A 72089-nucleotide genomic window follows, 5' to 3' on the forward strand; every position below is an offset into this window, starting at 1 on the left:
ACCATCCTTTTGTCCTCATTCTCCTTGATCTTTCTTCTGCTTTTTATACAGTCAACCATGCCGTCCTGCTCAATTGCCTCTGTAATAACCTGGGCATCACTGATCAGGCACTGGCCTGGCTGACATCCTTTCTCACTCATCGACCCTCCCATGTCCAGCTAGGGTCCTTCCTCTCTTTTCGCTCCCTCTCTCTACCTGTGGCTTACCCCAGGGGTCTAACCTTTATCCCTGGCTGTTCAACCAATACTTGGCACCTCTTGCCCACAGCATCGCTGCTCTCTGCTCCAACTTTCAGTGTTATGCAGATGACACCCAGATCTCTTTCAGGCTCCCCTCGGCCGCCTCTACTTCTTCTGTCCTTCCAGACTTTCTGTCCACATTCCAGGAGTGGTGGGCCACAAGATGCTCCTCATCAGAACACCAGCTCCCTCCATTACTCTCTCTCTCTGGCCACCCACTCTGGTCCCTCTTACTACTCCTACCTTTGAGACTAAGAACCATGGGGTCATCTTCGACTCCACCCTCTCCCTCTCTTCTCACATCTCTGACGTCTCTAAGAAGTCAAACTGTCAGCTGCACCTGCTCAGAGGTAATCTTCCATTCCTCACTTTCCCCCAGAAGGTCACTGTCTCCATCGCTCTGGTCCTCTCTAGGCGGGGCTACTGCAACAGCCTCTTACTAAATCTTCCTGCCGCTACTCTCCATCCTCTACAACCTATCCATAACAGGACTGCAATACTTGTCCTTGGTCTCAAGCCCAGTGATCGTATCATCTCCAGCACTGAACTATATTCACTGGCTCCAAGTGGCAGCAAGGATCAAGTCCAAGACCCTCTGCATCATCCACAAGTCGTTCTGGGGCATGGAACAGCACTACCTCCAACGCTCTCTTCCTAAACATCTCCCTTCTCGAGCTCTTCGCAAATCCACCTCCAACTCTATGAGGGACAGTCACTTTTCCAAGCAGAGAGTCGGTGGCAGATCTCTTTGTTTGGTTGGGGCCTCCCTCTGGAACAGCCTCTCTGCCTCTACCAAACTTGAGCAGAACAACCTCTGGTTCCGGAAGCAGTTTAAGACCTTCCTCTTCACTTCTGCTTTCTCTCTTTCTCTCCCTGCTGATGACCCATCTGGTCCACGCAGTGGTCACCTGGCACCCTCTGAACTAGAGCCTAGGCCCCTGCATGCCCAGTTGCACCTTGCACTGCCTCTTGACTCCACCAGCATTTGTGGTCTGTATCTGTAACCCTACAGTCCCCTCTCTCTTCGCTTAAGAGCCACCCGTTGGCTGCACTTTCTTTACCTGCATTGAGTCACCTGCTGGCTGCACTTTTTGATTACCTGTACTTCTCCCCCTCCCTCTTTTGGCACGTCTCCCCACCCGCTTCTCTGCACTTGCACAATCTGATTGACACAAGGCCTAGTTAGATCATTGTTTTGTCCGCCCTCTGTTTCCCCCCCTTGTCTTGTCGCACCTAGGAACACTTGTGTACAGGTGCGCTATAGATGCCATATCATATCAATGCTGAATTGCCAGCACAACTCGTCACTTCAAAACCTGGTTTGACCTGCAAAGGCAGCAGTCTGAAGCCTGGTCTGATGCCATCAAACCACTTAAGAACAGATTCAGGTGCTTTTGAGAGGTCCAGCCCCCATGGTTTAATTTTGAGACCCCCCAAAAATGTGACATTGCGCGTTTATATCACACTTCATGCCGGAGAGCGTGGGACCAGCTTTCTTCCACAGGACAAACACATTGCCCCAGCGCTATCCTCCCGACCCTAGAAACTAATAAGCCACCTATTTGAACCTTTTTCTATAAATACATATCCTTTTGAGTAACATTGTTGCCTATTCTTGCCTATCATCCCAGCTATATTACCCAGAGTGCTTGCTGCATTTACATTCTGCATATTCTGTTTTGGTTCCACAGGGGTCGGCTTTTGTTAGAGTTTTCTAGTACAGTTATGTTGCACATTGGTGTGTTTTAAGTATGTATATTTTTATAGAATTCCTATGGACATTCCTATCTTTTGGACTGTTGTAATATTGCTATGTGGGCTGCTACTGTTATCACATGTACAGCCTTCTTAAAAGCCTGCTCACAGCCCTCATTCCCACAAATGGTGTAGGAGATACATCTCTGGAATGTTCCTGTTTCGCCCTTATGATTGGGATCACTCTTGTTTTGTAGAAGTCAGAGGGCTGAGTAGGCGGTTTAGCCATTACCCAACCTTGTATTCCTGCAGGGCAGTCAGTAGTAATGTCATGACATCGCCCACAAAGAAGAGAAGCACTTGGGAGCTTCGGCCTTTCTGTGTACTCACACCACCGTGCATGTGCAAAGCAAGGAGACTAAGCGCCTACTAATTCCAAGTCACTGCCTGGCCGATTTAGCCAGGATCAGTGCTCCGCAGTGTTCGTTGCCACCGTAAAGATACTACGTCATTCCGGGGTTGGGAATGGTGCTCTAAGCTCTGTGTTATATTTTCTGCATGAGCGCTTCTCTTGCTCACTCTTCAGGTTCTCGTTACCCGAGGGGGACTATAAGTCTGTGATAGCAGCAGAAATCTCTTAATGAGAACCCTATTTTCTATGTTAAATAAGTCCTGTACAACATGCTGGGCCTGATTCACAGAAGTGTTTTATAATGGAGCAATCCCATAGGATGGCAATCAGGCCCTCTGTCTCTAGTGTTCTGTCACGCCTGACACGTGCATTCTGTAGGGGACCTTTACACATGTACATGGAGGAGTGTCCATTAAAATGAGAGAACCTATTGCTGATGTGGGTGCTCGGTATGCACCTGGGGAGTCACCTGGGAAGCGTTGCACGTGAACCCAGCACCCCCGGGGTAGACATATGGAATGGAAGCAGGCATTTTACAGGAACCCCTCACTTGGGGGGTGATGCGATTAGAAAATTCACCAACACACGTTGTTGGATCCATTTCCCCTTTAAGGATGCATTGCATTTTCAGCATGTCTTTTGGCTAATGGATTGCTGAGCCCAGGGCTAAACCTTAGGGCAGGGTTAGAAGGTTTGCAGTGCCTAGGTACAGACCTGGCTCGTCCAGGACCCGGTGAGAGTCCAGTAGGAAGGCTGGATCAAAGTTAACATTATACCAAGCCCTGTAAGGGGAACACAACATCCTGTAATGACGTGTGATTGGGGGTCGCCAGGGGTTGCACTTGCAACCCCTGAGGTCTACCTTGCTACCCCTGTGGTCTCCCATTCTACCTCTAAACAAAAAAAAAACTTTTCTTTTGTTTATATTATAGCTCTTGGGCAAAGGCCAGTGCCATGTGACTCTTTGTTTCTGGAGTGGGTGCCATTTTTTGAGCAGTGACCCTAAATAAGAAAGAATAGGAATAACAAATCATTTGTCTTTCTGGAATTCTATGCAATAATTGCTAGACTCACTTCCCACGCTGTCATCAGATGTCAAGGGTCATGTGATGTCACTTCCGCTACCCTAGGCATTTTGGTGAAAATGACGTCCCTGGTGATATTGCACTGCACCAGTTGCAATTTCACACATCATTTGCACCGGGCAACGAACGTTTCTAGCACACACATGGCATTGAAGGGCTGATTGCCTCCGAGGAAATACCCATGCAAAAATGCACTCAACCGCCGCGCAGCTCGTGAATGTGTTGCCAGAGCTTAGGTGTAGCTCACTGAATGCAGCAGGCTTCTTGGACACATGATACAAAAATAACACTTAGATGTAGAGCACACTTTTGTTTCCATAACCGAATCTGAAAACCCTCTACAAATGAGGTTCAGATTTCATCATTCCCCCGTTGAAACCGGTGCTCGCTCGAGAGGGCGAGGGCTGCATTAGTCCTGCCAGGTTTGAAATCTGTGAACTTTAGTGTGTTACAGATCATACGGGCTTCACTTTCAAACAGCAGTGCCATTCACCCAACCTGTTGTCATGTGCACCCAATTATGGCAATGCCCAGTAGAGGCGGTGATGACAGCTCGACTGGCACTATAAAACCTATTATAGAGAAATCACCTCTAAAAACTTCAGCAGGAGATTTTTAATATTTCCTGGAGAGAAAACATCTGGAGAGAGAAATGTGCTACCATTTAAAACACGAAACCCTTTTAGACGTTTATTCTTTTAAGAATACAATCTTAGCATAATGCGCTCCATAGCGCTGCGTGCATTTTAATAAGACGATGCAAGCATAAAACAATAGACCTATCATTCCAAACACCAATTTTAAAATCCAGTAGTTGTAAAAAAAACAAAAAACAAGCAATAATAAAAACGTGATACTTTAAAATCCGCCTCTTTGTGTGTGGGCTTAATGGACGGCTGTCTGAAAGTAAGAATGGGCACAGATGGCCAAAAAAGACTGAAATTGAGCTATGAGGGGATAAAAGGGAAGGAAGCACCACAATGGAAACATACGTGATCAAGAAATTAAAATGCAGGAGCGGTAATGTGGTACGGCTCTAACTGGAGACACCCATCCCTGCAAGGTCCCACTATTCTGCGTCTCTTTCTGATCGACGGCCAAGGACCCATTTCATTCTTAAAATGACTCCACTTCATGGATTCTGTTAGATGCCGACTGAAGTCGGCGGCAGCAATCAATACAATAAAATAAAGCGAAATGAATCAAAGTAAATAATACGCGGGAGCCGTACTGATGCATCTAATTACTTTAATCTGTACAGCGAAAGTGCGCCAGAGGCGTTAACCCCGCCTCTTTCTCCTTGCGTGGGGCACAGCCCACCACATAACATGCAACCATAGAAATGGGACTTAATTCCCAGTCAAGAGGGTCATTGAAATGAAAAGTGGACGCAACATCTCCCCGCAATTTAAAGAAGGAGTGGACCTTAGTTCATTTCTTCTATCCATCGAGTGGGTCGGCGTATGATCCGCCTCGACGGACTTCGCCCGGGGGTCAAGGTCCAGTTGGCGGACGTGTCACTATCACTATCGTCGGTGTCCCTTTCTTCCCTGTGGTACTCAGATTCCACGTCCGATGATCCATCGGTGCGTGCGGCAGAGTCTCCAACAGTTTCTGTATTTCCTTCGAAAGTCTTAAAGAATGATGAATTTCTTGTGATCATTCCACGCGGACTGGCTGCTGTTATCATGGACCCGTTGGTATGGGTCACAGTTAAGGGTACGGCCTGAACGCAGGGGTGTCTTTGGTGTTTTGATCTTGTCGTACCAGCACCACGTCGCTCACTTGAATGTGGCAGGGTTTTGCTTGTCTCTTCTGGTCCGTGTATGTCTTCGTCTTTTCCTTGTTTACTTTGTCTCTTCTTCTGGCATCCTCGATAATGGTCGTGGATGGACAGACGCGGGGGTTGTGCGTAAGTCGTGTCCGCACAATGTGACCAAACATTAGAGTGGAGGGACATTTGCCTGTGGTGCTGTGTGGAGTGTTCCGGTATTCCCTTAATAGCGTACAGATGGCTTGCATGAATGACCATTTGTGATGGAACAGACTTGCAGTGTCCTCTTGAGACTGCTCATGAATTTTTCAGCCATTCCATTGGCTTGTGGCCACATTGGTGTTATTGTCCTGTGTTGAAAGCCTAGGTGTTCTGGAAAAATTGCAAAGTCGTAGCCACTGAATGGTGGCCCATTGTCAGATTTTAACATTGAGGGAATTCCATAGTCGGCGAATGTCTTGTCCAGTGCAGGTATTACAGCCTGTGCGCTGGTTGAGTGTATGAGGTGTACTTCAGGGAAACGTGACATCTCGTCCACGATTACTAGGGCATATTTTCCATTGGCTAAAGGTCCAAACATGTCGATTGGCACTTCATCCCACACTTGCAGGGGCATTTCCGATGGTCGGAGTGGTGCTGGGAACGTTCTCGCCACTACTGCTTGAAATGTGAGGCATTTGCACAGAAGACTTTCCACCTGTTCATCCATTTTTGGAAACCAGACTTTAGCCCTCAGTTGTCTCTTTGTGGACACTATTCCACGATGTCCTGCGTGAGCTATGTCCAGTGTTTGCTTTTGTAGGCTGGATGGAATTACAATCCTGTTCTCTTTGAGATTCAATCCCTCCGTGGACACGGACAAAGTCTGTTGTACTAGTTTGAATGTGTGTAGTTGAGCCTCCTCCTGAGGGGATAGGCCCGATGCGTGCCATTCTTTCGCATGCCACCGGCCCGATTGTATGCACTTCTGTACAATCTGCAAGAGTTTATCCGTGCCTGTGGCTTCCACGAGTTGAGATGTGGATATGTGCTTGGGGAGCGCGTTGGTGACCAGGAAATTGACATATTGATTCGCTTTTGCGGATTGCCATTCTTCTCGAGCAGGCAGTGGGTATCTTGAGAGAAAGTCTGCAGGGTTGTTGTCTTTCCCTGGTCAATGAATGATGTTAAATGAGTATTCTTGTAGTCTTAAACCCCATCTAGCAATACAGGGAGGCATTTTGGCGGTGGGTTTTCCATAGATCCTGGTGACGGCTTGGTGATCTGTGACAACAGTGAATGGGCGCCCATACAGAAAGAGGTGGTAATGTTCGCATGCCCATACAACTGAAAGACTTTACTTTTCAGGTTGTGAGTAGGCACACTCTGCAGGTGACAGACTCCAGCTTGCGTACGCCACTATGCGTTTAGGGGAGTTCGGTGGTGCTCCAGGTCTGGATTGAGCTAGTATGGCGCCTAGGCCCACGGGGCTGGCGTCCACAGTGAGTTCGGTATCATATGCGGGGTCCTAATACGCCATGCACGAGGCTGCTGATATGCGCTGTTTGATCTCTTGAAAAGCTTCCTCACATTCTGCCGTCCACTGGAAGTCTCGATCTTTTCCGGTGAGGAGCCTCAGTGGCGTGCTCACTGACGCAAAGTCTTTTATATATCTGGTGCAATAGCTAGTCATCCATAAGAATGAGCATATAGCCGATGCAGAGGTGGGCGTTGAAGCGTCTACCAGTGCCTGCACCTTCTCCGGATCTGGACGCATTCCTTTGTTCGAGAATATGTGCCCAAAGAATTTTAACGTGGTTTTACTAATTTGACACTTCTCGGGATTGAGTGTGAGATGGGCGTTTTCTAATGCCATGCAGACTCTTCTTAGGGTGTCGTCATGACTTTCTTGCGAGGTGCCGAATATGAGAATGTCGTTGCTATAGTTCAAACAGTGAGGAATGTGTTTGATTATTTGATGTATTTCGTTCTGGAAGATTTCAGCAGCAGACAATACTCCAAAGCTTAGCCTCTTGTATCTATAGAGTCCCAGATGGGTTGAGAATGTTGTGATATATCTTGAAGAGGGATGAAGTTCAAGCTGATGATAACCTTTGTTCAGGTCGAGCTTCGAGAAGATGGTGGCTCCGTGTAGGAGATGTATCATGTCTGTCATGCGTGGTGCTAAGTGTCGTTCCCTTTGGATGGCCACGTTTGGGGCGCGCATGTCTACGCAGATGCGTATGCTTGAAGTGCTATCTTTCTTCGGTAAGGGTACTATTGGCGAGACCCATGGTGTTGGGCCGGACGCTGGCTCGATGATGTCCTGTTGTAACAGCGAATGTATTTCATCTTCAACCTGTCTCTGTATGTTGAGGGGAATGCCCCGATAATGTTGGGCTATTGGAGGTATGTGCGTATTGATGTGTAGTTTAATTTGTCTATCTTTTAGACGGCCTAGAACTTTGAATAGAGATGGGAACATATTTTGAACCATGTCTTTCGCATTGGAGGTGTATGCAGACATGATTTGATACATAATGCTGATTAATCCCATTTGTATAGCTGTGCGGAAGCTTAGGATGCTTCCTTCGGGCACTTCCCCTTTGATTACATATATTTGTACCTTTTGGCTTTGTTCCTTGTATTCTCATTTTGCCGTGAACATGCCTTTACAGTCCAGTGGTTTATTGGACCCGTAAGGGTATATCAATGTGTCAGCCTTTTGTAGTTCTTTCTTTATCTTGAGATCATTGTATACTATGTCACTTATGACGTTGACCGTGGCACCTGTATCTATTAGAAATTCCAAATTTTGTCCATGTAGTTGAAGCAACAAGGTTGGACTGTATTCAGCGGCTGTCTCGTTGCCGATAGCGTGGATATGCTTGTTTCCTCTCCCCGCTGGATGACGACGATCTAGCATCTCATTCTTTGTCTCGGCTTGCGGTGAGGGGAGTTTTGTCGGCTCTTGCGATGGTTGGAGGTGTCCCTCCTTTCTTCCCGCCAGCGAGAAGATGACATATGTTCCCTGGACGAGCTGGGGGAGCGCCGCCTGCTGGCCGTGGTGAGATGACTCGAGTGCTTTCGTGGGCTTTCTCTCCTTGAGCTTCTGCCGTCGTGTCTCCAGGATTCTCTGTTGGAATCTGCACTTTGGAAGAATTTAATGTTTTTGCACACGGACTGGAAATGGTTTTCCCCTCCACATTTATCACAGTGATGGCCTATCGCAGGGCACGGCGCGGAAATCGGAATCCACACCTGTAGCATTTATTGTGATCAGATGTGTCAGCGGGAGTGTGAATGGGGCATACCGTTGTTGTCTTGACGTTCTGTGTTATGGTAATGTTTCCCAATGATTCAGTTTGTAGTGTTGATGCTGCGTCAGCCCTCGCTATCTGAAGTATTTCTTCCAGTGTCCTGCTTTTTTGTAATAGTTTTTTACGAAATTCAGGTGATCCACACCCTGCAATGGCTTGTGATTTGAGCGCTTCCGCAGTGGAATATTTGTCAAAATCGCAATATTTGGCTCTTTTTCTTAGTCTCATAACAAAATTGTCCATGCTTTCTTCTTTGTCTTGGGTAGTTGTGTGAAAGACGTGTCTCTCGTAATCGACATTCCTCAGTGGTGCAAAATAAGTGTTCAGAGAGTCAATAATACCTTGGAATGAGTCGGTGTTGGAATCAGGCATCTCAAAAACGATATCACGTACCGTGGGGCCCAGTGAATGAAGCAGAATTCCTCTCAGACGGCGTTTCTCTCGGACTCCCGAGGCGTCAATGTAGATGTGGAGCTCTTTTAGCCATCCGGCCCACCTGGGTGCTAGGCTATTTTTGTCTGTCATGTCGAAGTGTGGCACTGCCTGCAGTTGTAGTGACTCTGAAATGCCCTCATCTCTGTTGCTGGCTGGTCTGGGGGTGGAGCTGACTTGTGGGCTTTGGAGGCCACTATCAGCGTTGTCTTCTGACATGATGCTGGGAGCGTATAATCCGCTTGGCTGTGGCGTGCTCTTGGGCCGGTCACACCGTGTTGCTCCACTTGGCCAGAGAAATTAATACAGTTCTTGAATTCGTGGGGCCCACGTGACTTATTTGAGAGTTCTTGACCTGGGTTGCAATTTCTTCCGTGGTGATGCTTGAATATAATGTGCACAGGTGAGCAGGAGTCAACTCTCCACTGCTGCCAGAGCGCGACGTGCACCGATTGTGTGCAATTACGTTTTCCTCCGTGGTGGCGCCTTGAATTAAGCATGCGCATGTAAACGGGCGCTGTCTCCCCGCTGCCGATGGATTGCGGAGTGCCACTTAATGATGTTTGGCACGGGGCCATGGACTCGCGAGCGTGCCCTCCGCGTCACGGTGCAGCGCAGTCGGGTGCGTTCAACTGGGCTCAAGGACCCAGTCAGAATGTCCTCGTCACCATTGTTAGATGCCAACTGAAGTCGGCGGCAGCAATCAATACAATAAAATAAAGCGAAATGAATCAAAGTAAATAATATGCGGGAGCCGTACTGATGCGTCTAATTACTTTAATCTGTAGCGTGAAAGTGCGCCAGAGGCGGTAACCCCGCCTCTTCCTCCTTGCGTGGGGCACAGCCCACCACATAGCATGCAACCATAGAAATGGGACTTAGTTCCCAGTCAAGGGGGTCATTGAAATGAAAAGGGGACGCAACAGATTCCATCAAAACCTTCCACAACACAAACTAATCATGGTGTACATATTTAAGTATGTTTGCTGCAGTATATGCAGCATTCCTGTTTATAAAGTAACTGAGATTGCATTTTTTAAAAAGCTGAAATAATGCATGCTTAATATTTCTTTCAATGTAGTAAGTTTTGGTTATACAGCACACTGAATCTGGTCCTATAATAATATGATTTTGCTTCTTCTGTGTAAGGGGCTGCACAAGCACACACATATGTTTACAGCTCACGTGCAGCATATGTCGTAGCTTTGTAGCTTCTACTTCTGCTTTTCTTACTGCACCCCTGATAAGCAGGGTAGGAAATAGTCCGGAACGAGAGAGAGCTGAGCTCCAGCAAAGTTTGTCTTGCCTGAGCGCTGCTGGAGCTCTGCTCCATCCGAGGCTGGCCCAGGAAAATTCCTGACATGTTCCCGAGTTGAGCTCTCACGACGAGCAGCCTGCGTTTCAGTGTAGAAACATCCAACACTCCATATCCCATATCCCATTCAGAAGCTGTTCTAATTGATATATATTTCTTGCAATGTGTAGACTTTTTATTGTTAGAGGGAGCATTGTGAGCAGTGAGAAGCACAAAGGATTTCTTGCAGAATGACTAGCACAGAAGTATTTCAATTAAAACATTGTGGGCCCTCTTATGTTCCCAATATGCTCTTTGCTTTTATGCAATTTGGCTGTCCTGTTCACCCACCACGAGGAGGGAGTTCGCAGAGTAAATTTTTATGCCGATTCATGGAACTATTTGTGTGGAAAATTGGGGATTTGCGTGCCATTCTGCGTGCGAAACCCTGTTTGTCGATTCATGTGATCGACTTCGCTGCACTTTTTCCTAACTTGCATGGACTTTGTGCAGTCTCAGCACATCTTTGCGAGTGGTTGAGTGCCTTGCACGAGACATCATCTAGAGCGTGGGAGAGGCCTGCACAGAATGCAGAGTAGAGGACGGAACTCAGAAAATGAGGAGGAACAAGGGAAAAAGTGGGCATAATGAGGGATGGGCCGCAGGAAGTCCATAGCACGCCCACTACTGCGTGGAAGGATACGTATTCTAGGAGCCTAGCGCATAACCATTCAGCTGGGAAATGCCCACACATATCGCTCCATTTCTGCACCGCCCCAAGGTTGGCGTAAATACACTTGTGCATTGGAATCGCAGCATGGCCGTGGGTTTGCATGTCAGATTTAGGGGTCCGTGTACGCAGCCGGTGACCCGATTGGACTAACGGGTGCGCATACACAGTGTAGTGTGGTGCAGGAACAGTTTACGAGGTGTTCACGGGCACATTTTCCAAGGTTCACATGAATTACGATGCAACATACGCATGTTGAGGGGGGGCTAGTAACAGTTATGAGGGACCAGGTGCGGAACCCCACACAATGTTTGAATTGTGCGTGTATTCACACCCAGGGGAGCACTCAAAGGTAGCTGTTCTGGCTGTTTTTGCTTTGCAATTGTAGGGGTAGATCTTAGAGCTTTCAGGAGTGGTGGTAATTGCAAGTCCCAACTAGGTCCGTAATGCACCAGGAAGTAATTTTCCACATCTTGTTCATTACCTCACTTGTGAAATGACTACCCATCTAAAACCCAATTCTTTGAGGAAGGCGAAATGAGAAAAGATGTGACTGAATAATGACATAGTTGAAGTCTCAGTCTTGCAATTTGATGTGGGGTGACATTCAGTCCACTTTGTGAAGAGGAACGTAACAGTCAAGATATATTTGTTGCTGCATGCAGAAAAATAATTGTACAAATCAAAGTCAATCTGAAAATCAGACCTTGGCACTGTCATTCCTCTCTTTGTAGAGGAGCCTGGTCAGTGGGAGAACGTGGTTGGAACTGAGTACACACCAGACATACTTTTAAATATATGTCACATATAATATAGAAATAATTTACAAATAACAAACAGGTCCTGACCCATGTGCAGCCAGTAAGTGACCTCACACAGGATCTCCATTGTTATTTGAAATCCCAGAACAGCTGTTGCTGGATCTTGGATGTGGTTTAACATTATGCTTTGAAATGCAGTAGGTATCATCACTGATTGTAACCAGATTGGGGTTTCTTAACCAAAAGTCCATCTTGAATTTTGAACATTTTCTGAAAGTTCATTAGGACTGTGTTTCATCCTTTCCCTGACAATCTTCTTCAGTTAGATAAATGTTTTCTGGATCTGCTAGATATTGACAGAAATCTACAATAATCAGTTCTTCCTTTGGATGATAATTAGGTCTTGATCTTTAGCATCTCTACTCCACTGAAGAGCATAAATCTCCCGTTTAGCTTGAAATTGTGATTGGGTTACTGCTGTTATTTGTAATTCTCCAAGAAGATGTTCTGTATCAATGTGTTCTCGTACGCGTGACATCATGTCGCCTACCAACGGCAGTGAGAGAAGTATAAACATTAGCGATATGCTTAAGTTACAAGCTTTCTCTAACCTGTTGCCACACAACCAAGACCCGTACCATGGTAGGTAGGACCACTTATCTGACCTATCAAACACTAGATGGACGTTCTGACAATTGCGGGTTACACTATTAGCACATTTTCTCTTTTCTTTCTATTTAAAAATAGGCGGACATGGGCTGCTCCAGATAGTCATTGGATGACTACATGCTCCTAGGCAACAATCAATATACATTACTTAGATACATTCTATCACTTATTTTACTGTTGAGCATAGACTCATACCACATTACAGGCATGTTGTATGTCATTATTTTTGTTATGCTTTTGTTTCTCTGTAGATTCTTTACAGCCAGGTAAATTATTTAATTTCCAATCACAGACTGGATTTCAGAGTTCAAATGGATGAATTTCCTATAGGTCTTGACTCCTATTTTTCCAACTTTTCATCCAAAATCATTTCCTGTTTTATCGGAGCTTTGGCCTTTTAGTGTCCCTTTATCTTTTCTCAAATTAAGTTAAATTTGTTTGATGTCACTAAATCATAAATCATTTGGGTTAATGTCCTGTATTTCAGGGGTTTGTTGTTGACGCAAAGCATACCTCTGTCTTTCCAGTATACTAAGTGCTCAACAATCTATTTCAAACATAATTTGTATAGGTTATGATTACTAGTTCCTCGGGTTATTGATTTACGACGGTTTTATATATGATCATTAGTTCTGTTGCCTGATTATTCTGGGGACCATTTGTATAGCTTGTTGAGGATTAAGTGTTAAGAGTTAAGGGGTGTAATTTACCCAAGCATTCCCAACACCAGCTTATTGCTTCTCACAATTTTCTTTAGTATGGTTGGAACATCCCTCCACATAAACTATAGGCATTCCCTGATAGGTGTTTTGTCATACACCTTATGAGGAGAAGCTAGATAGGCCTCCATATTATTAGTTGTTTTAAGTACTTAATTCTGCAAACAATTATCAAGGACACAGTCATGTCGATTAGCTAATCCTTGTACTCCTTTCATTTTGTCCATATCTGATTTTTACAGGGTAGCCCTACACGGAAATAATTAATTTAGTAATCATAGAGATAGAGACATTCCCAGTCCGTATTCTGCAAATATTGTAGAGGCTGGTAGGAGGACTCAACTATTATATGTTCCCCATGCATCAACGGATGTAGTTTTTCAATGACCATACCATTGCCAGGCATTATTTCTCGCATTAAATGTGATCTCAATGGGCGATGAAGGTTTCCTTTGCATATGAGATCACTTTATTAACCTGATTATGCTTCTGATATAAGACTACAGTTAAACAGGTGTTGGAAAATCCAGTTTCCAGAAAACAATTCTTTATTTTTGATGGGATATGCCAAGAACACAGCTTGGGAAAGGCTTTTTTTCAGTTGTTTCACAGTCTCTGTTTCAGAGTTCTCCCCACTCCCACTTGATCCCTGGACCAAGCGTTGATTGATCTTTACATAATCCTCTATGAATGTACAACTGCAATTAGTCAACTGCAAGACACTTGCTAATTTGCTTAGATGTGTGGGGTTCTTCAATTTCAGTAAATACTCCACCTTCTTTTTCTGAATGAAGACCCTTGACTGTGATTTTATGGCTTACAAAATTTACATTAGTCTGGCAACATCGTGCCTTTTGAAGAGATAATTTTGCACCTGCATTTCTTAGTTGGGTCAACACATGGCAGGTCTTCCACAGTTTTACTTTTGACTAACAGGCCCTCAACATAGGCCAAATTCCCTCTTTCTACAAAATTAGGCATGGCTTTATGTATGTATTGAACTCATTTCTACTACCAATATACAAACTCAGTTCAGGTCCAGGTATATTGCTGCCCCCAAATGTAAATGGATGTTTATATTGGTGTCCGTGGAGTACCAAGACAGCCCAATACCCATTAGTCAGATCGAAGGCAGTATATACTTTAGAACCCTGGATCTGTGCTAACCCCTGTTTGATATAAAGGAGGGCCACCCGTGACATGTGACACGTGTACCCTCTTATTTACACCCTCTTATTTAATTATGTTATGTCTGCACAGATTCTTCTATGTTCATTGGGGTTTAAGTATATTCCAAGTACTGGGTTATTAAAGGTAAGAGGTATTTTCATACTAATACTGGTGCCATATCTGGACCCGTAGGTATTTTGGTATAATGAAGGGACATATGTCCATACTCATAGAAATTGACACATAACTTGTTAAGATAGTCTAAAAATATCTGTCTTATCTTTTGCTTTTGCTCTTCTGTCTCACATGCATCAGGTGTGTTGACTTGTTCTTTAACCGTTTGAAGGAAGTCTGGAAATATTTCCATGGTAGCTATTTCTGAGGTATATTCTAATTGGGTTTAGACGTCCTTGCTTACCGTTTGTACCTGGATAAATGGTTCCTTGGTGTCTAAGTAGTTACCAGGGACTCTGAATACTATATCATATCCCAATATATCACAAGTAACATCCCCCACACCTCCATAGGGAGTGCGCCATAACATCATCCCCTTGTTGGTTATAGAGAGTTTCCTGTCTACTACCATCAGTATTGTTATAACAATCTTTCTGTATGGGACCAATAAGGTAGTTGGTTTACTCCGTGGACAGCCGTTTAAATGGGGAGTGTTCGGATTAGAATCACGCTTTGGGGATGGTTATTATCAACTAATATTCAGATGGTGTCATATTTATGATCATGATCTCTCAATGTAGTTGGAGGTAAAGATGTTTTACCATTGGCCTCTGCCAATTTGTTAACAAACTCCAGGGTATTTTCATGTGTGGTAAAATAAGGTGCCTCTGAGACCTGGCATATCTTTTCTGTCAATATTCAAAAAGGAGGTCAACCCACTATTATTTTGAGGCAGGGTCCCTTTGGACCAAGAGAACTACTCAAAAGAGAAAATAGCCCATGTAATGTTTCACAAATTGAAATTGTTGAAAAATAATGTTTCAAAGCAATGGAACATCAAACACTGCATCATTTTTAAACCACACACTTTTTAATCAATTGAGAATTATAAATTAATTCAAAGGATCACAAGAATGACCAAACACACATTCACTATAATGGGGGAAGTGGTGTTAACATGGATAGAAAGATAACACATTTTGTTCTTCTTCCCCCTGAATCACAAACAATATATAATTTATTTATCCAGTGAGAAATACTCTAATCCTTCCAAATTCATACCACCAAAATCTTGTTCACATTCAAACGATCATATGCTACTACAAAGAACAGATATAAAGGACAACACCATTACAAAAGCAAAAGGCAAAGAACTGCATACCTCAATTTGGGGCTGAACATTCCAGTCAGCTCCCCCATCTGTTTGTACAAAAACAGCAAGCCCTGTCAATGATGAACACTCCAAGCCATTACTCTGCAAGATGTGGCTATTCAGAGAGTTTTACACTTAGATCACAATAATTTATGAGAAAAGGCCTGGGACAGTTGCTGAAGATTCATCTTAACAAAGTCAACAACTTGTGCCAACTCAAGGTTCAGCCATGGCTGTGACAATTCGAATGGGGGTCACAAAAGACCTTCTTCAGGGCAAGGAGATGGGAGCATGGTAAGAAAGTAGGTCCAGCAGAAGGCCAAGCACTCCACCTGCCAGGTGTTGTGTGTGCTGTGCAGTACTGTGTGTTATCAGCCACAGGAATGGGCTCTCTGTGTGTGGGGATCTCAATGTTTTTCTGGTTTCTGGACTTAGAGAATGTTGTTTGCCCTGCTTGAATCTGTAGCATCACTGGAACAATCCAGGTTTGACACAGCACCAGACCTTCGGCAGGGGACTCTTCACAATGAAATGAGGAGAAAAAAGATACACAGTGACCCTTGTGTTACGAACGTGGTGAATTTGGGATTTGTGCTTTCACACGCTGCTAATCTGTGGAAGCGTACATCCAAGCAGCACCGCACTGCGAGCGAGGGACGCTCTTGCTGTGCTTGGACTTGGTTCCTGGAGGGGGCTGGTCCTGGCAAGAACACGTGACTGCTCACGTGACTCGGCGCAAGCTTTTCTCCGGACTACAGCCGCCCGAGCGGCGAATCCAGTGACCCTTGTGTTACGAACGTGGTGAATTTGGGATTTGTGCTTTCACACGCTGCTAATCTGTGGAAGCGTACATCCAAGCAGCACCGCACTGCGAGCGAGGGACGCTCTTGCTGTGCTTGGACTTGGTTCCTGGAGGGGGCTGGTCCTGGCAAGAACACGTGACTGCTCACGTGACTCGGCGCAAGCTTTTCTCCGGACTACAGCCACCCTCGCGGCGTAAAGCCCTCTGGAGTTAAGCCCTATAGCTGTTGTGTGGCTGTTAGGTGGCGTGACTGGCTGGGAGACTGCGGAGGTTACCCTCTTTGATCCCTGCCGTGTGTGCGCTGCCCCACGAACAGCCATCTTTAATTACGAAAGGACTGTTGACTGGTTGCTGTACTGATGTTAATACACTGAGAGTGAGAATATAATATTGCTCTGTGACACAGGGGAAACATCTCTAGAAAAATCAAACTTTGGTGAGTGTAATCCCCCTCCCTTTTTTTTTTTATATATTTATTTTCTAGTGCCCCTGTTGCTTTTTAGCAAAATGGTATTATCCTTGAAAACTGGAATGCCACACCAGGAGAAAATTAAAGCCTGTGTTGCTGCGGCCCTCCAAACCCCGAAATCTTCTACACGTTGCATTCAGCTGGTACGCGCGTCTAAATCTGCTTCTAACATAAGGTCCTGTACCCCCATAGCGGATATACGTAATTTCTGTGAATGGGGCACTAAAATGGGTGGGGTGGTTGAAAAATTGCAAGCCTCTGTATCTAACAAGGGGCTATGTTCCAACAATGTCGAAGAAAAGGAAATAAACAGGGAGGTAGTTGATCTGGGAGATACACCCCTTGATTCCTTAGTGGCCGCTGGTGCTTTGGCCATTATTGAGAATCAAGTGGAATTAAGAGGAAAGATGAGTGAAGGTGAAACTGATGAGTGTGGCGAGTGTATTCCTTCTGACAACGAGGAAGTGGTTGATTTGGTGACTGGAACTAGAGAGAGTTCTCACAACCTATCCAAATCCCCAATGATGTTTTCTCCGTCGCCTAAAGAATCATCTGTGTTGTCTTGCTCTTTTATGAACCCTACTCCACGGCGTAAGCAAAATGCCCCAAATCTAAGTAATCATCCCTCTCAAGGGACGTTCATTGTAGGTGTAGAGACTTCTCTACAAACAATGAACGCAGCCTTATTTTCCTTAACACGCCTATATGATTCTCTAGATTCAAAAATGAATGAGCAGCAGGTGCTACTAGTTAAATTATTACAGAACCAAACAAAAAATACTGAACCTCTATGTGGCTGTCTTAAAAACAAATGTGAATGCGACCCATGTGTGAATGAAATGTGTGAAAAGATAGGGGGCAAAAAGTATGCTGAAAATGTACAAACTTCTGATGTACTTCTAATTGATTGCTCACAGAACCAACAAATTGTATTACAACACCAGACAGGGAAAGCAAAAATACCTGTACAATCTAATGGAATGGTGGAAAAAACTGATATAAAAGTGACAGAAAATAATTGTGAGATATCGAAACTTAGTTTTGTGTCGAGAAGCAACAAAAAGGAAAATTGTATTGCTGGACAGAGATGTTCTAAGAAAAGCAAGTCGAAATTGAAGCATACTAATACTTTGCCCCCTTCCTCTAGCGAGGTCTGTCAACCACTTAAAGATGCTGAAACTGTAAAAGATCCTGTTTCAGATAGTAAGGGGTCGACCTATCCTATATTTGAGAAACAACCTAAAAAAGCACACATTCTGATACCAAATGCTATAAAAAAATCCAAAAATGTTAAATCCATTCCTAATTCAAAGATTACTGGAACTAGACAATTCATACAATCATTATCTAAACCAAACTCTGCAATCACCTTGGCTCGAAAAAACATTGCTAACAAATACCGTGAGATGCTACTGTCCAAAGCTAGTCAACCCAAACTGGCCAAAACAGCGTCCTTGACGTACGAACCTTTGGACAACCTGGTTTTGATGAGCGAACAGGTTAATAAAAATGTCTCCATGCAGAAAACAGTGGCATCAGCGCCTCTGATGAATGACATAGATTCCCAAGAGGATGACTCGACAATCAAACCAAAATCTGTAGAAATGAAATCGTGCGGAAAACCCTTGCCAGAAGAGCCTGCAAAATTGAAGAGTGTAGACACTTTAGTATTGAAAGAATGGAAAGAAGACATAGAGAAATCGATTCAAAGAATTGTTTCCATGGTAAATAACACAAATACTAAGGTCTCTATGGAAAAAAACATGTTGAACACAATGGGTGCTTCTGCCTATATCAATAAACCAGCAAATCAAAAAGATCTTAAGTCGAATTCACTTATAAAAGGGGCCTTGAGAACACCAATGAAAACTGTGACAGCACACTACTTAATCTTGCAGTGCCGCTCGCACCCGTTCCATGCATTTAATCTTAATAGACAATCAGTCATGAATATCCTTGCAGATGTACCGGCTCTAGAAGGTATATGTTCAGCAGATTTTGAGCAAATAGAGTTCCTACATCCAACTGATCTTTCTGTAGTAAAGCTGTGGATGAAGTCAGGCTTTATAAAAAACGCACTATGGCAAGCAAGAATGGATGTATATGAATTGGGCTTCATTCTGATAAATGATATCTTGACTGATCCTCCTCAAATATCTGCAATTAGAAATCAATATCAATCCAAATCCGGTGTAGATGTGCAATATCATTCTAGAATTTGTCAACCAGAGTCAGTCTTTGATAATGAAAGAGTACAAAATGATATAGAGGAGAGACCATGTAGAAACTAACTATGCCAGCAATCAATCTCTCTATCTCTATCATCATGGAACACGAGAGGGTTCAATCATTTGATAGAAAGCAATGATAGCATATTGGAAAAATTTGACATCTTGGCTTTCCAAGAGATATGGCTAGAATATGCGCCTATCTGGGATAATCACACTATAATCTTAACTCCAGCAATCATGCCTGCCAAGGGTAGACCCATGGCTGGTCTAATGGTGGCAATAAAAATCAATCCGTACATTCAATTAGAATCATGGGTTTCCCCCAATAGCTTTTTGCAGTTGGTGAGGATAATAATTGACTTCAAAGTTATAGGGTTGATAAACATTTACTGGAACCATGCAGCCATCACTGACTATGAATTTTTCACGGCCCTTGAGAATCTTTTGAATGTAATCTATCTAGATCCTACATGTGATCATGTTATTGTAACGGGGGATCTTAATATAACATGTCATGCGCGAGGGGGGAAATGCATATCCACAGCTGCCCAAAAATTGAATGCTTTAATGGAAGAACGTCTCCTATGCAAGTTAAACGGTGCCATAAGGGGGGATATTCCCCAACACATCACCTGGCACCGAGGTGCGCAATCAGCCATGATCGACTATACATTTGTAGACGAGCAATTGTTTAAGAGCATAACGAATTTTTCTATTCTCCCCCAACATGTTAGTGATCACGATATTCAATGCATGAGTTGGTCATGGTCAGTCCTTGAGAAACACTATGAAAAATCCCTGGCAACGAATATGTCCTTGAATTATGGGATGACTAGATTCAAATGGTGTCCAAAATCCTTACACATGCTAAATCATAACTTGATCACAAGTGAGATGAAGAGAGTGAAGAATTGCCAAACTGATACTCAGTCCTATGTGGAAGAAATGCAAATTTTTGTTGTTAAAAGAAACAATACAAAAACAAATGGTATCAAGTTCATGCATACATATGATTATGAAGTTGCAATTCGGAAGGCACAATATAGAAAAGATAGAAGGCATGTGATGAATTTAAACCATTGTGATAGGAATAAAATACTCAGAGCTTTAAAATGTAAATATAAAAACTGGCTGAGATCGAAACATGCGATTTTATATTAGAAAGATGCGGAAAACATGCTAGACAAATTAAAATCTAAGAACTCATCCAGAATCTGGTCCTTATTGAACTATAAGCAGTGTAAACAGCAATTTATACATCAATTAAATCCCATACCTCAGGAAGTATGGGCATCCTTCTATAAATCCTTGTATGCTGACACAAATTTTAAAGGGGAAATCGCGGAACCTGCCAAGTCTCACGTTAAGGACCTCTCCTTTGACATCGATGACATACTGTTTCAGATCTCTAAGCTGTCAATCTCTCGTGCGCCAGGGCCAGATGGTCTGTCGAACTTTATGATAAAGCAGCATCCTATAGCTTGGGCTAAAATTTTTCTAACTATTTTCTTGAAAATAATACGGACGCGAACTTTACCTTGCTCTTGGAAAAAAGCAATAACTATACCTATTTATAAAAAAGGGGATCATGAAAAACCAGCCAATTACAGGCCCATTTCTTTATTAGATATTCTAAGCAAAATCTTTGCAAGACTGCTGTTGAGAGATCTAAATATATGGCTGAATGAGGGACAGTTGAGAGACCCTTATCAAACGGGATTTAGGCCGGGTATGGGAACGGCAATTAACCTGCACATATTAGAAATCATAAAAAAACAAGAACAGTTAAAAGGTCAACCCATCTATTTGGCCTTTATTGACTTCCAAGCGGCTTTTGATTCTGTGTGTAGGAAATTGCTGGTGAAAAAACTTTGTGAGGCAAATTGTCCTGAATATATTGTATTCTGGATTAAAGAATTGCACACGAACACCACGGTGCAAATCAGATTGGCCTCAGATGGAACCTTATCCAACCCCATTCTGACTCACAGAGGTCTTAAGCAGGGCTGTATTTTGGCCAGCACCCTTTTTAATTTTTTCATGGCTGCCGTCCGGTATGAATTTTTGAACTGCAGAGCTGATGCTCCGCGAATTGGTGATCACCCAATACCTTGGTTATTCTATGCGGATGATCTGGTACTTTTGGCCAAAACTCCTGTGGGATTGCACAACCTTCTTGATTCCTTGAGCAGATATGTAGATGCAAACTTATTAACAATAAATCAAAAGAAATGTAAAATTATGATACAAAGCTCTAAGAGAAAAACTCCCCATGCAAAATATCGATGGGCAATACAAGACATAGAGATAGAAATAGTCTCAGAGTACAAATATCTAGGCATCCAATTTAATAATGATCCAGCTGATAAACCATATTACAGAGTGTTGAAAGAAAAACTTAAAACGGGAATAAATCAATCTAAGATAATACAAGCCAAATACGGCAAATTTTCCTTGATGCCTGCTGTAATTTTTTACAAATAAAAAGTTGTACCCATAGTAACGTATGCAGCAGAAACCAAAGCAGTCATGAAAAAACCTATATGGGTTAAAATGGAAGGCGAATTCTGGAAGTAAATATGTGGCCTTCCTACCTCAGCATCAGTGTGTCTGATAAGACATGAATTGGGCCTGGTCTCACTAAATGCAATCTATCTCTGGAAAATATTAAGTCTGTATCATAAATATGTGATGGCCTCTGAAGATGATGGTGTGATGTATTTGATGGGAAAACACATGCTGAATACTGATAATTTGAATATTGCCAAATGGCGCAAGTGGTGTCTTTTGGCCATGACAGATGCAGGTATTGATGATGAGCTATTGGTAAATAATCCAGAAAGAGCAAAAAAAAAACTATGGATGTGGGATTGGATCGAGACTAGAAATGCATGTGATAAATTGAAAACCTTCAGATGTCATTCATTTGCTGTGAAAGAAGTCCATAAAATAGAGCAATACCTCATCAAATTTCCCGATCCCAAAAGCAGATTCAATTATCTGAGATTAAGATTGAATGTTTTTCCTTCAAATGAAATACGATTTATGCGAAAGTTGACTACTAATGCGGATTGCAGATTTTGCAAGGAGTCGGGACAAGTTGAATCCTTAAAACATCTAATTGCTGTATGTCCTGCACTTATTGGAAAGAGATGTACTTTCTTTAAACATTTGTTTGTTAACCAGGTCATCACTGACCATGAGGTGTTATGGGATAAATTATATCATAGCCAATTGGTCAAAATAAATTTAGCTATACTAATGTTTGTGGAGGCACTAAAGCTGAAAGATGGTACTAACATATGTTTGCTGGAAAATGTGTAACTGTGTAGGAAAAGATGGTTCAAAATATATCTCCAGACATCGAATATATTAATGGACGAGAACTTGAGATGATAATGGGTAAGGTGAAATATGGTTGAGATCTCCTAAAATGCAGAATTTAGTGTGATTACTACAGGGAACATGTAAATCAGGCAGTCTAAAATCAAATGAAATTTTAATATTCATTAAGGTCTATGTTGCAATTTTTATTCTTCTAATGTAACAAATTCATATATAATGATTGATTTCCTTGCTATGTTTCATTTTGTGCAACGTCTCAACGTTTATAATGTATATTTTATTGTGTATCTTCTTTTTGAAAGGCTGTTTTTTTACAGCTAAATCAAATAAATAAATAAAAAAAAAAAGATAGAAGGTGGCGTGTGGATTTATTTTGTAATCTGCGCTTCTTACATTTGCTGAACACGATGATACACAAATAAAGTATTCAGGTCTACAGTAGATTATGCCATTATTACTGCCTCGTCATTCAAAATATAGCATTTGAGATATAAATGAGGACAAGGCAGGGAAGTCAGTCCTAGGAACACATGCACCACTCAGACTATCTTTTCTGTCACCCCTACTCCCCTTTTATCTCTTTCTTGTGTCTTTTGAATTGGAATAATGTCCTCCTGTCATTGTCCATCTGACAATGTTTCTGATAGCATTCGAATCAGGATTTCCCTGTTGGGACTTCATGATTTGGGCAATGCTCCCTGACAATTGCTTGACCTGTCGCTCAAGTTATGAGCATTGTTCTCCACTCTCTGGATTGGTGGGTGGTCTTTGGTCTCAGATCTCCCGTAGAAGGATAACTAGCACTCCTAGAAGAGTAGTTTTGATAGCTCTGATAACGGGTTTTGTATATATTGCTTGCAACAACAGATCCTAGTACTATTTGTCCTGGTACTGGGATCTGATATCATAGAGCACAAGAAGAAGGTAATTTTCTTGATAATTGTTTATGGAGGAGACAGTGATTGGCTGCTTTCCCAGAGAAGAGTCTGATTTTGATTTCCCTGGAAACTTAATCCTGGGTTCTGACTATTTCTCTCTAAATGAGGGACATATTTGTTGCCTAAAATAGGCCTAGAACCTAAATAATGAGGACTAATGTAAGTCTCAGGTTTTGTGGGATCATATTTTCCATTCCAGGTGGAGCACTAGTCAGCAGGCTTTGACAGAGCATCTTATCTGTCTGGATTCTTAACAGCACAGGAATATGTCTTTGGCTACCCATCTCTAAGCCCAACTGAGGAGTCCTTTTCACCTATGCCACCTTAACGGTGGCTGGAGCAGGGATTCGCTTGGCTTTATTTTCTTTGATTTTGGATTCTCTACTTCATAAATCAATGTAGCCTGCATGGTGATACACCTTAGACTTGTCGAGTCATAGAGGTCACAGACTAACTGAGTCACTATGTATTTTAGAAAGGGGTGTAAGAATGTAGTTTAGAAATCTCAAACTTTCAGCATTGACATATCGGAAAATGTGGGCAAATGCCTAGGAGACTGACCATGACCACACATTGAATGATAGGCTGCCTTACAATCTTCTTGGGTAGTTCTGTGAGCTAAAAATGTTTTCATAATGGACACTTTGTAAGACTATCATTCGTAATGATTTTGATCTTCAAGCCCAGCAAAAATGCTAGAAAACATGGGATAGAGCACCCATGTTATGAATTCAATGTTGTTTTGGTCATTTATCAATTCAAATGATGCCTTTATCTGTTCACACAGTTGACAATTCTCCCAAAGAGAATATTTTGGATTTTTATGATGAGAGGTCACTAAACATTTTATGACCTTAATCTGCTTGGTTGGGTCTTTCACAAACTATGACTGGGGTTTTCTTTTTCTGTGTCTCCTTACGTGGGTCCACTATCCCTCACCAGAGTCAATGCCACTACTTGAATCCCCCTCCCTGCTTGCATATTTGCCCCATGGCATCATGCCTATAGGGAGGTGTCCTACCTGTACAGCACAGGGGATTTACTCTCATCTCTCTTTCCCATTTGTCTACTGAGTTTTGGGCCTCAAATATTTTTTGAGGGGCTGGGTGGTAGACAGTGCTCCAGATAAGATTTTGAGGTGGGAGTATTTTACTCCCTATTTTTAAACTTTGAGAGTAAATGTAATTTTAAGAGAGTAAAAAAGGCATTTCTTCTTTGCAAGAGAGTAAAATAATGTGACATCCAGCCAACGTGTGCAAAAGCTGTATGGAAATCATTACGATGCGGCAGCTTTCTGCATTGTGGCAGAATACACCTTTCATTATTTGTCTAGCTTCAGAGAAATACATTCTGTTTCAGAGGCATTTATCCCTGGCTTGCAATTGCATCCATGCAGATAAAAATCAAAAGTAGCCTTCTGGTTTCTTTCAACTAACCTGACTTTTGCACTGCCCTCTGCTCTAAACTTGTGTGTAAATGTACGCAGGAAAATAATAAGGTTGTCGTATTTACAAGATTTTCATGTGTAAAAAGACCTGGTACGCACCTTATCTGGAGGGCTGGTGGTAGAGTATGCCATCATATTATTTCCCAGAACTCCTATTCCCCTATCTACCTAGAGGCTCTTGGGTGTCCCATTAATCCTTGGCATAGAGGTCTTTCAAATTCCCTTTTTGGATTGCATGTTCTGTCTCACTGTCAGACAAACATGCTAAACGGTCTCTCTGTTGTATAATTCCTGTTCCCATAGCTCATTAAATCATGTCCTGTGCGAGTCTGGGAAGAGAAAATGCTATGCCTGCTACCACCAATGTCTTGACTATAGCTTGAAGGGCCAAAACCACCAGTATGACTGTGGAAAGATCTGGCCAGGGAAGAGAGAGTCCCAGGAACTGGGGATAATTTCCCTTCATTTGTATTTGTATTTATTTGAAGAGCAGGGAATATCAATGTCTATCTCAGATGACTTAAAATAACCCATTTACAGATGGTGGAAGCATTCCCATCAATGGTGTCTGTACAACAGCATAAAGATGATAACAAGTAGTGTGTTTGTTTAGGAGGGTCTAAAACATTAGTGCATACACCAGGGACAAAACAAAACAAACAGAAACCAAATGCATAGACTTAAACAGGTGACTTCAAAAGGGAACATTAACCTAATGGGGAAAGTGCTTAAAACTAAAGAGGAGTCCAAATAAATATATACGACTATATTATTAAGCATCCCTGGAGGCAATGGTGGAATCAGGTGGGGGGGATGGAGGAAAGGATAGGAGTTGTTCTCTTTTTATCAAGTACGTGAAGTTTAGGCTGAGATTTGAAGAGGTCCACAGTTGGGCTGGCACTGATTGTCATGGGCAGTGGGTTCCAGTGGAGTGGGTGAGTAGGAATAAAGAGCGGAAGCAAGAGGAGTCGCAGGGATGGTGTGGGATGGTGAGGTTGTGTACAGAGGAGTATCCGAGAGAAATAGATGTTGAGTAAACTGAGATACAGTCACGCAGGACACTGCTGTCTGAAGTAGGGATTGTGTGTGCCAGTAGCTCTGTGATACCTGAGCTTGCCCTGTCTGATGTGGCTGCTTTGCCTGGCGTCAGCTAGGAAGACATTAGAAGTTACCAGCTGCTGCTCCCTGCGGGGAGCTGCCCACTCACATGTTGTCTCTGCTTGCATGCCTCTTCTCGACAGGGTTCCTGACCATCGCCTCAGGTGGTTTGGACCTTTGACCATGCTTCCTTTTGGCCCGCCCATCGACCTCTGGACTATTTGTAATCACATCCTGCGAAGTTTGTATGCTGTTGTCTGCTGATGGACACTGAATCTTGTATTCTGTTTATTTTCCTTTTCTATATCTTGTGTTTGTCTTTTTCTTCCTTCTTAGGCCCATCGCAGCCAGCCTGGCTGACTTCCTCTGTAGCAGCATGCCTTGCTCATTTACTTGATGGCTCTATTCTATTTACCATCTTAGTGCTTGCTTCATCATAACTCCTTTGATCTGACTAGTGTTTTCATCATCCTGCCTGCCTGTGACTGTGCTGCTGTTGGTGAAGGGGCAGACGTAGTCCCATTCACCATCATTGTCTTGCCCCACTAACCAGGACCATTCCCGCTCTATCCCACTCTGCCTGACCTGACTGGCACTGCCATTACCATAATTGGGCCAACTGACGATGGGGTTACATGTATGATCACGTGCCTTGCCCCAGATCTCCATCAGTCTAGTGCGTCCTAAGCCCTGAGCATCCCATTCAAAGGGTGTCCTTTTCTAAGGGCCTTAATTACCCATGTATGTCTCTGTTTACACCTGGTTCATCAGGTTTCTTGTATTTCTGTTTTCCGATGTGACTGGATTTTTCAGTCATCATGCTACTAGCAAACCCATTGTTACATAATTGCTCCTCCTTTTTTTTTAAAACATTTTTTTATTTTTTTTATTTATTTGCGTTTGTTCCGAATGGAACTATACAAAGCTCTTGATCAACTGGTTTTCAAATCTTGAGTATCCTCAGCCTAACATTTTCAATGTTTCTTGTATGATCTTCACCGGGGAAATTTGCCATGTTGTTCTGTCGCCTCCGATTAGTCTGTGCCACCACTGGTCGATGTCGAAAGGCCCATTTGCCCGGAGTGGATCGAGGTAGGCTGATCTGATCTTTTGGTTCCCTGGGCAAGTCATTAGTAGGTGACGTATGGTTTCCTTTTCTGCTCCACAAAAGCGGCATTCACATGAGTCTGAGATACCTCTGATGTAGCAGATCTCATTGGTTTCAATTAGGTTGAATCTTATCCCGAATAAAAAATTCCGGGATGGTCTATTAGGAATGTTTTTAATAAACCTCTGTAGTTCGTTTACTTTGCACAGGGCCTGTGGCAGATGAGCTAACAGTTTGTTGTTTGATGCTTCGGTTTGAGTATTGGCCCAGTCGAGGTTTTTGAGTTTTTCGCACACTCTGACTGGATTAGAGTGGAGGTCGTCTTCAGAGCATGCGACTGAGTCCAAAAGAGCTACATTTTCCTCTCTCCATTTTGTCAGCATTTTCACCGAAAGGGATTTTGTTTCTTCACCTATCATTGTGTAGATGTTCTGGGCGTCCTGGCAAAAGCACTTTCGGTAGAGCAATATTGAGTTGATGGTTACCGTGCCTGCTAATGAGAGAAGGCTAAGTTCGCGGCGAATTGCCGGCATTGAAGTTGAGTTTGGCAGGCATAGGACCTTTTTCCAAAAGAGGCCTTCTAGTTTTGGCCAGAGGTTTTTCGGTATCTCAGGCATGGCTTCTGCGCCGTAAGTAATAGAAGGCACCACCTTTTTTTTGTAAAATTCGATAACCGGAATCATTGAAAATTTTCCGTATTTTAGGTCTATGGCTTTTCCTTGAGCCGCCAACTTTTTGGTTTTGAGTTTCAGACTGTCTTGCATTGCACTTTCTGTGCGGGAACTGTCTAGGGTCACACCCAAGTATTTGAAATCTTTTATTCTCTCGATTTCTGTGTTTTCTAGGTACCACTTATACTTGTCGTTTTTTTTTGGCGCTGATTCCAGAATTAGTATTTTTGTTTTTTCTTTTTTAATTAGGAGGTTGTTTTCCTCTGTGTAGTGAAAAAGATTTGTTAATTGTCTCTGCAATCCAATTTGAGTCTGGTCGAACAGAACCAGATCATCGGCATACATGAGCCTGCTGATGTGTACTTTGGCCAATTTCGGTGAAAAAGTTTTTGTGAGATCTTCAGTTTCTCCAAAGTCACCCATGTATGCTAGGAATAATTCAGGGGCAAGAGGGCAACCCTGTTTTACCCCTCTGCTCGTCGGGATTACTGCAGAGACTTGGCCTTGGGGAGTAGGTCGCACTCGCAAAGAGGTGTTTGTGTGCAGTGCTTTTTGTGGCAAAAGAATTTCCTTTGGGCAGTTCCATCCTTCAAGTTTTGTCCAGAGTCGGGACCTGTCTACCAGGTCAAAGGCCTGGGAAAGGTCAACGAAGGCCATGAAGCATCTGGATTTTCCTTCAATTGCTTTGCTCTTTAAGGTGCTGATAGCGAGGATATTTGCCGATGTGCCGACATTTTTCTTGAAACCAGTTTGGAATATGTCGTGGCATGGTGCCAGTTTTGCCCAGGCTTGGAGTCTTTTCAGCAACAGTGCCCCAAAAACTTTTCCAATACAATCCAAAAGTGCGATTGGACGGAAGTTCAAAGGGTCGCCCGCGTCCCCCTTTTTGTAGATTGGGACTATAATCGCTTTAGTCCATGAAGATGGAATGGATTTCGTTTTTGCACAGCGTTCGAAGATCTTTTTTAAGAGAGTTGACCATTCTGTTGGTTTTTTTTTTAGGTCCATATTAGAGATTCCGTCTGGACCGACCGCTCTAGGGTTTTTCAGTTTTTTCAGGGTTTCGAAAATGTCTTCGTAGTCGTCGAAGTTTGACCAACTCGTAAGGTCTTTTTCGATGTAGTCGACATTTTCATTTGGGGGGGCTTTGAAAAGGGTTTGGAAGTGATCGATCCATTTCTGTTCCCCAATCGAGTTGATGATGGAAATTCTGATCGATGGATTTGAGGACTTTATAAGAGACCAGAATTCTCTGGCTTTGTTGCCACAGATCATTTTCAGGACTTTTTCTGAGTCTTGCTGGTAAAGGAGGGCGCAATGGTTTTTTATCCCGTTTCTGTAGTTTCTGGTAATTTCCGACAGCTTTTGCTCCTGTTTACTGGGCTTCTTTTTAGGACCAGCTGTTCATTGTAGCTGTGTTTGTGTGTGGATTCAGAATTTTGAGAGTTCCTTTTCTTTGTCGCGAAAGCCACAAGAAGGGGCACATAGTCTGGTTTGGGGTGTTTCTCTGACAGACCCTCTTCTGAGTATCTTTCTGAGAGCAACCTCACTGCTGATGTTGAGAGTTTTAGGCGGTTTCCTTGGTTGTTTACTTCCATACCGTATGCTTCATCCTTGGTTCTCTGGAAGTTAGTAGTCCAAGTTGTTGTTAATTGGTTGTGGTCACTAGCCGTCGTTTTGTAGACCTTGAAAGTTTTTATAGTCTCTATAAAAGGGCGGGACACATATATGTAGTCGATGGTTGCTTTTGACGTTCCCTGTTCCCATGTCGGGAGACAGTCTTTTTCCTTGAAGATCGTGTCGAGGTTCAACATGTGTCGTGATGACATCAGCTTACTCCAGAGCTTACTTCTTTGGGCTGCAAGTGTGGATATTGGGTTTTTACCCTCTCTCAAGCCTTGGTTGAGTGCATGGAATATTAAGGTCTCCACAGATGATAAGAAATGGAACCAGGCGAGTAGACTGGATTTCGTCGATGGAGTCTTCCATCATTTGGATGAAGTCCTTCGAGTCTATTTTTGCAGGATTCCAATAAGAGTTTAGATTGCAATTTCTGAGTTTCGCTTCTTTCCAGGTTCTTCGAGTTCGATAAGGACTGCTAGTATAGATAGATTTGTCAACAAGGTTTCTTTCATTTTTATGCCGGCACCATTTCTGCAGGCCACGAGCAGACCCGAAGATGGACGGCCCAAAGGGCCCTTTTTTGCAGGTGCCAAGACTAGGTCGTATCCGTCTAGAATCGGTTTGTCGGTGAGCCATGTTTCCTGAAGGCAGATCACCTCACATGATGCTAAGTCCGCATCATTCTGGGTCGTCAGGTGGGTGTATCCTTGTGTATTCCAAGAGCACAATTTTAGTGTAGTCTGGGACTGGTCGGCTTGCAAGATGTCGTTGACGTGACTCTGCCGACCTTCGCATTGCTATTTGTTCATAGTTTTTGAAAGTGCTTTTGGACCAGAACCAGATTCCATGTGAGTTTTCTTTCAGTTTTAAAGTTTCTGGCACTTTCAGTTGTTCTGGGTTTTTCGGTCTCGGTTCCATAGGTGTTTGTTTGTTCCGGTTTTCATTGTTCCCCTGGTTCCGTGGGTTAAAGCTTGGACTTCGGTCTCTGTTTTCCCCACTTGTCAATACTCTTCGGTTTCTTCTGCGGGGGCTTCTTCTTTGCTCTTGAGACAATTTCTTTTTATAAGAGTGGTCTTCGATCTTTTTGCTTGTGTGGTCTAAGCTTGCAGGTTTTTCTAGCACATTTGTCTGTATTTCTCTGTGTTCTGCGGGTGATGATGGAATTTCAGTCACCCTGAAACCAAGTTCATAAAATTTCTCAGTTTCTTCGATTATTCGAGAGTGTATTTTCTTTGAGAAAATGTACAGGTATGTTTTTGCTCTGCGATTCGAGTGGTAGGGATCCATTAATTTCAAGTCCTCCGATTTGATCTGACGTAGTGCTGGAATGAAGCCAAACAGGGTTAGGACCCCTCGTCTGTTGAGGATAACTTCATCACGGTTTTCTGACCGCTGTTCGATTTTTAGGTACCAAGCGCTTTTTTTTGCTGGAGTTTCGTCCGTCATGGTAAGATTCAGTTTTTGATTTATAGTGAGTTCTCCTTTTGGGGTCCTTAGTCTTGAGCCGATGGTCATTCGAGCTCTTTTTTTCCGCCGTGCGGCACGAATCCTCTCTCGCAGGATTCCTGGCTCTTTCTCTTGGTTTATGTTGGGGTTCTGATTTTGGGGTCCCTCGATTCGGTAGGGGAGACTCTGAATTTGTGGAGAATGAGACTTTCCTATGGTCTGTCTTAATTTGGTTTGTATTTGATGGTTTATGAAGAGTGTTTCTTTGTTCTTCCATGGTTCGGAAAGGTGGACTCTGTAATTCATCAGGCAAGGAACTGGACTGTGTCTTTGTATCTGTTTGGTCTTTTCTAGTGGGCATGCTGCTTGTAGGTTCCTCCTCCAGGTGTTCACTGAGATTCATGAGTTGATCGTCCTCTAGGAAGTCTTCAGTTGTTTTAGGCGAAAACTTTTTTCTTGAATTATTCGGGATCTGAAAACAAGCGGAGGTCGTTGTGGAGTCGATAGGCAGTCCTTGTTGTTTTGGTTCTGCTTTGGCTTCTGCAGTAGGGGCCCTGATTTTCGCTTTTCTGTTCTTGGTGGCGATGGACCTTTTTGTGGGCAGAAGATTGGATAAGCCTGGTCGTTTTCGATCAATTGCGTTTGATTTGCCTTTAGACTCGAAGCTGCTTCTTTTTCGCTTGACTGAATTTGAGTTTCTTTTAATCTTGGAGGAGTTTCTTCGCTGATGTGAATGACTTCACTTTGCGCATACAGCACGGCACCATTTTTGGTGATTGGGTGGTGTTTGTTGATCACGTTAGCAGTCATCGGTGAAGATGTTGGTTGGTTATGAGTTTGCGTTGAGGAAGTAGACCTCTCTTGGTACAGCACATTTTCTCCTTTCGGTTTTCCTTTTGAAGATGCTGTGTGTGTTTTCAGGCGTTCATCCAATGCAGTTATATAGCCTTCGAGGAAGATCAGTTTTGTATACATCATTGCCTGCATGGTCGTGTGATCTTTCATGTTTTCGCTGATTGATTCGTATAACTTTGTGAAGGGTGCCAAGGCTATCGATACTGCAGACATGATTGAGATGAAGTCTAGTTTCTTTTTTGCTGGTGAATCATTTGGGGCCCCTGATGGGTGGCTGTTTGGATTTTGGTCATTAGTTATTGACTTTCTTGCTGAGATGTTGGAAAAGGGGTCTGTAGAGTCCAACCTAACCCTGCTTTGGATGCCTCTTGGTGTTTTGGTCGACTCGGCCCCTTGAGGAGGTCCGCTCGTCCATTTTCTCTGGTCGTTGTTATGGTTTAACTCCATATTGTTAGGTGTTAAACGAGTCCTAGGAGTATTTTCAGGGGGTGGTGGTGGACTTTTGGGGGTCGTGGTCCACGAGGGGCCCTTGTTGGGGTTGGCAATTTAGCATGCTGGCTCTTGGCCTGGGCCTGAGGCCCCCCCCACATAGTTCAAGGTTGATTTCTGAGCTGGTGGAAACCCAGGGGGACTCCTCTGGGGCCTTTTCAGCTTGAGTCACTTGGGATCTTGGAGATGCTTGTTGATGAGGTGCGTCCACACAGGGGGCCATTTTTTTGTGGTTGAGGAGAAGAATCCTGCATTTGGCCGTGCGGTTCTGGTGATACTGGAGCTGCTGGATTGGGGGGGAGACGTGGATTTTAGAACGGTGCTAGTAGGGGAGTCAGTTTTCCTGGATTTCTGAGGTGGTTGACAGGAATTTATGGCTTCCAGTATCTCCGCGTCTGTAAGGTCTTCTTGGGCGCCCCTTGCTGCCGGAGCAAAGGCGTTAAAGAAGTCTGTTACCAGGTTGGCTACTGTGGTTTTACCCTGGTCCAGTGCCCATAGTTTTCTTAGAGTTTTTGTCCCAGGATTTCCGATTTTCCAAGACGGATGTGTCAGTGGATTTTTTTTCTGGGTTTTTGACGTTGTATTTGATTTTATCTTTTGTCTGGGGTTTTTCCCCTTTTTTGGTGATGTCGTCTGGCTCCGGCGCTGTTTCTTTTTGTTGATCGTGATTTCCAGCACAGGGATATCGGGTAAGGCCTTTTCCTGCTCCTTTCCCTGCTGAGAGAAGAAAGGGTCAGCCTCATGGAGCTGTGATAGGTTGGCAATTTTGCTGGTGTCTTTGCACACATTTTTTTTGTCTGGGGTGCATGAATCATAGCGCTGATTTGCACTATGTTTCCTTCACTCGCTTCTGTTTGGGGCACTTTTTTAAGTATTTCAATGGGCTGCTGGCCCTCTGTGGACTTCAGGTCAATGGCGGGCCTTCGTACTGAGAGCGTCTCCACGGTGGCTTTAGATGCCGACGAAGTCGGGGAAGTTCGATCTCTGGGGCCGCCCTCTCCACACTGGAGTTTGCTCGCGGCTCCATCACTTGGCCGACACTCGGCTCTTCTTGGCGGTGCACTCGTGCCCCTCCCCTCAGGCTCACCACGCCCGCCCCTCCCTCCGGAGGAACCAGGGAGCGGGAGCGAGAAGGAGGAGGCAACGGGGGCTGGTGTAGCTCTCGGCAGACCTTCTTGGAGCCGTGGTGACCGTCTGAGGGTCCGCGACTCCTGCTCGGCTCCTCCGCGGTCCCCCGCCGGCTGTTCCTCCATTGCAACGATCTCCGGCGAAGGTAGGAATGGAGGCTTCAGTTTGTCCTCTGTTGGTATAATGGAAGTGTCTTTTTGAGTTTTTGTTGACAGTTGCCGATTTTTCTCAGGGAAACGCATTCCCAATTTGTCAGGGGCTACTATTTGACGCGTGCGGGCACTGCGTAACAGGCGCCCTTCTTCCGGGTCCTGGGTCAGAACATCTTGGTCCACAGACTTAGGTGAGTCGGCAAGCCTGCCAGCCATGACAGACTGGACCCGGCTGGACCTGCAGTCTTCACGCCCGAGTCAAAGGTTTTGCCGGACGGTGCAGCCAAAAAGTATAATAGGGGTTGTGTTTTTTTTTGTTCTGGGGTCGTTGTTTTGTCTCAGGTGGCCGCTTTCACCAGTTGCGTGCACGTATGGAGTCAGTAACAATATGGTGTATATTAAATTACTGGGCACTACTCACATGTGTTCATAGGCAGTAGCTGTGATTTACCATTGGTGATTAATGGAAGCGTGTTATACGGGGACAACGTTTATCGGTTTGCCGGGTGTCTTACCGGGGTTCAGTCGCTCTCGATGGTCTTGATGATCCTTTTTCTTCGCCAAGCTCGCAAAACGAAGGGGTTAAGGCAGGGGGGTTAAGACAGCCGTTTAACCCGCGAAAACCCGTCGAACAGCGGCAAACACCACTTGCCCTCCACTTTCGCTACGCTTTCGCTCCAGGAAGCGTTTATGAAAGGATTTCCTTTCTGCAATGTCCCGCCTCCAGGCAGCTAAAGTAACAGTCTCTGGAATAAGCAGAGGGGAGTTCCGACACCGGCAAACACCACTTGCCCTCCACTTTCGCCCCCATTTACCCCATTCCTATACATATTTGTGTGTGCTCTCCTTTACCTCACCAATTCTTTCCTTGACTACCCTCTAATCTTATTTATCCCCTACCCCTCCGTGGTCTCTTTTTCCTATCTCTATTGGACTGTGGAACGTTAAATCGTTGTGTAATAAGTCTCATGTCACTCTTGACCTGTTCCAACGACTAGGCCTTCATTTTCTTTGTCTTACTGAAACCTGGATTTCATCATCTAACAAGCCACTATGGCTTCTCTTTCTTCGTCTTCTTCTAATTTTTCTCACACACCCCGCCCCACTGGCTGTGGTGGTGGGGTAGGTATTCTTTCCCACTCTTCCTGGTTACACCAGGCCTATCCTGGTTCCTCCACCTCCTTTGCATCTTTTGAGTATCACTTTGTTTCTTTTCTTAAATCTCGGCCAAACTATTTCTTAATTGTCTATCGCCCTCCTGGCCCTTTTCTCTCTTTTCTCTCAGATTCTGAAACTTTACTTTCTTCTGTTCTCCCTTCTATCCCTCCACTCTTTCGTTCTCTGTTGGATTCCTACCATCTATCAGCTCTTGAGTGTCCCCTTTCACATTCCTCTGGTTCCTCTCTTGATCTGACATTCTCCTGTTTTCCTTGTAATGTCTTGGTTTCTACTTATCCTGTATAGTCTTCAGATCACTTTCTTTGTCTCATTCTGCAAAAGCTTTTCTGTGTTTTGGTCTCGGCTGCTTTAATTCTTCTTCTTTCACCTCTACCCTGACTTCTTCTCTTCCTTCTATTCATTCCTTTGTTACTCTATCTGCCATTTCTGCTTTTCATATTCTCCAAACTACTCCAATATACACTCTAGATTCTCTGTATCCTTCTCATCCTTTTAGTCCTGCCCATAAACCTTCTTGTCCATGGTTTACCCCCGCAAAAAGGAATATTTTCCTCTCTTACCTTTTCTGTTTCTAAGCATCCTCTTTGGCTCTATCTGCTCCTTAACTCCCTTCTTTCTCCTCGTCCACCTTATCCCTCTCTATCCTCGTCTCGTTCGGCTTCTGATCTTACTCACTATTTCACTAATAAAGTCTCTGGCCTGTGTCCCTGCCCCTCCATTACTTTCTGTTTCCAACCCTTCCTTCACTGCTTTTTCTCCTGCCACAGATATATTGATACTGCTCAATTTCTTTCTTGTGCCCATCCAACTACTTCTTCTTCTGATTCTGTTCCTTTCTTACAAATTCCATTATTCTATCCTAATATTCTTACTGACTTCACTACTCTTTTTAATCTCTCTCTGTCTCTCTTCTTTGCTTTTTTCCTCACTTTTCAAACATGCTACTGTAATTCCTATTTTTAAAAGAATCATCACTGGATTTGTCTTTGCCTGCTAACTTTCACCCTATTTCATTACTTCCTTTTCTTTCCAAACACTTAGAGAGAATCATCTACTCTCAAATGTTGGCCTTTCTTCATCTCCATTCTCTCCTTCCTCTGCTCCAATCTGGATTGCGGCCTGGTCACTCTACAGAGACTCCTCTGTTGACACATTTGATCATCACACTTTACTATCTACACTTTCATCTCTCTGGCCGCACCTATTCTGTTTCTACGGCGGGTCAGCTCTTTCCACTGCATACTCTTCTTTATGGTCCCTCAGGATTCATTCCTTGGCCCTTTTTTATTTTCTCTTTATACTATTCCTCTCTCTTCACTTATCTCTTCATACAATCTGTCCTAACACCTCTATATGGATGATTCTCTAATAGTTGTCTCCTTTTCTGAGTTCAATGACACCCTCCACTTCAATGTTTTCGCTTGTCTTTCTGCCGTCCAAGCTTGGATTGCCTCTCACTTTCTTCCCTAGAATTCCTCCAAAACATAAGTTCTTTATTTTCCTTTTTCATCTCCCATCTCCCCTTTCAACCCTACTTCATCCCCCTACCCAGCTTCCCTTTTCAATCACAGCTCATAATCTTGAAGTTCTTTTTTATTCTTCTCTCTCCCATTCCTCCAAGATTTGCCTCACTGCCCGTAATTGTACTTTCTCCTCTCTAATCTCTGCCGTGCCCACCGTTTTCTTTCTTTTCAAGCTACTAAGCTTCTCATTCTCACCCTTATTTTCTCTCGTATTGACTATTGCCCTTCCCTGTTGATTGGAGTTCCGGCCACTCGTATTGTTCCTCTTTGTTCTATCTATAATTTGGCTATTCACTTAGCAAACCAGCATATTGTCGGTAGAATTGGGGGAGGATCTGGGTAGGTTGAAAAGAGTGTGGGTACAAAATTGAGGACTTTGTATCAAGGGAGGAAGGAGAGGAGAGGAAGGCCAAGGAGTAGGTTCCAGCAGTAGTCCAGTTTGCTGAGCACAAGAGTGCAGATTAGAGTTTTTGTAGAGTGGTTAGTACGAAAAGTACCAATTGTCTGAATGTTGAAAAGGTTAATATGAGCAGCACAGGCAGTGGTAGCAATGACTTGTTACAGCGGTAGGTCACTAGAATGAAGTGTATTTGTCTGCGAGTTTTAGATTGGAATTCTGAACACAAGTGAATATCTTTAATATCTTGTCTAAACCAAGCATTAATGTCCATTTCAATTATCATCTGCTGCTTACCCTGTTTCAAATACTCCAGTTTTGGAAGTCAATCTTTTGCTCATGTTTGTTAGCTCCTTCTGCAATGCATCGTTTTCTTTCTGATAAATATTTAATTCTTACTCAAACCCTTGATTTATGGACTGCCAGCTAGCTAATTCTTTCTTCAGACGATCCTTCTGTGACACTGTGTCATCAAGATCTTTCATTAATTTTTCTGAATTTGCACTCAATGTCACATTCTCTTCAATGGGCTCTTGTACAGTCACATTACTTTGATCACCCTGTGTCTCTATGTCAATTGTAATCTGATATATTTCCTGAATTGCAGTGTCTTTTAGCTTTGCTGAGTCGCTTGCTGCTTAATGATTTTGATATCATTATTCAGCATGTAAATCTCTATCCTTTACTTTCTTTCATGTGTGTTTTTATATTCATCATGTCTCTAATAATGCATTGGTATAATTAGCTTGATTACCTATTTTGGCCTTTAACTTGTCCTGTGCCTGTAGACATTTGCTATGAATGTCATTAGTGTTTAAAAGTTCTCTCTCTAGCCATTGTTTGACTTCTCCTCACCCTCAGGTAATTTGTATTGCCTCAACTAAACTGTGCTGTTTTTATAGTAACACATGCTTGTCCCCCAGAGACTCATCCAACTCTTTATTCTCTTGTTCACTCTGAGCATTAGTTTGTTGCATAGATTTAATTCCGCTGAAGTGTTTGTGCATTTTCCGTAAATTAGTGCAAAAAAATGCATGTTCTCAGCCAATCTATCTTCCACCAGTTTAAGGTGAAAGATACTGGCAATAACATTGATAATCATGTGTTTCTCCTCCCTAGCTGTGGAGGTTAGGTGTACATTTAGCAAGGCATCATCTAGTGTCCTTCTGGCATAGACGTGTCAATTTCCGCAGATTTGCACAATCGCTTTCATTTTGTTTTTGCCATGTCTCAACATCTTACGTCAACAATTGTCCATGCAGATAATATCTGACCAATGCATGGTTAAGAGCAAGTTCAAATCAGCCCCAAGTTCATGTGCTGACATGGCCAGATTGCATATCTAATAACAAATATGATTTAACATATATATATATTTATGAAATATGACTGATATATATGTCTATCAATCACTAACCTCCAATCAAATAAACAAACCACCTGAATTATTTTTCTCACTTTAAAATTCACAATTTTCTCAAACTACAATTTCACAAGGGCCAATTAACCATACCAACCTGAATACTCTAATGAGAATATACAACAGGGACCAAACTTATTCCATGCACTAATACAAATTTATACACATCTGTGATCTTGAGCACATGTTGTGTTATTAATGCCTGAGTGCGTGGACATCAGTTATCTCATTTACTTACTGTCCTGACAATGTACCCTGATTTCTGTAGAGATACATTTTAATATGTCATTCTTTTCACTAAGCAGACACCCCAGACATACAGCCCCACCCCACAAGAAATAGGTTATTTGGGCTTAAAACTAGAATTTATTTAAACAAAATGAAGTAGTAGGTGGTCCTCTTATTTTTGCAGGGGAAGTCACCTCAATGCATCATATATACATTACATGGGCTTATTTACCCAAGAACACTGTGCCTGCCTGTGCCAATCTTGCTAAACATAATATACACATTCAGTCACACAACAGAACTGCTAATAAGGTTTCTAACAATTCTAATCCTAAATAACACAGGTAACATCAAAACAGCTCTTCATTATGTGACCACATTGCCCCTTATCGGGCAGTATATTAAAGCCCTTTTCATTTTGCATTTAGACAAAACAACTTCAGTCACTCATTTAAAAATCTGGAAACCTTTTATTTTCTTCAGTATCAAAACCAAGCATTGGTACCAGAAAAAATGTTTCACAAGAAAAATTACACATATTTGCTTCTATTCACTCCCCACCCAGTTTAAGTGTGGGATTGCGAGTTTCTAGTTTGTGCATGTAATTGTATGTAGGCTAGACATGCATTACCATGTGAGTTTTGCAGGTTTGGTTAAGGAAGCACTGTTATTAATTTAGAATGCACAGACTATTGGTTTACCCACCAAACCTATAAGCATGGTACCCAGTGAGGAAGGAAAAGGGGGGGTTGTGGCATTTCATACAAGATGTAGGGCCTCTTAACCAAATTGTAGAAGCAGACTATCCCATAGGTGCAAGCCCAGTGACAATTTTGTGCAACATTCCAGCGGAAGCTGCCTGTTTCATGGTCACTGATTTGAAGAATGTGTTTTCTCAGTACCACTACACCCAGACTCACAAGACTTGACCAAATAAATGTATTGAAACCAGAAGTGGAAACATACAAGATATCCTCAGTGGTACTGCGAGTCACCATCTATCTTTAACAGAGTGATACAGATGGACTTGAGCAACATACAGATGGAGAGCACAGTTTTACAATACGTAGATGACATGTTGATTTGCAGCGAGACAGAAGATCAGTGTAGACAGGACTCAGTACACATGCTGACTGTATTAGCTGACAAAGGGTACAAGGTAGACAAGGCCAAGTTAAAATACTGTCAGAAGGAAGTTCTTTACATTGGACACACAATCTCACAGCATGGTCAACAGATTACCCTAGAGAGAGCAGAGACAATACGCAAAACACCTAAAACCACGACAGTGAGAGAAAGGCAGCAATTCTTAGGGTTATGTAACTACTTTAGAGCATGTGTCTTTTACTACAGCACATACACAAGGCCCCTACTGGGCGCTCTAAAAGAAGGGACACAAAACACTGACATGGACAAAGGAGATGACTGATGCAACTAACATGTTGAAGGAGGAAATATGCACAGTCCTGTTCTCACACACTGATGGGGTAGTGATGATGGCAGTATTGACACAAAGGACAAGCATGGGACACAGGCCAATAGCTTACTACAGTGGAAGCTTGACCCAGTAATGAGAGGATACTATCAGTGCGAACAAGCTTTGGCAGCTGCCGCCTTTGCAGTGGAGAAGTCAGCAGCAATAACCATGGGGTGTACTACCACTCTTTACGTGGAGCATGCCCACTTTAAGATACTGCAGAAGCCAAAGAGCACACTGACAACACAAAGAGAATCAGGGTATGAGGTGATACTATTGGATGCAGCTCTGAAGGTAGTGAGGTGCAGACTTGTCAACCCAGCAATTTCCTTAGCAGATGTCCTACAGGAAGGAGGCTATGTACACAACGGCACAGAAAATATAAAGATGTTCAGTGATACCCACCAGGTAGATGAGGATGCACTTGAGGGGGGAGACATGCTTTAAATTGATGGATCTTCAAGCATTGACCAGACAGATTGGGTCAGGCATACAGGAAGTGCAGTTATAAGACTGAAGGAAGATGGGGTGAGTGAGGTAGTAGCAAGTGTGTGATTACCATCCCACTACTCAGCACAAGCAGCAGAAGTAGTGGCCCTAATATTAGCACTAGAGAACAGCAGAGACAAGGAGATGACAGTGTACTTGGAATCTGCCTATGTGATGTCCATGAGGATTGTCACGATGGTTCAGAAGAGGATTCACGAGGGACACCAGTAGAACATGCACTTCTATTGGGCAGACTGATTGAAGTAATTAATTACCCATCTCGGATAGCAATAGTGAAGTGCCAAGCACGCACTAAAGGGGAAGATCACATCTCAAGGGGAAATGAAGCAGCAGATTTTTAGGCAAAATGTGGTGCATATTTGGTGGAGCTATTTGAAATGGAGACAGCGCCACGTGCCCGAGAGTAAACCAGAAATATGGTACTAAAGGAACGGTACAATGTATTGAAAGAAGCACAGATTATGCAATTGCAGGGAGCTGCACCCAGGAAGATAAGGATTTGTGGACACGAAGGGGATGTAGAATGTCTCCGACAGATGCCCTATGGTGGCAGAATAACACAGGGAAAGCGGGTATTCCACTAGCATTACCGAACACTGCACTGACACAATTGCACCATCAAACAAACGGGGAAAGAGGTAATTGCTGCCCACATTGGTGAAACATGGTTCTTTCCTAATTTGGCAGAACATGTGGCTGAACTTGTCAGTAATTGCTTAACGTGCAAACAGTTTACAGCAGGCCATACCTTTAGATATGTGAGAGAAGCCATACCTCGGCCGGTGTGCCCATTCCAGCATTTACATGTATATAACGTTGACATAATCCAAGTGTGTCAAGGATACCACTACATGATAGTGGTTGTATGCCCATTCTCAAGTTGGATTGAGGCAGGCCACTGTTCACATGCTGATGCTCTCAGAGCAGTAACATTATTCATCAGGGAAGTGTTCCCACAATGGGGCATGTGTGAGGTCCTGCAGTTTGACAATAGCCCTCACTTCGCCAATCAGATGTTCCAGCACATCACCACGCTGCTGGGCATTCAACACCAATTTGCCTGTGCGTACCACCCACAAGCGAATGGGGTGGATGAACGCCTGAACAGCCTCTTCAAGGAGTCCATAGCCAAAACACAACAGAGCACAACAAAGAATTGGCTTACCTGCTTACCTCTCACCTTGTTTGCATTGGGCAATAAGTGTGGGTCCGACCACCTTTTAACGCCCCATGAGGTGGTGACGGGACGGCACATGCATCTCCCTTTGGCTCCTCCCACAAGGGCATTGAAAGACTGTGAGAATAGTGCAGATGTATTAGGACAAGAAATGCATGAGTGCATTACTTCCTTGATTGCAAGCGCCTCTTTTATCTCTCGCCAGATACAATGACACTGTGGAGGCCAAGAAGACAGCATGGACAACTGCGACAGCACACCGCAAGACTCCAGATTAAAAAACCCAGTGAATGTAGGGGATATTGTACTTTTAAGGAACTTCGTGAGGCACTGGAATGTGCCACGATTTATAGGACCACATATCGTTGAGCAGGTGGCAGACTGTGTTGTCAAACTAGAGGGGGAAGTCATTCTGAAACCACCTCAGAGACAACAAGCCCTACAAAGCAGCAGCCTCCCGTGATTGAAGGGGCCAATGTTCAGCAGCTAGAAGAAATAAAAGTGAACTTTGAGCGTACGCGGCAGAGAGGAGGACACCCAATGCTTACTCGTTCACAGGCAGTAAAGGTACAGACTGGACCGCTCATTGACTTGAATTGTTTGTTATTTTATTTTCTACACACCTTCCACAAGTAAGCCGATATAATTGTTGATGATTGTTCATGTTGCCCACTGCCCATCACCCAGATACTTTCTCAAATCAATTTGTCCATACTGTGAGGAGACCCACTAGATTCAGAGCATGATCCTCCGGAGTATACTATGTTGCTTTTGTAGAATATTTGGCCCAAACATACCCATAGCTTGAGTACGGTAATCCCCCTAATCTAGCCACACTGAGAGACCTATCTGTAAGAAAAGTGTGGGAAGAAGTGTTTGAATTTGCGATAAGTGATTATTTGGTACGCAAGGCTTAAGAGTTATTTACAGTAGTAAAACAATAACGCATTTCTTCACACATTTCAGGCGGGCAACTATATCTCCAGGCTGCAGGATGATGAGCAGCACAGGTAAAAATGAATGAAATATTTAAAAATGTAATGGTTCTGTTGGTCTTACTTATTCCTAGCGGTCTTATTGTGTTTTTATTTTGGAAGATTTTCTGCATTGCTAGTGCTACCGCTGTACCCTCCACTAACATTGCCCAAACCCAAGCAGGTGGAACGACTATGTCAGGCAGACAGGAGAGCACTACAGTAATGGTAAGAAGAGGTAGGCGCAGTGTTGACACAGCCATGAAAGGGGTAGCCATGTATCTCACATACACTGCTTGAGTGTCTAATAACATGTGGTACAAACACATGATCAAAGTAGATAAGGAAACCACCAGACAGAGATGTTATATCTGCTCATTAATCCCCTATGCCATGAGTGCCTCCAGAACATTCATAGCAACTGAAATATCAGCAGCAAGAGAACAATGCTTAATGTATCTCTTGATGGTGACAACTCGAGGAAGGTTTCAAGGGAAGACAGCGAAATTAAGATGGATGTCCAGAGCAACTTTCCTGTATGAAGATAATTACATAAAAACATTAAACATGATGAACAATTATTGGCAGCTAGATAAAGCTATACAGTACATATCTGACAGACCTGACAAGGAAGAGATAAAGACCATCATCCGGAAGTAATTGCCTTGCCCCTGGATGAGAGTGAAAGAAACAGGAGGAGAGCCTGGCTGCTGAGAAAGACCGCAGATACTTGTGTATGGCCAAATGTACACAGAAGATGGATGGAAGGATGGAGTGGTAGGGAGCAGGGCACTTATTTACAGGGCCAGTAAATAATGTGCAAGAAGAAAACGACAAATGCCTGAAGGAGTGGGAGGCGAGTGCAAAGTTACTGACATGGGTGGAGAATGAAGCTGGACCAATGCCGATAATACCCCTGAAGACACGAGCACTGTGCTCTCAGTGAAGTTAAAGTTGGTGAGAATGTTGGGTGCAGAAGCATTGAAAAACATGCAGCTATGAATGCAGGCACAGCAGTATTGATGAGCCACTACTGGGAGTGCAGAACAAAGGCATACGAGAAGCTGCCACCCAACTTGCGTGGAGTTTGCTTGTTGGTACACATCAATATGCCTTCATTGGTCGTGTCCCACAAGGATGTGAAGCTCGATGAGTTCCTGAAGATGGACAATAAGAAAAGGAAGAAGAGATTTGTGGAAGGAGCACCAACAGCCAAGACAGAGAAGCAAGCTGATCTGAGCAGAGTAAAGAGAAGAGGAAATTACTTCACAGAAGCATCAGAGACAAGATTAGATGAAATTCCATTCAAACACAGACTGTTCAGCAGTACAGAAATATTCTTTGCCTCAGTAATACCATATGTCCAAGCTTACACAAATGGGAAATGGCTACACATTACCCGCTGGGAGCTGATGGTGACAATAAACTCCACGGTGAATCGATTCAAGGCAAAAAAAGAAGAGCTCTGAGCAATAAGGTTGGTGGCGCACCAGAATAGATATGTCCTGGACCTCCTCACAGCTATGGAAGGAGGAGTTTGCGCAAAGATCGCGAGTTCCTGTTGCACAGTCATACCTCCCAATGATGAAGATAATGGTACCCTGTCAGAGGCGATGTACCAGTTGGCTCAGATGCATGCTAAAATGGAAGAATAAGCAAAGGGGGCAGGAAAGGACCAGAGCTGAATACCGTACATATGATCATCGATGCCGTCATGGCTATTGGATGATCCAAAGGTGATAATGGGAGCACTGGTACTGGCAGGAGTGTCAACATGTGGACTAAAAATATGCCTCACCATGTGTAAGAAGACGGGGGAAGAACCTATCGGCATGCAGGTCCTGATGGATGTAAATATAGGAGGAGCAAAGGACGATATTGTGGCAGAAAGAAACAAGACAAGGGAGAGAATAGCAACATGTGAGCTGTTCCCGCTAGGGGCAATGAAGTTGGACAGCCCATTTGAAGCAAAGTACTATGAAGGAAAGTGGGTGTGGTGCAACCCCAAAGGAGTGTGCTGTTATATAAACTGGTCCTTTGATGATCATACAAACTACTCTTTTGGACACCTCGGAGGAATAAAGAAGATATGGCAGCCAAGAGCAAAAGGACTGTCGTATAAGGATGTGGTCGACAGGTCAACCAGAGGGGCGACTGAAGAGGGAGTCGGATCCTGCCACCACCCCCCTCCCATCATGTGACAAGACGGAAAGGCCAGAGAACACTGCAATCAGCCATTCTATTTCGGATGAATCCCAAGTGCACCAATGATCGATAAATATGTTGAGAGGTATCCCCTCTGCCAGCATACAGACCAGGTACGGTAAAAATCTATCCATGTGAGAATGAAGAGCCACAGGCCATGGTCAGAGACACCTATATATACAGCCTGGACTAAGCACTAAGGAGCCATGTTGCTGATGTTCTTAGAGACACCATGACATAGCAGCATTAGACATGAAGCACACATACCACCCAAACTTCACACCACAAAACACACACTTGAATACATGAAGAACATGAGCCTACAGTTCTACAGTTAGAGGACAGCTACATATACATACTGTCATTGCTTTTATTATTTTTGACATTAGCTACATTTTCTCAATCTGGGTGCATTAAGTACAGAACTAATATAAAGAGGGTGAAGTAGCAAAATAAACATTATTTTGAAAACCCAATTGATGTAAAGCAGAATAATATTCCTTTTGAAATACAATCTGACTCAAAGAGGAGAAGATGGCAGAATAAGAACTTGACAAGCAGACCAGAAAAGTGGGATTGTATTTATGTGGGTCAGAATAATTGCCAACAAAAAGAGAAGCCAATATTATGAGAATACGATACAAACATCTATTGCCAAAGACAAAAGAGAATAATATCAAAGCAAGTTAAAAATAACCAACATTGCCAAAGCCAAAAGAGGGCAATTAAAAAAACCATTGTCAACATTCAGTTAATGCAGAAGTAGAAAAACAAGAATGGCAGGAAGTCGGTCCTTCTGATAGAATATATTCAGGAAGAGTGGAGCATAACCTGCATTGTGTGTGGCAATCACAAGAGTGTAACAAACAGCACCAATGTGTTTCATGTCTTCCCAAAAGAAGTAGCCAAACTTGATGTTGTGAAGAAAAAGACATTGCTAAATTGTTGGAAACAACCCTTTACCACAGAAATACTTGTAGTCGTTAGTAGTTTCATTTGTCCTGGCAGGAGAGTACACCAGGGTAAAGGATCTGGTAGTAGTTTGTCTCGGGAGAATAACTCAGGGTCAAAGTGCTCGACTTGGAAGCAAAGCAACACAGAGCAACATAGGTTACAACATAGGGTCTGTGCGTAGAAACCTTTGGGTTTTAAGCACGTTATAAATAACCTATCCTATCATATCATTGTAGTAGTAGACCTGGCGGGTGAGTGGACCAGGTGGAAGTCACTGAAGTACTGTGATGTGGTGGAAAGTGTTGAAGACAAAGTGGCAGAACCACTATGGTATTTTGTGAACTATTGCACAATAATCGTGACAAAGACATTTTTGTTAATCCTAATGAACTATGAAAGTATTCTTGTTTCATGAGAATAAGTTCTATTGAACTCCTTATCACAAGGGGAAAGAGGAAAAAGTGTGTTGAACATTGTGAACTGTTGGTGGAGTTCAAGTTGGAACAAAAGACCTTTATTGGAAATTTGTTGCAATACAGGATTTCCTTATCCTTTTTGAATTGTTAAATAAGATCCTCTTTGAATCTGGGGAAGGGGCACTCACCCAGGCTATAAGGAGAAACAGTTACCAGGTTGTGAACATAACTGTTATTTCTGTTATATTGGAACTGCAATATGTTGCCTTGTTAAGTTTGTTATATGTATAAGTGTGAGGGACAGAGACCTTTTGTTGAGTATTTCCTTTTGTTTATTTTATAGACAGGGTAATCCTCATCAGGGTAGAGATAGTGTGGCGTTTATCCAACCTTTTAAGTTAATTAAATGTCAACTTTTGAAAATATTTCAAAAAGTTTTCCGCCTTCCATTTCCTACCCCTCACACACCTTAGAAGGGCCTTCAGGTGCTCCGGATCAGCCTTAAAGCCAACAAAGTGGGAAGAAAACGTAAAGAAAACTATAAATAAAAAGATTAATCAAACAAACGTGAAGTCATCAAGAACATTCTTACGTAACCAGACTATTTTGGAATCTTTAAATTAACAGTCTAATTACCCCAGAGGTAAAAAAAAGGGGCAGATGACCAAGAATGTATAGAGCATACATCTAAAGATGAGGGTGGAGTAAGGTAGAATGTCACCATAATCTTTGATGCGGATGGGTCTATTGTGCTGACAAACAGTGACCCTATGAGCACTGCAGTACAAACTGATATTATAAATGCTCCAGTAGCGCCTATTGTAAGTGACGGTATAAAACCATCAACTCACAATCTGTCGTGTGTGGTACTCTGGTGGTATGCTCATTAACTAATTATGTTTCTCAGGGAAATGTACGCATTTTGTGAATACACAGAGAGGTGATATTGGTAAGACTTTTCAAAATGTAGGGTTGAGGACGGAGTCATCAAAGGTGGGGGATAAATCTGCTCTACATAATACACTGTTCAAGAAATTACCAGACAACTGAATGATGCAAAGATTAGTAACCAGTTTAATAGGCTTAATCTTAATATTTTACTCAGCCTTTTGGGGTGCAATGCTAGTGGGAAATCCTGTGATTAATCATCTATAATAATACTGAATGAGTGTGTGGCCCTAAATGAGAAACCTGTTCAAGCTGGGTCCGTCCCCTTTGTTCACAGTACATTAAAGGGTACTCACAGGACCGACTATTTGATACCGTTTGCGAAGATATCTGAAGGTTGGTCTATTAATCCTGAGGACAATTTGCCTATGTACACTCCCCCTAATACTAATGCATTTAACAATAAGCTAATGGTTACTGGTTTGTATGGGGAGGACTTGATGTCAGAGTGGAGTTTGTCAGAATGGTTAAGACAGATAAGGTTATTTTACACTGTGGTTCAAGAATTACACTTGAACGCTCGTCCTAGCAAAGGCGATTACCCCTCTGGTGGGCTCTTTGCAGCAATCCGAAAGTACCAGGGCTTAGGAGCAAGTAAAATGTCCAACATCCCGTATGGGTCTTTGATGGTGGAGATTAAGCTGGGCAGTAGGCCATTTTTGTCCTACTGCAGCTTGTGCTCTTCGATAGCACACAACAGGCTCGCAGGTTGCAGGCACCCTGACAGCAAAGTCACTGCAGACAGAGTTTGCATTTAAATCTGTGCCTCAGATCCAAAACCATAATAATTTTGATAAACTATCACCTGGTGACTGGGTAAACAGGTAAAATTAGTCATACCTGGGTTTTGGCATGATGGCAGATAGGTCACATAATTATTTAAGCCACATCTAATTTGTATCATACTCATGTCAACTCTGTTAGTCAAGGACATACTGTGTGTCTTCTCTCTAGAGTGCCAGTCTCTACCGCAACCAGAATTACAATAGTCATAAGGAGCAGCCTTTCTTTGATTCTTTGTAAGGTCATGCAACATTTCTCTCGTGACCAGAAAACTCCCAGAAGGGGACTATTGGGAACCAAGCTTTAAAGAGCCACATCCTAAACAGAAGGCCCAGCCTCAAACCAGGATTGGGAATGGGGCTGGGATGAGATATTCAGAAAGAGCAGATTTAAATGGGAGAAGGGGGTTCTACCCTTTGGTTTTCGCTGGGCCTCTCTTTTCTCCCTGTTTCGTCCACTTTATGCTCAACAAAGCACTTTTGGTGTGATACAAGAAGGAACAAGTCACTTGTTACCCTAACAGGTATTCAGCCCCCGCCCCCCTTAACGCAGGCTTGCTTTTCCCAAATCTATGTGGCCTTTAGCCTGAATAAGGAAGGGATCCACCACTTCTTCTTTGATTACTTTGGACCTTTCAAGAAGTGCAGAAGAATAAATTGGACATCCATTTGGGTGCAGCCCATTTCAAAGTCCTCTGCCATTAAGGTTGAAATAGATTGTTCCAAGGCAGAGGCAAGCTCTGTCCCCTAGCGACCCCCAGGGAACAGTGGGGATCAGTTGCTGTTGGACCAAGGTCTACAGTCTGGCAACTGCACCAGTACCAAGCTCTTCACTGGAGGTGAATGACACCTGCAAGTGTTATCTAGCTCCCAGGACTCACCTTGTCCCAAGAACCAGAAAAAAGATCTGCTTAGAGGCCAAGACACACTGGTCCAGCTTTTGGGGCCACGGTGACTGCTAAACCCACATTTGACCTTTTCTCTTCCAAGACATTGGGCCTCATCACGAGTTGGGTGGTAACACTGGCAGTGTTACCGCTGGCGCTATTAGCCCTACCGCCAACCCCCCCTGCGCTATTAGTGCCAGATCACAGGTTTGGCGGAACAGCTAGTGCCCATTCCCCATTAGGCCCATCCGGGAATTTCCCATTCCCCATTGGACCCAATGGGGAATTTTTGCGCTATTACCACTGGCGGATTTCCCGCCGGCGGTATTAGCACTGAAAATCAGCAAAATTGCTGCGGATTTGCCCCCAGCTCAGAGCTGGGGGGAAATCCGCCATGGCTGTGATTTAGCAGACCCTTAAATGTGGCGGTAATAGCGTTACCACCGCATTTAAGGGTTACCGCCAAACTCATGATGAGGCACATAGTCTCTTGAAAGAGCCATTGTTGTATGTACTGATTTTTATCACAGTCCATTGCTGTGTTGGAAGAAGAAATCTCGCGAACTTCAAAAGATTCAGCATTTTATCGTTGCAGCATAACATTTTCAGTTAGTCCAATGAAAGGTACCACAACTTGGATTTGTTTGCCTTTAATCTTGAAAGTCCTAAGGCAACAGGTGCCAATGTTCCAAGTTCTGTGGGACCAATATTAATGGCTAACACACTGGTATTTCCATCAGTGTATTATGCATTTTAGGATGTGTTTCTTGCACAATTTGCTCACTGGATGTATGATTGTGCTATTTCGAGATATTTTGTTTATTTTAGACAAATGCATACTTTGTTAAAAAGTGGGGAGCAGACTCTAAAGTAATAGTTACAGAGTTATGCACAAAATAACCTTCATTCCATTGAAAATCACAGCTGAGCTTTCTGTGTACTCTAGAAAAAGTTAGAATGTCACCTGAGTCGGAAGCATAGCATTAATAAATCCTACTTGAAAGTCAATTGATATACAGGAGTTTTTACTGAGTTGGATTTGCTGACACCTAATCACCATGAGTGGGTAACATCTGGAGATGATTGGACACTGCTTTTCTTTTTTTAATAACTGTTGGGGTGGTAAGGAAAGGTCCCAACGATGAAAGAGGGGTTCATGTTTCGCGTGTCATATTTGTGACTGGGGGTGCGGCAAAATGGGCACAATGTTGCGATTTCATATATATCCAGTGTAGTTGAAAGTGAATGTGATGTGCTACTTAAAGTGTTACTTTGTGTTCAAGTTGATACATATTAGATCTGCACACACGTAGCAAGATAAAATGCCAAAACTGACAAATATAATATAAACATGATCCAGATATGGTCTGCGACAAAGTGCCGAAAGCTGGACGATGAAGAGTTTCATAACGTGCATGCGAGGAAGGGGCCCAGTCATGAAGAAGCCATTGTAAAGAAGAGACGATATTTATTAAACATGCATGCACTCTGATGTAAATACACACAGAATTTATATATCCACACTTAGTGGTTTTTATAATACATTTATTAGACTCTGCAGTCAGGAGTTCGCAAAGTGAGTTTTAAGTGACTGTGAAAATCCAGTTCTACAGCATTGGAGGCCAGAGGAGGAGTAATGATTAACGAAGCAGCTGGTCAGCTAGCAAACTGACTAGGGGTTTATGGCCTGGCAGTTACGCAGAAAGCAGATGTGATCTCTTTAAAGTGCAGAGGGTTTGGGCCATTTGCTTTGACCAACAATAAACATGGGGTGAAGGTACGCTCGAGGCCAGAATGACTGATACTCCCTGTGTTTCAATTGTTTTTTCAGGATGTGCCATGCATGTTGAAATGGTAGTCATTTAGATCAGGATGCTCCAGGGTGCATGCAAAGTCGGGGTGGGTGAGATGGCTATTGACAGTTCAAAGGGAAACTTTTTATTCTGCTCTTCCACATGTTGTTTGAAGTACCCGTTCAAACCATGTGCAATTACATCTAGGGTTAAGAGGTCTCAGACCAGCTGGGACTTGTAATGAATTATGTTTGGATGTGAATGTGTAACTGTATGATGATGACATGACCTACCACGGACAAATTCTAAAAAGGGATGTGCTATGAATACAATCTGAAGATGGCAGTTAAGATTATCATGGTCAATGAGAATGGGAGAATTGGTGAAAGGTTGGAATTCTTTCATACAGGTCTTGTCCAATCACATGTGGTGGGTGGATTGTAATAAAATATATGGGAGCTTTTTAACTGTTGCAAAAATATATACAATGTGTCAATTTATGTGGTTCAGTGAGACTAGGGTTAGTTTGACTCTACAGCATCATCTAGCTCCTCCCAGGATGATTGTACAATAAACTATTTTTCCGTACACAACGTGCACTCGCTTCCTAAATGGTGGGCACACTTTGGGTTAAGGTGATTAGGGGCTCACTCCTACATAACTCAGTTTGCATTGAGCAAGCACATCACTCAGAAGTCTCAACAACTGACTAGGAGATTACAGCTTAATGGAAAAAAAATACCAAACATATTAGTTTACTCTCTGTAATGAAGGAAGCTCAACTTAACCGGTCAGGGAAAGGTAATGGTAGATAGAGGAGGCATGACAGGGGAGGGGAGAGGGAATAGAAGGAGACGGGCAAAATAGGAAAACAGGAATAGATTACTCACCCAGTCTGATCTCACAGAGAGGTCCAAGTATAACATTCTAGGAGGTAATCCCAAATTGTAATGTAGTTGTGCCACTGTCATCCTGTCTGTATTGATATTTTTTGAAGAGGCCATTGAAAACAAGGCTGCCACGTCTTGCAACTGCAGCTGCGCCTTTCTCTTTCAGGTCTGCATTTCTGATGCCTTTTGTTTATTATGAATACTGTGTGTTGCTTTTTAAGGTTTTACCATTCTCCAGAATTTTGTTTAAAGAGTAAGCTTTTTCAGATGATGTTTTTATCGATTTATCTGCATAAGGAACTTGTAGTAGATGTTTTGGGGCATTTGTGAAGAAATCAGTTATAGGCTAATTTGGAGAAATGCGCATTTGAGAAGGCAATTGGTGAGTAATTGGCGCTTTTGCTTTTCTTGCTCGACTACATATGGAGCCTAAGAAGTTGATGATTATTCGGAAGAGCTGAGTGGCTGTCAGGAACACCCTTGTCTTGTTTATTAGGAAAAAGAACTTGTGTTGGAGTTGTTCTACGGAGGAAGGCACTTTGCTTCACATGTTATGGAATTGTTTGAGGGTTAAAGGTTTTTGGAGTGAGGTTTTGGATAGAGCTGATTTGGTCGGGAACATCTCTTTTCCAAGGACACCATCATCAGTTCTTTTGAAATCACCAGTGGGCACTTGTCACTTTAGCTATGCGACTCTGTGTTGGGCTAATAAGGTGTTTTTGGTGGCGACTCGTCAAATTTTACGCCTCTGGAAGACGAGAAAGAAACCAAGTATTGATGAATGGTTATCGCAGGTGCAGTTGCTCTCAAGATTTGAGAGGATTAAGTATTATGCTTTACATAAAGAAGAATTTTATAAGGAACAGTGGGAGGCTTTTAATGAACTCTATGTGTGAATTAAGTGCTGATGGGCGATGGTTTTTGTTTCAGAGTGGTTAATTTACTATTGTGTTCTTTTCATTGTGTTTGTCTTGTGTTGTGTGGTTGTGTGTTTGTATTTTTTTTCTTTTTTTTCTCTTGTTTTCCTCTGATTTTTGGCTAGTTATCATTTCAAATTAGGTTTGTTGCGATTAGTAGAGATAATTGATAGGTTTTTCTTATTTATTCTGTACTATTTGTATCAACTTGTATAATGCTTTTTTCGTTTTATTTGTCGTTTTCTTGTTATCATAATTGTTGTTTTGGAATGATATGTATTTCTTTTGATAAATCTTTAAAAAAAGTTGTCAAAAAAAAAAAAGGAAAAAGAACTTGAATAATGAGTTTTATTGGGAATAGTGAGCTGAAGAGCTTTAATAGCACTAAAGAAGGCTTTCACAACTCAGCCTGTATTATGCCAAGCCCTTTTTATGGTAGAGAAGACTGTTTAGATATGGAGATTGGAGTATTCTCGTTCCAAGATTACGCAGACTACACCTTACATGTCTTATGCTTTTAGCTCTTCTGAGAATAACATTTGAATTATAGAATTGGAACTTTTAGGCAGTGATGGAAGCTTAATAGTGGCATTTGGTTTTAGGTTCTCAGCTTCCCTTTGAAATTTGAACTGATCATCGTAATTGTTATAACGGATGAAATGCACTCTTGAACTAGGTTTGCACTTTAAGCAACACAAAGAAAATAAATGGTGGGAATCCAAGCACAGAAGGCACAGGCCCAGGTACGTAAAACATGCAGCTTTATTGTTACATATGTACAGGTTACAATTACTCTGAATAGTCATCACACTCGTTGGTCCATCATCATTCATCACAGTTCAGGCCCCAACTGCCAGCTATCCAACATACACACATCATCATTCATCCAGCATTCATTGAGCTATCACTCACTCACACACCAACATTTTACCAATATACATTGAGGACCAGGAGGCCAAAGGCAATAGACAACTCATCCATGCACCCCACCAACCAGAGGATACCGCACACCTCCTTGCTTTTAACACTGCAAAAAGGGAAGTCAAACTCACACAGCACCAATAAACATCCACACCATAACACATCCAACCACGTTCACTCTGCATTCACATTCTGCCAAACCATCTCAAAATGGCAACCTTGCTCTCACATGTGCAATGCAAGCCCTATGCTTCACCCACACAGGGGACAGAACCTTAAATCAATCAATATTCAAAGGAATTAGTTCAGCTACAAAAAAGGGATCGAACCACGTTTAGTGCTAAAGGGTACAATTCAGTACAACTATAGCAGGTGACCACTTGATCCACATAACAACAAAGCGTAAGGCACAGCCTGTCGACCCTAAGAGAGGTGAAAGACCAAACGTTTCAGCTGTAAGGGACACCACACAGGACAAAACCATAATGGACAACACACTCACAGCAGAATGATGTACCGAGAACCACCATACATTCTGTGGGAGGTCCTATAACCTTAAATCCTACAAATAATGCACATGACCAAAGTCACCAACAGGCACACATGAGGGTTACACTATACCCAGATTTATCAAGGCACACACTTAGCACACATAAGTCTCACCTTTCTTTTCCCAGACCCATCAAGGCACACCCACCTAGGACTAATACATCTCTCCTCACACATGCATTTAATTCTGAAGAGTAAAAACCTGCAAGATGCCTTGCACAAGTACAATACCGATCACTACAGTATTTATTTTATTTATTTATTTACATACTGGAGGAACAATGCTCTTTTGATCACAAAAGAACGTACAATAGATAAGAAATCAGATTTGATTGAAAGCAGTGAGCTTCTTACAATGGTGTGTGTTTGAGGGACATTGTGACCAGATTGTGGAGGAGAGTAAATGTAACAGTCACAGAGGACAATACATAAGTGGACATACAAAGATTAAGGACAACCAACATTGGAAATGTTTATGTGCAGGTAGGTGGTACGGCCAGCTGTACTCGAGACATGACCATGATGGGTGAAGTGCTAGAATGGAGGCAGAAGAGGTGAGAGACAGAGGCATGTTAGAGGCGATAGAAACATGTTAGCTAGCAGGCAGAGGAGAGATACGTTAAGAGTTTAACCCAGAGGCGAGGTGGTAGGCTTTTAGTTTGGTTTTGAACAAATCCATGTGGACTGTTTCTTGGATGTCTGGGGGAAGAGCATTCCATGCAAGTGGAGCAAGAAGAGAGAAAGAGCAGAAGTGAGCCGAAGCACAGGGAGGGCGAGGAACCACAAGGGTAGTCGAGGAGGCAAAGCAGAGATTACGAGAAGGTTTATAGAGATTGATCGATGAGGATAGATACAGTGGTGCCTCATGGGTGATATATTTGTGAACCAGGAGAAGAAATTTAAATCTGGTCCCGTTTTTGCATCATCAGCCATCCATCCTGGTGATGGTACGAGGGAGTAGGTGTGAAGTGAGGGAGTTCAACAAGAGTCCTGGAAGCAAAGTTAATAATCTTGTCAAGAGGACAGAATGCATAGTTGGGGGAGGCCAAAGTGCATACTGGCACAGTAGTCTAGTTTAGAGAAGACAAGGAAAGGAAGGAGGTGCCTGATTATCCTATTATTTAGTAGGTTAAGGCGAACTGCTGTTCTGGTTTTGGAGATGAAAGTAATGAAGGTATTAGAAGGGTCATAGATGAAGCAGAGGTTTCTAGCTTAAGAAGAGTATGGGAGAGTGTCAGGTGGGAACTGGATAGGCAGAGGAAGATAGGAGAGAGAGCTTTTGAGAGGGAAGAAGAGTACCTCTATTTTGGTAGAGTTCAACATGAGAGAGTGCAAAGCCATCCAATATTTAAAGGCAGAGAGACAGTTGGAAATTTTGATAGACAGATCAGAGGAGAGCTCAGGAAAAGAGAAGATTTGGGTGTCATCCGCGAAGAGTTGGTACGAGAACACAAAGTAGGAGATTAGTGCCCCAAGAGCAGAGGTGCAGAGTGTAAAGGGGAGCAGACCCAAGACATAGCCTTGTGGAACACCAACAGTTACAGGAGTGAGTTGAGAGGTGTTGTTGCTCCAGGAGACAGAGAATTGGAGAGGTGCAAGGTAGGATTCAATCCAGGCAAGGGTTTGATCACGAATCCCAAGAAGAAAGAGAGTATTAAGGAGATCAAAGTGATCGCCAGTACCTAAGGCAGCAGACAGGTCAAGGAGAATTAGGACAGAGGATCGGTTTGAGTGCTTAGCAGAGGTGATGAAGTTGGAAGCATTCATGAGAGCAGTTTCCATGGAGTGACTGGAGCGGAAACCTACTTGTAGGGGGTCTCGAAGGTTGTGTATGTCTAAGAAATGTGTAAGATGGTTGAACACAACCTTTTTGAGCACTTGAGAGTAGTGCAGAAGGAGAGACACAGGGCGAAAGTTAACCAGTCAGTTTGCTTTTTTAGGAGAGGGTTGACCGTGGCTGTTTTGAAAACAGAGGGAAGGCATGCAGAGTCGAAGGACAGGTTGAAGAGTTCAAAGAGGTAAGAGGCCACTATAGGGGCAATAGGCTTGACTAGCTGAGGAGCAAGAGGGTCTCATGGGGCACAAGAGCTTTCATCAATAGAGATAGCCCTTCATCAGTATTAGTGTGATTAAAGTGGGAGATGGAGGCAGAGGATGATGGTAGAGTAGGCAGAGTGTGAATACTATCCTCTGACTTAACAGGCATTTAACAGCTTCCGTGCTCTGGTCATGAGTATAGCAAATACTATAATTGGTGGGGTAGGCCAGGACACAAATCAGAGAGGCGACAGAACATATTGGGGGTAATTCATAGAATTTAGCGCACAAGTGGCGCACGTGGCTGGCGCACAGTGTGCGCGTGCGAATCTCTGCGCCAGCCGCGTGCGCTAAAATCCATTTCCGCGCACAGCGTATTCATGGATTTCAGCTACCAAAACCAGCCGTGGCGCACAGTGGCGCAGCGACCCTGCAGCAGCGCCAGTTATGCCCCCAAGAATGCCCCTCGCGCAGGGAAAACCCATCAAAATCCCCAATCCAGCGCAAAGGGCTGCGCTAACCCTGTACCAGCATGACAAGCGGGGTACGTGTATTACTGGGGTTCGCGGGACGTTTCCCACGCGATTGGCCCTGTGCGAGCGGGGTACGTGTATTTTAGGGGTGTGCGGGAAGTTTCACGCGCGATTTCAGCAGGGGACGTGTATAACAGGGGTGCGTGGGAAGTTTCACACGCGATTTCAGCAGGGCACGTGTATTACAGGGGTGCGCGGGAGGTTTCACACGTGGTTTCCGCAGGGTACGTGTATTTCAGGGGTGCGTGGGAAGTTTCACACGCAATTCCAGCAGGGTACGTGTATTTCAGGGGTGCGCGGGAAGTTTCCCACTCATGTCCCACTCATGTCCCTCTGCCCCCAGGTAATGACGATCCTCAATCATGGCCCTTATGGCCAGCCTCCCCAGCCCAAAGACCCAACCAAGTATTGCATCCACCCACATAGAAAAGACATGTCCGTCATACACACACAATGGTTGCAAGTGAATGTGAAAACCCATATCATGACATGCATGAAACCAATGAGATAATACCACACATCGAAGTATGAAGAAAAAAATGTATTAAAAGCAACATGAATGGAATTAAAATCAAACAAACAACAATGGGAATAAAAAAAGAAAAGCTGCATATCCGTAAAATAATGAAAATCAAGAAATCATAATCCAAAGGAAAGGTGTCCAAAGTCACAGTCCAACAAAGCAAATCCAAGGGAAAAACAAAAGTGAAAAACACAACTCCATGGGGTAATCCAAAAAAAAGAGATGAATCCAATAGTGAACTATATACAGATGAACAATCCAGGGTCCATGATCCTAACTGAAGAAATGAAACCTATCAAAAATACTACCTAATGAAAAACTATATACAGAAACGTGGTGCATTGTCCAAGCGCAACCAAAATAAAGAAAAAAAACAAAGGAAACCTAACATTTTTTAACTATTTACAAGGGCAGCGGGCTAGTCCGATGGCTCACTTTTGGATGTCCCGGGCCAGGGCATCATCGAACTCCTGCTCAATGTCCCGGAGGCGGTCCTCTTCCATGGCCCCGAGGGGTCGCAGGGACGATGACATCTGGAACTCCAGGTCCCTGCGAATGGCCTCGAGGCACTCGGCCCGCCTCAGGGCCCTACGCATGGAGTTCTCCGCCCGGACCATCGTGAGCCGTTCCTCTTCCGCCCGCTGCCGCTCCGCATCTATCGCATGGCCCAACCGCTGCCACACGGAAGACACTTCCCATCCAGGGTCCTCCTGCCCTCCGGCTGATGCCTGCCCCTCCGATGATGAAGGCCCCGAGCCATCATGGCTCCCACCTTGTTGCTGCTGCTGCTGTGCTGCTGCCTGTGCCCTGGCTCCTGCTGCCTGCACATCCTCTTCCAGCTGGGGTGCAGTTGTGGAGGTGGCCACCCCTGCTGGACGTCCGACTCCCGACTGTGGCAGGGATCTGTTGTCCACCAGCCTGGCCGCAGGGTCAGAGGTAGCTCCACAGGGCACCCAGGTGATACATGGGTGGGAAGATGGCATAGAGGACGACTGGGGCATAGGGGGTTCAGTTGAGGAGGGGGTCGGAACAAGGTTCAGGAAACGGAGGAATCTGGCCCTGGTGAGCTGTCCCAGTGGGTCACCGCGGTCAACGAGCCATGCGAGAAGACGTGCAGTCTCCTCATGAAAAGATTGCAGGTCACCTCGCTTGGCACGTTGACGCAACACCACCCCACCCAGGATAGGCTCAACCTGGTGCCGGATAGCCACATCCGCAGGGAGAGGAAGGCCAGTTGGTGTAAGCCAATCCCCTCCCTGAGAACGGGTCTGGACGTAGGCATCCCTGCTGGTGCAAGATGATGCAGTGACAGGATCAGGGACAGGATTGCACACAGGCACCTCCGCGGCGGCCTGTGCTGCCTCCTGTCCCTGGTCCTGCACTGCACCACTAGCACCAGTAGAATCCCCACCTCCAGACCCCGTCTCTGTCCCTTGCATGGCCTCCTCCTCCACCAAACCCCCCACCAACCTGGATGACTCCATGCCATCTTCCTCCGTTGGGCCCTGTGGGGTCTCAGCTGCCCCTTCTGCTGCCGAGGAGTCCAACTCCAACCTCCGCCTCTTGGACCGCCCCTCGGCAGCTGCGGCCTGGGACGCGGCACCGGACTCCTCACTCCCCGTCGAGATGACAACCTGGGAGGGGAGCCGGGCCTTGCGTCTCCGGCTGGCGGTGCGATCCCTGCCGCTGTGCTCCACAGCACCTTCTCCGCCCTCTTCATCAGTTGACGCTGCAGACAGGGAGAAATAAAACACAGGCATCAGCGCACTGTACAATGGACTCATACACACATGACAGTTCCACATGAGTGGCATTGTCAAACGTCAGACATGGCATCACAATCCCCAACACACATGTCATTTTGATTCACACACATGAGCTATTCCACAGCCATATTGCAACAGCCAGCACCATCCATACACATACAACAGCATGAGCAGCCAAAGGTGAGCCAGACATCACATGAAACACAGGGAGTGCACTACACATGCACACACGCCACCACACTTACATGCATGTGTACACCTCCGCCAACTGTCGCAGTGTTGAGATCGGCATCCATGTCACATCTGCAAATCAGTTTTCCACATATCAGTGTCACATGCATCCCTGTTGCACCCTTGTCAAATAGACACACATGCATATGTACACGGTGCACATACATGCAGCTGGAACCAACATCCATGTGTGACACCACAACCATGCCAACTGACATACACAGTAATCCAAACATGTGTGCTCACACATCTGCATTTGGCTTGCATGCTTACCCACACATACACCATCCATGTGTCTCACACATGAAAGGACTTAGCATAGTGGTTCAGCGTGCGTGAAAAACTGCACGTCCGCATGTGAATGCGTGTAATCCGAGGAAAGGGCCCATGCGCGTAAGTGACGTGATGCGCGCGTGCGTTTCCCTCAGCACGGGTTAAAGGTGAGCGGGGGCAGCAGTTCACTGTACGTGCCTTTCGTGGAGACCGACGTGTGTTGCTACTTCCTGGTGTTTCGGGCGCCATCACAACTTCACAGCTATCAAGGACGTATCTCTTCTTTTGGCGGGGGTATTGGCTACGCGTGTTTTTCTGCATCGCGCTAGTCAGACGGTGAGTCGCACACGCTATTTTTCCCACTGCGGGTGCCCCTGTGTATCGCACCCATTTTCGAGGTCATAGTAGCCTGCGTGTCCCACGCGTATTCGTTATTCGTGTTACTGGGTGCCACCGCGTACTGCGGGAGGTTGATTCCACGCACGTAGGCTGCAGGGTTGCGTGCACGGTTTTACTGCAGTTTTGGGGTGCCTGAGCGTTGCGTGACCCGTCACTACATCACCAGGGTCACATACAGCCTTGCAGGCGCAGGGGGGCTGTTAACATCTTGCTTCCCACCCCCTTCACCCCAATTGCCCAGGTCAATTGTGCTGTACACCTCTCATTGGCACTACTCCATCTGTGCCGGCACTACTCCATCTGTGCCATGGTTGGGAGGCCAGCAAAGGTGAGGGGCGCCTCAGCTGGGCGTACTCCTCGTGGCGGGTGTGATCGGGGATGTGGCCGTGGTGACTAGGGAGTAGAGGGACTCCAGGGTGTCCAGGGCGGCCACAGAGGGGGAAGAGGCAGGGGTGCGCCACTTGAGCACAATGTTGTGCCATGTGTCGGTGCAGTCATGCCACCACCCCCTGTGGTCCCGGGAGATGCAGCTTCTGCATCTGGCACTGGCGCCCGTGTGACCCGGCAGTCCTTTCCATTGACTGCCACGGGCCCAAGGGTAGTGGTAGCTGCAGGTGCAGCTGTGGACACCGCCACCCAGGCTCAGGGTCTCCCAGCGCAGGCTGCGTTGGCACTTGAGGAGCGCTTGGAAGATTTACAACAGGCCAGGAGGGAAACCGTAGGGGCATGCAGGGCTGCTCTGACCAAGACACGTGTCCCTGGGGCAGTTATGTCATCTGCTGCCCCGAACAGCCGGGTGTTGGCAAGTGCAGGGGCAGATGCACCCAACAACACCCCGGTTGTGAGTCTGCCAACCAGGACCATTGCGGTCAATGACCCTGCCACAGCGGATGTGTCTGCGCAGGGTCCATTAGAGGGCACCCAGCTGCCACTGACACAAGTCAGGCCTTTGGTCGTCCCTCCACCTGCCACTCCCTTGGCTCAATCCACCGAACCCACTGGCCATACTGGTCAGGGCAACATTAGCCAGCCAGGATCTGCGCCACAGTCCAAGAGGAGGAAGGCTGCACCTGCAGCACAGGCTGGGACCCCACACACAGCCACGAGCTCCTGCACGTCGAGGAAGAAGCCTTTCTGCAAGCAGGAACTGGACTTCCTCGTGGACTACGTGCGGGGCCACAGCCGTGACATGGTAGTGGGTGCCAATAGTCAGACTACGGCTGCCCACCGTGACACCCACTGGAAGCATGTTGCGGAACATGTCAGTTCATTCGGCCATGAGGTGCGCATGACGCAAGAGTGCAAAAAGCATTGGAATGACCTCAAACGCAGCGCTAAGGCTAAGCGTGCCTCAAATTACAACTTGCTTCTGGTGACTGGCGGTGGGCCTGCACCAGAGGAGGAAGAGCTCACTCCGCATAAGTCACTCGTTGCGGAGTTCATACCACCTGAATCGGTCGAAGGAGTGGGAGAGATGCTGGACTTTGATGCCCAGTCCAGTGAGTGTTGATGCGTGTTTGTTGAGGACGTGTGCGTTTTACTTGTGGGATGTGTTGTGCATGATTGCCACTACATGTGACGTGTACATGGTTCTGATGTGTAAGTAATGCAATGCTTCCATGATGCATGTCTGCTCTGCTGGATGGTGGACATGTGGAGCAGACGGGGACTGTCCGCATCACCACTATTGCACCCTACTCACATGCTGGTTACCAGTATACCCCTCCGGTCCATGTTCCAGCTCACTGGCCCTTCTGCATGTGGCGTGGGGTGACCTTCCTCTCAGCCCAGGCACAATGTCATAGCATGAATGACGTGCATGTGTCCTCTGCCTGCATGCGGGTACTCCATGTAGGCATGCTCCCTTGCCCCTCCTCCGCCACTCTGCACGCCAGTTCCACCTTTGCACTGGTCTGCTTCAATCTTGCCATTGTGTACTTTCCTGTTCATGCGTCCTGTGTACATGCTAACTTCCAGCGTACAATCTGCCAGACAAATGCTGTGTGGTACAGCCTTAGTACTTGATGCATCTCACTTGTACTGTGCATAGGTCAGATGCCCCGCAGGGACATGAGTGCCCATTCATGCTCCATGTGCATTGCACGCATGCCCCTATGTGTCCTTGACTGGATGATCACTGTAATACAAGTCCTGGGTGACATACATTGCATGGCATCTCATCAGCCTTCCCATGTCAACTGTGGCTCAGTACTGCGTTGCACACATGTTTAGGGTCTGACAATCTGTGTGGGTCACAGGCCTCAGCCTGTTTAATGGCCAATTACTCTGTCCGACTGTTGTAGTGTCTTCTTCACACGTGGGTGGCCTCCAGAGTTTTCATCATGTGTCCTGCTTACTGTCCCATCATCATTTGCAGTGTTGTCACTTGAATCACATTAAGCTGTTGATGCCAGTCAACACTGCCTGTCAATACACAGGTCTATGGTCAGCCTTTTGATACCATGCTAGGCATCCCTGCTTTTGTACTTGGGTGGAGGGGTGCTTTGCTTGTAGATATGCTACCGTTTGAATGCACAGTGCACGTCATGCCTGAATTTGACCTTGCACTGCCTTCACATTTCCTGACACACACCATGGAGTCCTTGTACATGTAGGTAGTGAGTGACATACACATTTGCTGCACTGCATAGACCCACTTCTATGCAAACTGCCACCTTTCAACAGGTCTGATCACAGAAGCAATTCAAAGTTGACCCAGCAGGCATGCCAGGTTCTATTTTGTGTGTCACATGTCTGCCTGATGTGTTTGTTGTCGGTGTGTGTGTGTGTTGTGTGCTTCTGACATGTGTAGTGAACTTTTTTCTCTCTATTTTTCAGGTGATGACGCAATGGAGGCGGAGGATGGTGTTGTCATGCCAGACACAGGGTTCTTACCACTACATCAACCCGGCACAAGTGGGGGTCGTGGGGTGGTAGGCCACGAAAACCCCCAAGTGCTACAGTCCATCTTGTCTCTGGCTGCCTATGAGTCCAGCCCTGATGACGACTCTGACGTCCATGTCGAGTTGGATGAGCATCAAGTCCATGTGTCAGGGGTGAGTGTTTCTGATGTGGACACTCCTCTGTCCGCGACACCTGCACTGAGGGGTCAGACAGTCTTGGGTCCTCCGCCCGTGGTGGATCGGGACGCAGGGTCACCCTCCACACCAGTCACTGATGTGCCTGGGACATCACGTCGACGGGGGCATGTAGTCGTGCAGCCGCGGGTGGTGCCAACACAGCGAGGACACCTGGTCCTTGGGTCCCGAAGGGGTCAAGCCCAGCAACGCGGTCGCCGCGCGCAACCGCAGTATACTGAGTGGGAGCAAGACATGACTGCCAATTCAGAACGGCAGGGGGCAGCAATGGAGAACATCGCTGAGAGCATGGAGCGTGTGGCCCGATCTGTGCTCCCCCCTGCTATGCAGGTGCTTCTCCAGCAGCAGGCGGCACGGTCCACGGCCCGCTCGCTCAGGCTGGGCATGGCGGCCTCAGACAGGGCACGCCAGGCTGAAATGTCGTCTCTGCGTCAAGCAATTGCTGCTCACGCAGAGGCGCACATGGATGCCCTGAGGGAGGAGTATGCTTCCCCCAGATCCACTCTGGGTGTCCTTATGATGTCCCAGAGGCAGCGGGCAGAGGAGAGGTTTGCACAGCTTGAGCGTACCATCTCGGCTGAGCTACAGGCTTGCCGGGAGGTGCAGCGGTTGTCCAGCCAGGCCTTGCAGGAGGAACTCCGTGTTACACGTGCTACCTTGCAAGAGGAAGCACGTGTATCACGTGAGGTTCTGCATGCAGACCTACGTCACATCGCCACACAGAACCAGGCTCACCCGTCCGGCAGACTTGCTGCCGTCGAGGGGCAAGCTGCGGCTAGGCGTGGCCAGGCTACTGTGCCACGTCCTCCTTTCCAGGATGAGCCAGACTCGGACGACCATCTCTCCCACATAGGTCGGGCTGTGCAGGCGTTGAGCCCATGGAGGTTTTTTTTTGGCTCAGCATCATCGCATGTCGGTGTTGAGCAGCACCCTGTACCTCCCCTGCCCCCGGGTCGTATGTGGCCATTTTTGATTTTTCTTTTAGTTTAGTTAGTTAAGTTTCTGTTTGATAGTTAGTTTAATTAGGTAATGTAGGTTTTTCATAGTTAGTGTAATTAGTTAATATAGTTTAAAATTGCCTGTCTATTGTGCTTTCATGTGACGGTGCGGTGCTTTGTGGCTTTTGAAAGCATCCACTGTTCCAGCTGGGCCCTTCAGGCTTGTCTTGTGTATGTGTTTGCTGCTTTTGGTCCTTGACTCACATAAGCCACTCCTGCCTCCCTTATCCATGGGCTTGCAAGGATGGTTCGGTGTAACAGCCTATTACACAAGGGCTTTGGACTGTCATATCTGTGGCATGTCTGGTGCTGTGTAACTTGTGTTAACACCCCTAGTGGGGATGATTGCGGTGTTATTGACCACTGTTCTGCTTTTGCTAGATGGTGTGTTTCATGATTAATGTGTACATTCATTGCTATGCATTGTGTAGTATGTTTCTTATCTTTACTGTACACGTGCTTGTTGCAACTCATGCCGTAGATAGTGTGTTCCACACTTTGGATGTGAAAGACGGACTGATGGTGTGATTTCTGATGTACGTCTCTGACATGGTCCAGTAATGAGATGCCTGAAGAGACACACACAGATGACTCTGAAGCATTAATCATGTGTTTCATGCCCTTTCTGCAGGGGGATGAGCCTCCAGACCACCTTTGCCAGCAGACATGGCCCATTGGACGTCTGGATTCTGGACACGTTTGTTGGTGCCCACATGCACATGTGTGCGCAAGCAGAGGCACAGGGATTGCAGACATAGATCCTAGGGCTGCTGACGTGTTCCAAGGAACTCCAGGCAAGGTGAGCAGCACAGGGGGGCCACAACACAGCAAAGCTTCCACCAGGCCAGTTGGACATGCAGGCTTAGTAGCAGCACTGAGGGTGAGCTTGGACGAATATTGGTGTTGAAGCACACAATACAGCTCAGATGTGTTGGTGGACTGATGGCTAGTTGATTGTAAGGTTGTCTGGGGCACCTGCAGGGGCAGTGGCACATACCCTCCGGTCCACCATGGGCCATTGAGGCACTTGTATCACCCATGCTGCCTTCCGAGACATGGAAATGAGCAGCTCACAAGGACATATAGCAAGGGACAGACTCGGGTGCAGTGCATTTCATTTCCATGTACATTTTGAAACATGCACTGCCTATTTTTTACGGTCATGGTGGGACACGACTTTTTCTGAAGTCATACCTTGCTATATGCGTCTGTCTGCTTACCCAGGGAACATTGCATGTTGTGTGAATCGTGACACGTTGGTGTTCCATTTGCCGCGCACCCACCAGCGCCTGACTTACTGCATTGACTGTGTATGAACCATCACAGGGGTAATGTTACGTATGGGTACGAAGCATCCACACCAGATTGTCTGTTTGTAGAGTAGTTTGTTGCTATGGGGCATATTTGGTGGTGTGTTTGTGTGTTATGGGCACGCACAGATTATTAACTGTTGCTCTCTTTGCAGCATTGAAGTGCTCCTGTAACCGGACCTGAGAGTGCGCAGGCAGGAGGCCAGCACTCAAAACCAGAGCTGAGTGTCTTGTTGTTTTTCTTTCAAACTGCTCTACATAGGCTTGCTGGGGGGTGCACTGTTGTATGGATGAATGTGTAATTCAATTTGGTATGTTTTGTTTCCATAATCACCCCGAGTCCTATCCAATTCTAAACCCTGTACCCTCTACCCGGTGTTCCTGCTTCCCGTACCTATCCAACCAGCGTTCCCTAACCCTCTTTCCCCGCTGGGGTTGCGGATGCCTGTGTCAGGCGCCAAAACCCTAGAGGGGGTGGTTGGTTCGTGCCACTCCTGCGCCTGGACTCCGGAAGGCCCTGACAATGATGTACAAGTTTGTTATGATTGTGTATGTGTTAATGCAAGTACTCCATTTTAGTGGATTCCCTACTTTCACGTGTCATTCATAATCCCCTCTCCTGCCCCTCATTCCAGTTATCCAGTATGCCAACGGCTGTCCCAACTGCATATCCCTGTCCCTCCTTCCCCACCAGGGTCTCAGAGGCCTGTGTGAGTTTGACCTTGCAGGCACCCAGGCCACGGTGGGGTTGGTTGTTTCGTGCCACTCCTGCGCCTGTACACGGGAGCTGCGACAGTAAAACATCCGTTCGTGGTGCATCATTCTATGTTATGTACCACACATGGTTCACATCCTGTTGTGACATTGTTTTACTGTGCTACCTTGGTTGTTTCATCATTGTGGTAGTACTTGGACTTTGTGAGGTACTGCTACTTCAAGTCATCTACTGGAGGCTGTTCTGCCTTGGATTTTGTGTCTTTGCAAATGAAGGTGGACTCTGAGGGTGCAGGCAACTTTTGACACACAAGGTGGGAGATGGTGACGAAGGGGAATGGTGATCCTGTGGCCAGGTGAAATTGAGGGTTGAAGGCTCCATGACCCAGGTGCAGTTGTTCAGTGGGTCATGGTCATTTGTGAGGGAGGGGGGGTGTTTTGTTGTTGATAGTTGCCTTGCCCTGCAGTGTGATGGGAACCCTGACATTGTAATTGTGGTATCCTATGTTCATGATGTGTTCTGCTGATCAATGCATGTTCATGTGTTGTATTTACCTTTCAGGTGTGAGGGGATAGTTGTGGTTTGACATGCTGGGGTGTACACCTGGTGAATGTTCACATGTGATGTGTAGAGGACACTGATGGTGAATTGATTGCACATGCATATGTTGAGTGCATGTCCTTGCTGACCCGCACACTCGCACTATGATGCACTACATGTACAACCACCCTTCGATATCCACATGTACACTCTGTTTGCCTTGTGCTGCCAATGTGTCCCTGTACCACATGTTCTGTGACCAATTATGGATCCTGTACATGCCTATTTTGCTTTTTGATGTGGTTTGTCGCTTAGATGTGATGCTCAGGGTGTGCATCACACACAATGGCTGTTCACTGTGCTGTGCGCTGAGCAGTGTGTTGCAGGAGTTGGACACAGCACACAGAAGCTGCAGTGTTGATTTTGCAATGCACAATGTGCATGTAGACAGGCATTGTTTGTTATGTTGCGGCTACTACTTTTGTGATGCATTTGGGAATTACTTATTTTGGGTGGGAGGTTGTTGGTCAGTCATTTCATCTGATTCCATGTCAGGCATCATTGTCTGATGCCAATTTACATTTTTCACATGGCAATGTGTACCTTATTGGTACTGTGTTGGTGTATGGCTATTGCTTGCCATGTCATGTTGTGGTTTGGGAGGGTTTGAGTGACATAACAGTGATGGTCATGGCCTGTTTTGCAGGTGTGTGTGATTCACACCTTGCATGTCAGGGTCAGCCGCTTCTCGAAGCAACAAGCTGGGGGTAGATCTCTCTCCGCGGCAGGGGCCTCCCTCTGGAACGACCTTCCTGCCTCCCTGTAACTTGAGGAGAACCATCTCCACTTCAGGAAGCACCTCAACACCTTCCTCTTTGCTTCTACTTTCTCTCTCCCTCTCCCTTGCTAATTTCTTCACTGAAACTGCACTGAATTTGCAACTGGGCCACTCTCACCGACCTCGGTCCCTGGCCCAGCCACTCTCCACTTGCACTGCCTCCCTGGCAACCCCTGCACTGTGGGACTGTCTCTGTATCCCTACAGCCCCCCCTTCACAGCACTTGTCTGCACTTACCTTTGCACTTGCCACCAGCTGGCCTATTTATTTATTTTTTATTCTACTTACCATGTACTGCACTCCCCCCCTCCCCTTCCCCTTGCACTTTTCCCTTCCACCTACCCCTGCACTTGCACGATCTAAATGACACCTGGCCTAGTAGGATCGTTGTCTGTCTTCCCTTGTTCCCCCCTCCCTGCCTCGTTGCGCCTTGCAACACTTGTGTATAGGCGTGTTACAAATGCCATATCATATCATATCATATATCATATGTGTGCCTTTTGGTCACACAGGATAGCTTGTGTTTAAGTAGCTAGGGATGCACACAATGTGGCACTTCCATGGTAACAATCTCAGGGTGGTAAGGTTGTGACAGTTGACTGTCCCTTTGTCATCATCGATTGTCACCTGGTATGTGCCAGGCCTGTGTGCACTCCGCAGGGGTGGGAGTTTAGGTGAAAAATGTGGCCACAAGCTGGGTCTGGCCTTCCTCGCCACGTGCCCTATCCCCTCCCATGGGCAGCGCCTGTGCCTGTGGTTGGAGATGTGGGGGCACCACCATGTCCACCGGTACGCCCTGCCGTGTTGCAACATTGTGCAGGACACATGCTGCCACAATGATCCTGCACACTACTGGGGGTGTATAGAGTAGCTTCCCGCCAGAGCGGTCAAGGGAGCGGAAGCGTGACTTGAGCACTCTGAATGTGCGCTCCACTATGGCCCTGGTTGCAATATGGGCCGCGTTGTATCTTACCTGGGGTGGTGTGGTGGGGTTCCAGATTGGCGTCATCATGTGGTTGCTCAGAGGGTAGGCACTGTCCCCTGGGGAGGTGGTAATAGTTGAGATTATTAGGGTTTGGGTATTTGTCTGTGTGTGACTTGCATGCATGTGCACAGGCATTTGTACTCACCTAGGAGCCATGTGTCACCATGCTACCCAGCTTCCAGGGCCTGGCTCAGGGCGGACATTCTGTATATGAAACTGTCATGGGTGGAGCCAGGGTAGTTTGCATAGACAGAGGTGATGATTCCCTTTGCATCGCATACCACCTGTATGTTGATGGAATGCTAGTGCTTGTGGTTTCGGTAGACATGCTCAGTGGCCCAAGGAGGACATAGGGCCACATGGGTGCAATCTATGGCACCGAGCACTTTGGGGAAGTGTGCCACCCTGTAAAAATCCAGGACCACGGCCTGCCTTTCTGCGGGTGTTCTGGGCATGTATATGTGCCTGCGGACTGAGGGGCGCGCTGTCATGATTGCCAAGACCTGGTGTAGGCAGCGTGACTGCGTGGCCTGTGAGACCCCCCTCCACTATGGCAGTGGTCCGCTGAAATGACCCAGTGGCCAAAAAATGCAGGACATTGAGCACCTTTTCCAAGGGGCTCAATGCTTGGGAGCAAAGGGTGGGGGATGTAAGGTCATCTTCCCACTCCCTGACCAGGTCTAGGATGATGTGGGGTGGAAACCTATACCTGCCGTAGACCTGGTCATCAGGCATCCCAAAAGGCTTGTCCGTGGTGAGAAAATGCGTGCCCTGGCTATTCTCCTCCTGCGGTGTCCCACGATCAGTGCTGCGACAAATGGGGCATTCATCGTAGCTGTATATACGTGTTTGTTGTTTGCGCGCACTTTTATACTGTGCACGGGGACGCTTCCGCCTGCCTTCGTGTGGCGGACGCGTTGACGCCTCTGCGCGTCTTTTCCCTTGCGTGGGTTTCCCGTATTCGAATCCATGAATACGGGTTGTTCGCGTGCGTGTGGGCGTTCCATGTAGTTCCCTGCAGTACTTCCCCAGTTACGCCTTCTTTTTCACGCATTGTTTCCCATTCTGCGTGTTACGCCCACTGTGCCGCCCACTTTTGTTGTGTGTGCCGCGCTATGTGCGCTTTTGCTGTGCGCGTAGCGCATGCCTTTTGATGACGTGTGTGCCCGTGTGCGACATGCATGGATTTTGCGCACGACCAGCGGGAAACTAGCACAGCGCCTTCCTTGTATCGCACGCGTGCGCGTGCGCTTGATTTCTCACGCGTGCGCCTCCTTGCGCCTGCTTGCGCTGGGATTTTCGGCGAACGTTTGTTCCATGAATCGAACCCTTAGTGTTTGTGGTTTGTGAGTTCAGTAGGTTATGAGTATGAGTGAGTATATGTGATTAGGTTTGATTGAATATGTTTGTATATGTAGGACGGGATTGTCAATTTTATTAATCTTTGCACGATCAATGTTGTCACAAAATATTGCACGTCATTGGTTTATTTTACAAATTGTACATAATACCAATAAAATCCAAACTTTTGAATCAAATCACCATGAGTGACGTTAAATTGAAACAAACCACTTTTGTTGACAAAAATATGGCATGGGGGATTGTTTTTTTTAAATTGTGTTTGGATCTCCATGTTCTCCCTACCTAGAAAATGAAAATAGTGGAGGACCTCAGGTTTTTGTTTGTGTTCAGGGGACAGGACAAAGGCACAAATCAAGGGAAGCATTAATAGACAACACGGACTCCACATGGGAAAGTTGCTTAGGTCATGCGTAGCTGCAAACATGGGCAAAAGGATCTGATACACTCTGCAAAAGAGATGCACATACAAAGGTCTTGGCACACACCTATTCATATGTGTACAGGCCCACGAGCATACAACAGAACACAGGGACATTGGGCTTTCCTCATACGGGAAAGCACCAAAGGTATGGGCCGACCGTTTTTCATAATTAAACTATTGGCCCAACATTGCTGCAAGTGCTGCACTAAGGCAGTTCCCAGTCCTCCAGTATCACCCGAACACAGACAGGCAGGACGTATACATATATGTGTAAAGAAACAAAAAGGATCCTCCAGGAAATGACATCCAGGCCGCCCCTAAAGGGACAGGTCCAACGTTCAAAGACACTATCAGTTGAGCTTGGACACCAGAGGAAGCAGATCTCAAAGGCTCTCCAAACATCAATTGCTGCTGTGTGCTGTGTTAGGGAGAATTCTCAGAAATATGTTAATTCCCTTCTACTTTAGAGACCCCCAGCTCTTTTTGCTGGACTTGAGGACTTTTAATTTTTATCCTGGAGATAGTGAGACCTTCTTCTCACACTCTCATGTATTTTTCTTTAATCTGAACACTGTGTTTCTTGTGGTTTTGGAGTCTGACAAACTCCATAGGCATCATCTTTTTAGATTGGGACACACAGCACCTTCAGTGCAGTAGCACTGGGATGTCTTTTAGATTTCCCAAAGGTTTAAATACCTTGTTGTGGGTAAACTACTGTTTCCAAGAGCAGTGCAGTGAAATTGACTTTACTTGCATTTGTAACTTTCTAGACCCAGCACACACTAACTATCTTACAATAGGGTGCTGGAGGGGTTACTTAGAATCCCATTTGTCTAGTTTATCATGTAACATTTTTTAATGTTACCCTTTCTACAATTAATGGCTGGTGCAAGTGGTTTACTTTTTACTCCCAGTGAGTGTTTCTACCGTGGGCTGCATTTGCAGCTGCAGTAAAGCACCCAGGGGTGCCCATTTTGTCAAAATGGCCCCTGTCTTCTTTTTTCACCATTTCTTGTTGGAAAGGTCCTTCTTGAGATTTACTCTGCTCACCAAACCAGGTTTGGTCCCTTTGTTCATTTTGTTTTTAGTGGGTTTCACTACGGAAGCCTGCCTCTGGCTCCATTGTGTCTGGCAGGGCAGGAAGAGAGGGAGGTGCCCGAAACTCCCTGTGCTTAATCCCTTTGGTTACAGGAATGCACCCAAAGGTGATTGGCTGGCTGGCTGTCCTTGGAGGACAGCCACCTGCTGTGTGAGTGACAGCTAGGCTGCAAATGAATGAGAGAAATCTGCATCAAAGGCAAGGCATTTTTCTTGGAAGGCAGAGTCGACCACTGGACAAAGGAATCCAAAGAAGAACTTGGAAGAGACGCCTGCTGCAACTCCTGAACCGTTGGTTTGTGCCGATGAAGCCCTGCTGCAGTGCTGAAGCATCAAATTCACCTCGACTAGAGAAGCCCTGCAAAGGACGACTTCTCCCCTTGGGTTAGTGGGACCAATCAACCCCAAAGTGAACTTGTCTGGACATCCTCTCAGAGCTGGCTGTACTTCCATTACTGCTGTAGGAACAGATTGCCAGGGAGAGGAATACCAGGATCGAGTGCATCATTTTGAAGTCAGACTCGAGCACCAGAAGATCCTATGGACTCCCATGAAGCATGACAGACTAAGCATGAGAAACCTCAACAGAGTGCTAGACCCCAGATGCGAGGAAAGGCCATAAGGTATCCGAGAACCGCTGTGGTGCTATTCGCGAGAAGTTTAAACCGCAAAGTCCTGCTAATCTGAAGTTTGCAAATTGCTGCTGCCAACCTTCAAACCGTAGTGCAGGAGTCACCAGACGTCCTCCCTATTGTTCCCACAACTCAGGCACAGGAACAACAGGATCTGCCATGCTACAACTGGAACAGAACCATCTGGAACCAATTTCCTGGGACCTAAGGTACTGTGAACTAAGGGGTACTACCTCTTGTTGTGTAGCCTTGCTAGCTCTCAGTTGAGACTTGTCTTGGTTGCCGTTGCAGAGTTGCTTGCAGCTTTGCCACTCATAAGCCTTCCAGCTTGTGGCCCTACAGTGATTTAATTTTCTACAAAGACTTCTAAAACATTTTGCAAGACTTTTTACTTACTTGCAAGAAGTGATTCAGCTCACCTAAACTTTTTCTCAATTAACATTGGCTGTCCTGGCTCCCTGAAAGACTCTCCTAACCTCTGACTTTGTGCTTTAACTATCCCTCAACAAAAGGCACACATTCTATAACTTGTGTAGCTGGGAAAGGGTTAATTTACTTTGCATTGTGGGCTTTCAAAAGCACTTACCTGCTTAAGAATATTTGTTAACCATTGTTTTATTCCCTCATCTTTTCCTTTTAACACTAACCTCAGTATTGCTCTAAATGTGCCAGTGATATATCAATGACCACAGTGCCCTAGTTATTTAAGTCACCTCAGGGTGTAGGAAGTATCTGTGTGCCATCCCAAATAGGTATCTACTGATTTATTGAAACT

This window comes from Ambystoma mexicanum, chromosome 6p (genome assembly GCF_040938575.1).
Source record: "Ambystoma mexicanum isolate Mex_15411 chromosome 6p, UKY_AmexF1_1, whole genome shotgun sequence".
Lineage (NCBI taxonomy): Eukaryota > Metazoa > Chordata > Amphibia > Caudata > Ambystomatidae > Ambystoma > Ambystoma mexicanum.